At 43.9% G+C, this 72089-nt stretch overlaps 1 protein-coding gene across 1 annotated transcript; it reads right to left on the reverse strand.

Moving 5' to 3' along the window:
- Window positions 1–35076: 35076 nt before the first annotated feature.
- Window positions 35077–36018, reverse strand: LOC141246933 (olfactory receptor class A-like protein 1). The gene has a single exon (XM_073669172.1). It carries the CDS (start codon window positions 36016–36018, stop codon window positions 35077–35079), a length of 942 nt encoding a protein of 313 aa, XP_073525273.1.
- Between the last annotated feature and the right edge of the window lie 36071 nt (window positions 36019–72089).

Raw genomic sequence — 72089 nt, forward strand, 5'->3', positions numbered from 1 at the left:
CGGCTAGACCGCATTGTAGCACACTGAGCTTCCCACTGCAACTTATGCTTCATGTCCATGTGCCGGTTCATGCATGAAGTACTCAAACTATGTATTTTTTGGCCTCTACTTAGCTTTTGCTGACAAATGTTACAGATAACACGAGTTGGGTCATCTTTATCGATCTGAAAAAATGCCCAGGCTATGCAAGGCTTAGCACCCATGCGACCTGAAGAGCCACCACGACTTGTGGTGAGAGGCAGAGTTGTGTTTGAGGATGCAGTTGTTGACATGCTTCCAGTACTACGTCTCTGTCCAGGAAGGCGCAACCTGACCTCGTCGTCACTAGCATCTTCCTCCACCTCCTCTGCTGACCTCATCTCTTGGCTGACTGTGGGTTGACAGTAAGTGGGATCTCCGACCTCATCATCATCACCCTGTGCGTTATCACACCCGTCGTCCTCAGAGCCAGCCTGTTCCTGCCCTGACAAAAAACTAAAGTTGTCGCTCCAATCAGGTATTTGAGTCTTATCATCGTCTTCCTCATTGTCTCCACCAACAGGAGTTACAGTTTGGGAATGAGGGTCTACATTATGGTCAGAACCTTCTGCGTCTGGTCCTGGATCCGACTCATAAAGATTCTGGGCATCAGTGCAGATCATTTCCTCGTCTGGATTCACAGAAGCGCTGGAGTCGACCTCTGATTCCCAGGCTATAGTATGAGTAAACAGCTCTGCAGACTCAACCATCTGTTCTACCTCATACTCAGACGGGCAGCTGGAGATTTGGGAGCTGTGAGGAAGCAAGTGCGATTTGGGTGACACCTTTGAGGACTGGAGTATTTGTGATGTTGAAGTTGATGTGGAGGAGAGCCCACTTAAAGGAGCACTTGATATCCGTTGAAGCACCTGCTGTTTTTGTGCCTCATCTGGAATTTGTAGCGATTGGCGTGGCCGTAAGAAAGGGATCTTATCACATTGTCCGCTAAAAGAAGTAGACATTTTAGTTTGGCTGGAAGATGGTCTTTCTTCTGCACCTACCCCACGGACACAACCGTTTTTCCCCTTCCCAACACGCCTATTCCCCTTTCCACCAGCAGCAGGCCTTTTTCCACTCATTTTGGTGGTTAACTAATTCACAACTCTGGAGTTGTTTGCACAAAAAAACAATGGATGGTAACCGAGCAGAGCTGAGTGGCCAAACTGTGGTATTAGGCCAAAACTATTGGCTGGGTTAGATGCAGAAAAAATTATTTTTAATTTGCAACCTGATGGAGGTCAGTATAGATGGACTAATAGACCAAGTCCCACACACCGCTAGAAGCCCAAATATTTTTTCAGAGCTAGATGCAGAAAAAAATTATATTCAATTTGCAACCTGCTGGACGTCAGTATAGAAGGACTAATAGAACAAGTCCCACACACTGCTAGAAGCCCAAATATTTTTTCAGAGCTAAATGAAGAAAAAAAATATTTTTAATTTGCAACCTGATGGAGGTCAGTATAGATGGACTAATAGACCAAGTCCCACACACTGCTAGAAGCCCAAATATTTTTTCAGAGCTAAATGAAGAAAAAAATTATTTTTAATTTGCAACCTGATGGAGGTCAGTATAGATGGACTAATAGACCAAGTCCCACACACTGCTAGAAGCCCAAATATTTTTTCAGAGCTAGATGCAGAAAAAAATTTTTTTTAATTTGCAACCTGATGGAGGTCAGTATAGATGGACTAATAGACCAAGTCCCACACGCTGCTAGAAGCCCAAATATTTTTTCAGAGCTAAATGAAGAAAAAAATTATTTTTAATTTGCAACCTGATGGAGGTCAGTATAGATGGACTAATAGACCAAGTCCCACACACTGCTAGAAGCCCAAATATTTTTTCAGAGCTAGATGCAGAAAAAAATTATTTTTAATTTGCAACCTGATGGAGGTCAGTATAGATGGACTAATAGACCAAGTCCCACACACTGCTAGAAGCCCAAATATTTTTTCAGAGCTAGATGCAGAAAAAAATTATTTTTAATTTGCAACCTGATGGAGGTCAGTATAGATGGACTAATAGCACAAGTCCCACACGCTGCTAGAAGCCCAAATATTTTTTCAGAGATAAATGAAGAATAAAATTATTTTTAATTTGCAACCTGATGGAGGTCAGTATAGATGGACTAATAGACCAAGTCCCACACACTGCTAGAAGCCCAAATATTTTTTCAGAGCTAGATGCAGAAAAAAATTATTTTTAATTTGCAACCTGATGGAGGTCAGTATAGATGGACTAATAGACCAAGTCCCACACACTGCTAGAAGCCCAAATATTTTTTCAGAGCTAAATGAAGAAAAAAATTATTTTTAATTTGCAACCTGATGGAGGTCAGTATAGATGGACTAATAGACCAAGTCCCACACACTGCTAGAAGCCCAAATATTTTTTCAGAGCTAGATGCAGAAAAAAATTATTTTTAATTTGCAACCTGATGGAGGTCAGTATAGATGGACTAATAGACCAAGTCCCACACACTGCTAGAAGCCCAAATATTTTTTCAGAGCTAGATGCAGAAAAAAAATATTTTTAATTTGCAACCTGAGGGAGGTCAGTATAGATGGACTAATAGAACAAGTCCCACACGCTGCTAGAAGCCCAAATATTTTTTCAGAGATAAATGAAGAAAAAAATTATTTTTAATTTGCAACCTGATGGAGGTCAGTATAGATGGACTAATAGACCAAGTCCCACACACTGCTAGAAGCCCAAATATTTTTTCAGAGCTAAATGAAGAAAAAAATTGTTTTTAATTTGCAACCTGATGGAGGTCAGTATAGATGGACTAATAGACCAAGTCCCACACACTGCTAGAAGCCCAAATATTTTTTCAGAGCTAGATGCAGAAAAAAATTATTTTTAATTTGCAACCTGATGGAGGTCAGTATAGATGGACTAATAGACCAAGTCCCACACGCTGCTAGAAGCCCAAATATTTTTTCAGAGCTAAATGAAGAAAAAATTATTTTTAATTTGCAACCTGATGGAGGTCAGTATAGATGGACTAATAGACCAAGTCCCACACACTGCTAGAAGCCCAAATATTTTTTCAGAGCTAGATGCAGAAAAAAATTATTTTTAATTTGCAACCTGATGGAGGTCAGTATAGATGGACTAATAGACCAAGTCCCACACACTGCTAGAAGCCCAAATATTTTTTCAGAGCTAGATGCAGAAAAAAATTATTTTTAATTTGCAACCTGATGGAGGTCAGTATAGATGGACTAATAGAACAAGTCCCACACGCTGCTAGAAGCCCAAATATTTTTTCAGAGATAAATGAAGAAAAAAATTATTTTTAATTTGCAACCTGATGGAGGTCAGTATAGATGGACTAATAGACCAAGTCCCACACACTGCTAGAAACCCAAATATTTTTTCAGAGCTAGATGCAGAAAAAAATTATTTTTAATTTGCAACCTGATGGAGGTCAGTATAGATGGACTAATAGACCAAGTCCCACACACCGCTAGAAGCCCAAATATTTTTTCAGAGCTAGATGCAGAAAAAAATTATTTTTAATTTGCAACCTGATGGAGGTCAGTATAGATGGACTAATAGACCAAGTCCCACACACTGCTAGAAGCCCAAATATTTTTTCAGAGCTAAATGAAGAAAAAAAATATTTTTAATTTGCAACCTGATGGAGGTCAGTATAGATGGACTAATAGACCAAGTCCCACACACTGCTAGAAGCCCAAATATTTTTTCAGAGCTAGATGCAGAAAAAAATTATTTTTAATTTGCAACCTGATGGAGGTCAGTATAGATGGACTAATAGACCAAGTCCCACACACTGCTAGAAGCCCAAATATTTTTTCAGAGCTAGATGCAGAAAAAAATTATTTTTAATTTGCAACCTGATGGAGGTCAGTATAGATGGACTAATAGAACAAGTCCCACACGCTGCTAGAAGCCCAAATATTTTTTCAGAGATAAATGAAGAAAAAAATTATTTTTAATTTGCAACCTGATGGAGGTCAGTATAGATGGACTAATAGACCAAGTCCCACACACTGCTAGAAGCCAAAATATTTTTTCAGAGCTAGATGCAGAAAAAAATTATTTTTAATTTGCAACCTGATGGAGGTCAGTATAGATGGACTAATAGACCAAGTCCCACACACCGCTAGAAGCCCAAATATTTTTTCAGAGCTAGATGCAGAAAAAAAATATATTCAATTTGCAACCTGCTGGAGGTCAGTATAGAAGGACTAATAGAACAAGTCCCACACACTGCTAGAAGCCCAAATATTTTTTCAGAGCTAAATGAAGAAAAAAATTATTTTTAATTTGCAACCTGATGGAGGTCAGTATAGATGGACTAATAGACCAAGTCCCACACACTGCTAGAAGACCAAATATTTTTTCAGAGCTAAATGAAGAAAAAAATTATTTTTAATTTGCAACCTGATGGAGGTCAGTATAGATGGACTAATAGACCAAGTCCCACACACTGCTAGAAGCCCAAATATTTTTTCAGAGCTAGATGCAGAAAAAAATTATTTTTAATTTGCAACCTGATGGAGGTCAGTATAGATGGACTAATAGACCAAGTCCCACACACTGCTAGAAGCCCAAATATTTTTTCAGAGCTAGATGCAGAAAAAAATTATTTTTAATTTGCAACCTGATGGAGGTCAGTATAGATGGACTAATAGAACAAGTCCCACACGCTGCTAGAAGCCCAAATATTTTTTCAGAGATAAATGAAGAAAAAAATTATTTTTAATTTGCAACCTGATGGAGGTCAGTATAGATGGACTAATAGACCAAGTCCCACACACTGCTAGAAGCCCAAATATTTTTTCAGAGCTAGATGCAGAAAAAAATTATTTTTAATTTGCAACCTGATGGAGGTCAGTATAGATGGACTAATAGACCAAGTCCCACACACCGCTAGAAGCCCAAATATTTTTTCAGAGCTAGATGCAGAAAAAAATTATATTCAATTTGCAACCTGCTGGAGGTCAGTATAGAAGGACTAATAGAACAAGTCCCACACACTGCTAGAAGCCCAAATATTTTTTCAGAGCTAAATGAAGAAAAAAATTATTTTTAATTTGCAACCTGATGGAGGTCAGTATAGATGGACTAATAGACCAAGTCCCACACACTGCTAGAAGACCAAATATTTTTTCAGAGCTAAATGAAGAAAAAAATTATTTTTAATTTGCAACCTGATGGAGGTCAGTATAGATGGACTAATAGACCAAGTCCCACACACTGCTAGAAGCCCAAATATTTTTTCAGAGCTAGATGCAGAAAAAAATTATTTTTAATTTGCAACCTGATGGAGGTCAGTATAGATGGACTAATAGACCAAGTCCCACACACTGCTAGAAGCCCAAATATTTTTTCAGAGCTAAATGAAGAAAAAATTATTTTTAATTTGCAACCTGATGGAGGTCAGTATAGATGGACTAATAGACCAAGTCCCACACACCGCTAGAAGCCCAAATATTTTTTCAGAGCTAGATGCAGAAAATTTTTTTATTCAATTTGCAACCTGATGGAGGTCAGTATAGATGGACTAATAGACCAAGTCCCACACACTGCTAGAAGCCCAAATATTTTTTCAGAGCTAGATGCAGAAAAAAATTATTTTTAATTTGCAACCTGATTGAGGTCAGTATAGATGGACTAATAGACCAAGTCCCACACACTGCTAGAAGCCCAAATATTTTTTCAGAGCTAGATGCAGAAAAAAATTATTTTTAATTTGCAACCTGATGGAGGTCAGTATAGATGGACTAATAGAACAAGTCCCACACGCTGCTAGAAGCCCAAATATTTTTTCAGAGCTAAATGAAGAAAAAAATTAGTTTTAATTTGCAACCTGATGGAGGTCAGTATAGATGGACTAATAGACGAAGTCCCACACACTGCTAGAAGCCCAAATATTTTTTCAGAGCTAGATGCAGAAAAAAATTATATTCAGTTTGCAACCTGCTGGACGTCAGTATAGAAGGACTAATAGAACAAGTCCCACACACTGCTAGAAGCCCAAATATTTTTTCAGAGCTAAATGAAGAAAAAAATTATTTTTAATTTGCAACCTGATGGAGGTCAGTATAGATGGACTAATAGACCAAGTCCCACACACTGCTAGAAGCCCAAATATTTTTTCAGAGCTAGATGCAGAAAAAAATTATTTTTAATTTGCAACCTGATGGAGGTCAGTATAGATGGACTAATAGACCAAGTCCCACACACCGCTAGAAGCCCAAATATTTTTTCAGAGCTAGATGCAGAAATTTTTTTTATTCAATTTGCAACCTGATGGAGGTCAGTATAGATGGACTAATAGACCAAGTCCCACACACTGCTAGAAGCCCAAATATTTTTTCAGAGCTAGATGCAGAAAAAAATTATTTTTAATTTGCAACCTGATGGAGGTCAGTATAGATGGACTAATAGACCAAGTCCCACACACTGCTAGAAGCCCAAATATTTTTTCAGAGCTAGATGCAGAAAAAAATTATTTTTAATTTGCAACCTGATGGAGGTCAGTATAGATGGACTAATAGAACAAGTCCCACACGCTGCTAGAAGCCGAAATATTTTTTCAGAGCTAAATGAAGAAAAAAATTATTTTTAATTTGCAACCTGATGGAGGTCAGTATAGATGGACTAATAGACCAAGTCCCACACACTGCTAGAAGCCCAAATATTTTTTCAGAGCTAGATGCAGAAAAAAATTATATTCAGTTTGCAACCTGATGGAGGTCAGTATAGATGGACTAATAGAATGATGCTATGCCCAAAAGATTTTACTTCACTAGGTGCAGTAAAAAAATTGGTATTCTATACACAGGTGGTATATCTTGCAACACAGATAGGCTACTCCACTGACTAACACACTCTGCAATAGGCCAAAAAGGATTAGCTTTGCTAGATTCAGCCAAATGCTGTGAAAAAAACTTGCACAGCACTGGCACAGACCTGCCTGGCAAAAACTGATAGGAACTGATGTAACCTAGTCCTGAAAAGGACTCCAATTACAATTAGTCTTTACTCCCACAATCTATCTATTTAAGAGCACAGACCTGCCTGATAAAAGTCGTAGGAATTGCTGTAACCTAGTCCTTAAAAGGACTGCAATCACAACTATTCCCTACTCCCAAGCTATCTGTATATTTGTGCGAAAATTGGCTTGAAATTAACAAGGTATAGCGCACACAGCAACAGCGGTGCCGTCTAACACGCAGCTGCAGCAGTGAGAAAATGGTGGCGACGGGGAAAATGGCTTGGTCTTATAGGGCAAGGACATGTGACATACACTGCCAATCACACATGCCCTTGCTTGTGTGAAAAAAAGCACTTCGCTCCGTGTGTGCGCTGCTGATAGGCTGACAGATTGCACCTCCCCACTGCAAATGCGGGAAAGAGAAAAAAAAATGGAGATCTTCATTGTTCCTGCAGAGATCCATCCCCTGCCCCTCCCCCCGCCCCGCTGTACACTCAAACTGCGTATTAACATTAATTTTCATCATTACTGAGAAAAAATCCAGTTATGATTTTGGTGCACGAACAGTTATCGAACATCACCTCGAACAGCCGAATTTTTCTCAAATTGTTCGTGTTCGCCGACCGGCTCGAACACCGCCCAAAACAGCTCGAATTTGAGATTGGCGAACAGTTCGAGTAGAACAACGCTCATCTCTACCCAGGAGGTCCCTTCCAACTCTACCATTCTATGATTCTATGATTCTATGTGCTTTTCCACAAAATACCAGTGGTGCACGTAGTGAATCTCACAGTTCCAACTTGCCAACAGTGGGACCGTCAAGTGTTCAGCGCTCAAACCGTAACAGAACCACAGTATCTGCTGGTAACATCAATTTTGCGGAATCATTTCACCACTTTTTTAGCCCATCCTTTGCAAGGCCACAGGAGTAGTGTTGAGCCACCCCCGTAGTGTTCGAGTTCGGTTCGGTTCGTCGAACACCCGTGTGTTCGCCGAACTGTTCGTCGAACTGTTCGTCGAACACCTTCGAACACCGTTAAAACCAATGGCAGGCAAACAAAAACACATAGAAACACATAGAAAACACCTTCAAAGGTGTCCAAAAGCTGACAAACTGCTCAGAAGACACAACTAACACATGGAAAAGTGACAAGTACATATAGTCATGCGAAAAGAAAAGAGGTGGAGGAGTAAAAGGAGGGGGAGACACAGATATAGGCATGTCATGCCCTTCTAAAATCCAAAAAGTGAGAAGCCGAGACGGCCAGTCCGCTCCTGCCCGTGCCACCTCCGTGTCGCCGGGTTTGTGCTAGAGCCGCGGTGAACCCTGACGGCCAGCCCCCCTCTCCCAATACTGGTGCCTGTCCGCTGGTGGGTCGAGAGAGCCCCCCTGTGGTGGAGGCAGCTCTAAGCTTTTTAATTTAAATTGTCCCTCTAATTTGAATGAATACACTTTAAATCCATTTACAAGGATCTATTGGAGGGCAAGTCTCATGCCAGCAGCCGCGTAATTCCAGCTCCAGTAGCGTCCACTAAAGCTGCTGCAGTTAAAAAGCTTTTATAAGGATCGAGCTCGGCTGTCCACCGCAAGGCATCCTAGTGCCAGTCCCAGCCCCTATGCCTTGGGGTGCCTCCTGATGCTCTTCACTAAGTATCCCGTGGTCCCGAAGCATTTCCTTTGAAAAAATTAAGTGTCCAAACTACAGGTGGTGTAGCTTGCTTAACAGCCGGGATAATCCGCTGACTAGCAGACACTGCTACTAGGCACAAAGTATTTCCTGGGCTAGATGCAGTTAAAAATTTGTAAGTAGATACTCTCGTTGGATGCTGAGAAAGCATTCCATAGAGTCTCCTGGCACGCCATATATGATTCTCTTAAAAAGCTTGGGGTAGGGGTCTAGGGGACCCTTTTATAGCCAAAATCACGGCCCTGTATCACAATACGTCACCTAGGCTGAAGATAAATGGAACTGTAGCACCGAGGGCTCGGTTGCTACAGACGTATTGCACCTCACCCAGAGGTGTGATATCTCACTCTCAGATAAGGATGGAGTGTGGATCAGGACCCGACACCTGCATGCATTACACCACATTGCCGTGGGGCAGGGCGACCAATATGCCCCTGAGATGGGCACGACAGTCCCTGTCCCTGGCTGGAGTGGGGGGAGGGAACACTGAGGAAGGGGAACCCTGCAGTGCAGGAGCAGGGAGGAAGCAGTTCCTGGGTGCATTGAGAAGGGAGTATAAAAGGTGGGCACCATCTTAGTTCAGTGCAGAGAAGTCTGAGCAGAAGTGGCAGGGAGCAGGGGCTCTGCATGAGCTCTGCTCCGGAGGCGGGCCTAGTAACAGAGGCCCAGGCCTGCAAGAGGGAGAAGGAAGGAAGAGGAGCGGAGAAGGCTCCAGGAACGAGGAATGAAGGGATCCCAGGGGTGCGGACGGGCGAGTCGCCACCGCACGCCCGAATCCACCTGCGTGGAGGGGTCAGGCCAAAGGGGGAGACCGGTCCCCGAACTAGTGGAGGCAGGAAACGACCCTCAGCTAGAAACCGGAGGCTCTGACATTTTTTGTGGCGCAGCCCCTTGCTCCACCCGCTAGGAAGGCACCACATAGGGTCAGGGAAACTGGCGCCAAGTTTACCAAGAGGAGGCCCGAGGCAGCCGGACAGAAATGTTGGTAAGAAAGGCCAGACAAAGGACACACAAAGGGGGTCCTGTGAAGCGCTCCAAAGTTATCTGGGAGTTGTCTGAGCCCCTCACCTGGTGAGCACAGTACGACGTGGGCAGCCGTTACCTGCAGACGTGGTCTGGATAATAAGAACTGTGAGTAAAGGCCCTGAACTGCATCACTGACTCCGTGTCGTTACTGCTGCTGCCCTGCACCATTAACCCCATCCTCCGCATACACTGCCCTGAGGCTATACTCCTCCCGTGGGGAGTTATGCTACGCTCTGCTGCACCCACAACACCAGCCTTAGCGGTCTGCCCTGTAGCGGCGGTTCACTCTGACCGCAATCCACGGGTGGCGTAGTCGGACATTTAAACATCAAAACCACATAAATAGTTCCGCCACTGGTTTGACCGCCCTGAGCCACGGAACCGGATCGCCGCCACGAAGACTACAACCACCAGCATCCACCAAAAAGGGTCCGGCTCCGGGTGTCCCAAGGCCCAGGGGGTGCGTCAGAACATTTTCATCACCTTTCACAATCACCAATGGGACAAGGCAGGGATGTCCTCTGTCCCCTCTCTTATACATCCTAGTGACGGAGCACCTGCTCTCATCAATTCGCCATAACCCCAATATTAGGTGGATTGAGGTGGGAGGCACCGAGTACAAGTGCTCTCTATTTGCTGATGATGTCCTAGTATATATCACTCAATCACATATATCCATCCCTGCTGTTATGGCTGAAATAGATCACTTTGTTACATGGTAAAATTTTAAAATCAATGCAGCGAAGTCTGAGGCCCTCGATGTCTCCCTCCCTAAATCCATATAGGATTCCATCCAGTCCAACTTTCCCTTTGCCTGGCCCTCACAGGGTATCAAATACTTAGGAATTCCTATTCATAGAGACCTCTCCCATCTATGTTATCATAATTTTGGGCCCTTTATTGAACAATTCCATACAGACCACGGTTGGCAAGTTAGAACTGTAAGATTCACTACGTGAACCACTGGTGTTTTGTGGAAAAGCACATGTAAGATTCTGCAACAGTCTCTGCTGATACTCCTGCATGCGTGCATCCCTTTCTATGGCAGGAATAATTTCTGCAAATTTACTTTTGTACCAGGGATCTAACAGTGTGGCAACCCAGTAGTCAGGATTATTTCTAATTCTCACAATTCGAGGGTCATGTTGCAGGTAGTGCAGCAAGAAGGCACTCATGTGTGTTGCGCATCCAGGAGCACCAAGTCCCTGTTGTGTTGGTGGCGAGGTAACAATCATGCTTCCTTCCTCTGTCCTCTCCCCCCAACCTCGTACAACAGAAATGTGATCAAGGTCTCCCTCATCTGATCAGTCTTCCATCAGTTCGTCCTCCACTTCTTCCTGGGCTCCTGCACCTTCCTCACTAGTTTGGCTGCTACCATGCGCCCTGGTAAAATCATCTCCCCCACCCTCACATGCCTGCCGCCCTGGTGCTGCCGACCTTCTGGACCTTGCAGATGTTAGCCCTTCCGCATACAACTCCTCCTCCTCTACTTCCTCCACCTCCTCTTGTGCCACCACCTGACTCCGAATTCTGTTTAACATGTGCTCCAGCATGTAAATCACTGGAATAGTCATGCTGATAATGGCATCGTCAGCACTAAACATCTTCGTCGCCATTTCAAAACTGTGCAGAAGGGTGCATAGGTCCCTGATCTGAGACCACTCCTCCAGCGTGATTTGCCCCACCTCTGAATCTCGTTGGCCCAGGCTATACGTCAGAACGTATTGCACCAGGGCTTGTCGGTGCTGCCACAGTCGCTGCAACATGTGCAGAGTTGAATTCCACCGGGTAGGCACATCGCATTTTAGCCGGTGAAGTGGCAGGCCCAACGACTTCTGTAGAGATGTAAGTCGCTGAGCTGCGGGATGCGAACGGCGGAAGTGAGCACACAGCGACCGTGCCCTCTGCAGAAGGCCATCTAGTCTGGGATAGTGGGCTAAAAATTGCTGGACAACCAGGTTCAACACGTGAGCCATACAAGGCACGTGTGTGACATTGCCCCGGCGAAGGGCCGCACCCAGGTTTGCAGCATTGTCGCACACGGCCTTCCCTGGTTTCAGGTCCAGTGGAGACAACCATTCATGAAATTGGTTCTCCAGAGCTGACCACAACTCCTCAGCTGTGTGACTCACATTTCCCAGACATTTCAATGTAAAAACCGCCTGATGACGTTGAGCCCTACTGCCAGCATAGTAAGGAGGTGTGCAGGATCCCTTCTGCGCAGTTAGAAAGCTTGTGGCATGACCAGACAGGCTTTGGGTGCAGGTGGAAGACCGAGAGGAGGTTGAGGAGGCAGAAGCAGTGGAGGAAAAATGACATAAAGAGGATTGACGCACAACTCGTGGGGACGGCAAGACTTGGACAGCAGCCCCTTGTCCTGCTGTCACCATAGTTACCCAGTGCCCAGTCAGCGACATGTAACGCCCCTGTCCATGCCTACTCGTCCAAGTGTCTGTGGTGAAATGCACCCTGTCACACACAGAGTTTCTCAAAGAAGTGGTGATGTTGTGTGCGACATGCTGGTGGAGCGCAGGCACACCTTTCTTTGAGAAGTAGTGCCGACTGGGCATCTGGTACTGGGGCACTGCGACGGACATAAGGTCTCGAAAATCCTCTGTGTCCACCAGGCGGAAAGGCAGCATTTCTGTAGCCAAGAGCTTGCAGATGGTGAAATTCAACCTCTTAGGTTTCTCATGGCTAGGAGGAAATGGTCTTTTACTTGTCCACATCTGAGGGACCGAGGGCTGGCTATTGTGCTTAGACGGGGTTGATAAGGGTGTCCCCGGCAAACTGCCGGTCTGTGAGGAAGATGCAGGCGGACATGTTAGGTTGCCTTGATCCAAAGGTGGTGCTATCGATGTCGGACAGCGCTCAAGACCAGCTGGTGTTACCACCTCCAAAGAAAATGATGACCTGCCAATCACGCTGGCTGTTGCGGGTAAAGAGGTGGCAGGTCTGCGCCCCAAAACAGGTGTGACTGCTGTCCCCCCAGTCACAGAGGATGAAGAGGCCGCGGATGCACAAGATATGGCAGACGGTGGTTGGCCCGGCCGGCTAGACCGCATTGTAGCACACTGAGCTTCCCACTGCAACTTATGCTTCATGTCCATGTGCCGGTTCATGCATGAAGTACTCAAACTATGTATTTTTTGGCCTCTACTTAGCTTTTGCTGACAAATGTTACAGATAACACGAGTTGGGTCATCTTTATCGATCTGAAAAAATGCCCAGGCTATGCAAGGCTTAGCACCCATGCGACCTGAAGAGCCACCACGACTTGTGGTGAGAGGCAGAGTTGTGTTTGAGGATGCAGTTGTTGACGTGCTTCCAGTACTACGTCTCTATCCAGGAAGGCGCAACCTGACCTCGTCGTCACTAGCATCTTCCTCCACCTCCTCTGCTGACCTCATCTCTTGGCTGACTGTGGGTTGACAGTAAGTGGGATCTCCGACCTCATCATCATCACCCTGTGCGTTATCACACCCGTCGTCCTCAGAGCCAACCTGTTCCTGCCCTGACAAAAAACTAAAGTTGTCGCTCCAATCAGGTATTTGAGTCTTATCATCGTCTTCCTCATTGTCTCCACCAACAGGAGTTACAGTTTGGGAATGAGGGTCTACATTATGGTCAGAACCTTCTGCGTCTGGTCCTGGATCCGACTCATAAAGATTCTGGGCATCAGTGCAGATCATTTCCTCGTCTGGATTCACAGAAGCGCTGGAGTCGACCTCTGATTCCCAGGCTATAGTATGAGTAAACAGCTCTGCAGACTCAACCATCTGTTCTACCTCATACTCAGACGGGCAGCTGGAGATTTGGGAGCTGTGAGGAAGCAAGTGCGATTTGGGTGACACCTTTGAGGACTGGAGTATTTGTGATGTTGAAGTTGATGTGGAGGAGAGCCCACTTAAAGGAGCACTTGATATCCGTTGAAGCACCTGCTGTTTTTGTGCCTCATCTGGAATTTGTAGCGATTGGCGTGGCCGTAAGAAAGGGATCTTATCACATTGTCCGCTAAAAGAAGTAGACATTTTAGTTTGGCTGGAAGATGGTCTTTCTTCTGCACCTACCCCACGGACACAACCTATTTTCCCCTTCCCAACACGCCTATTCCCCTTTCCACCAGCAGCAGGCCTTTTTCCACTCATTTTGGTGGTTAACTAATTCACAACTCTGGAGTTGTTTGCACAAAAAAACAATGGATGGTAACCGAGCAGAGCTGAGTGGCCAAACTGTGGTATTAGGCCAAAACTATTGGCTGGGTTAGATGCAGAAAAAAATTATTTTTAATTTGCAACCTGATGGAGGTCAGTATAGATGGACTAATAGACCAAGTCCCACACACCGCTAGAAGCCCAAATATTTTTTCAGAGCTAGATGCAGAAAAAAATTATATTCAATTTGCAACCTGCTGGACGTCAGTATAGAAGGACTAATAGAACAAGTCCCACACACTGCTAGAAGCCCAAATATTTTTTCAGAGCTAAATGAAGAAAAAAATTATTTTTAATTTGCAACCTGATGGAGGTCAGTATAGATGGACTAATAGACCAAGTCCCACACACTGCTAGAAGCCCAAATATTTTTTCAGAGCTAAATGAAGAAAAAAATTATTTTTAATTTGCAACCTGATGGAGGTCAGTATAGATGGACTAATAGACCAAGTCCCACACACTGCTAGAAGCCCAAATATTTTTTCAGAGCTAGATGCAGAAAAAAATTATTTTTAATTTGCAACCTGATGGAGGTCAGTATAGATGGACTAATAGACCAAGTCCCACACGCTGCTAGAAGCCCAAATATTTTTTCAGAGCTAAATGAAGAAAAAAATTATTTTTAATTTGCAACCTGATGGAGGTCAGTATAGATGGACTAATAGACCAAGTCCCACACACTGCTAGAAGCCCAAATATTTTTTCAGAGCTAGATGCAGAAAAAAATTATTTTTAATTTGCAACCTGATGGAGGTCAGTATAGATGGACTAATAGACCAAGTCCCACACACTGCTAGAAGCCCAAATATTTTTTCAGAGCTAGATGCAGAAAAAAATTATTTTTAATTTGCAACCTGATGGAGGTCAGTATAGATGGACTAATAGAACAAGTCCCACACGCTGCTAGAAGCCCAAATATTTTTTCAGAGATAAATGAAGAAAAAAATTATTTTTAATTTGCAACCTGATGGAGGTCACTATAGATGGACTAATAGACCAAGTCCCACACACTGCTAGAAGCCCAAATATTTTTTCAGAGCTAGATGCAGAAAAAAATTATTTTTAATTTGCAACCTGATGGAGGTCAGTATAGATGGACTAATAGACCAAGTCCCACACACCGCTAGAAGCCCAAATATTTTTTCAGAGCTAGATGCAGAAAAAAATTATATTCAATTTGCAACCTGCTGGACGTCAGTATAGAAGGACTAATAGAACAAGTCCCACACACTGCTAGAAGCCCAAATATTTTTTCAGAGCTAAATGAAGAAAAAAATTATTTTTAATTTGCAACCTGATGGAGGTCAGTATAGATGGACTAATAGACCAAGTCCCACACACTGCTAGAAGCCCAAATATTTTTTCAGAGCTAAATGAAGAAAAAAATTATTTTTAATTTGCAACCTGATGGAGGTCAGTATAGATGGACTAATAGACCAAGTCCCACACACTGCTAGAAGCCCAAATATTTTTTCAGAGCTAGATGCAGAAAAAAATTATTTTTAATTTGCAACCTGATGGAGGTCAGTATAGATGGACTAATAGACCAAGTCCCACACACTGCTAGAAGCCCAAATATTTTTTCAGAGCTAAATGAAGAAAAAAATTATTTTTAATTTGCAACCTGATGGAGGTCAGTATAGATGGACTAATAGACCAAGTCCCACACACTGCTAGAAGCCCAAATATTTTTTCAGAGCTAGATGCAGAATAAAATTATTTTTAATTTGCAACCTGATGGAGGTCAGTATAGATGGACTAATAGACCAAGTCCCACACACTGCTAGAAGCCCAAATATTTTTTCAGAGCTAGATGCAGAAAAAAATTAATTTTAATTTGCAACCTGATGGAGGTCAGTATAGATGGACTAATAGACCAAGTCCCACACACTGCTAGAAGCCCAAATATTTTTTCAGAGCTAGATGCAGAAAAAAATTATTTTTAATTTGCAACCTGATGGAGGTCAGTATAGATGGACTAATAGACCAAGTCCCACACACCGCTAGAAGCCCAAATATTTTTTCAGAGCTAGATGCAGAAAAAAATTATATTCAATTTGCAACCTGCTGGAGGTCAGTATAGAAGGACTAATAGAACAAGTCCCACACACTGCTAGAAGCCCAAATATTTTTTCAGAGCTAAATGAAGAAAAAAAATATTTTTAATTTGCAACCTGATGGAGGTCAGTATAGATGGACTAATAGACCAAGTCCCACACACTGCTAAAAGCCCAAATATTTTTTCAGAGCTAAATGAAGAAAAAAATTATTTTTAATTTGCAACCTGATGGAGGTCAGTATAGATGGACTAATAGACCAAGTCCCACACACTGCTAGAAGCCCAAATATTTTTTCAGAGCTAGATGCAGAAAAAAATTATTTTTAATTTGCAACCTGATGGAGGTCAGTATAGATGGACTAATAGACCAAGTCCCACACACTGCTAGAAGCCCAAATATTTTTTCAGAGCTAAATGAAGAAAAAAATTATTTTTAATTTGCAACCTGATGGAGGTCAGTATAGATGGACTAATAGACCAAGTCCCACACACTGCTAGAAGCCCAAATATTTTTTCAGAGCTAGATGCAGAAAAAAATTATTTTTAATTTGCAACCTGATGGAGGTCAGTATAGATGGACTAATTGACCAAGTCCCACACACCGCTAGAAGCCCAAATATTTTTTCAGAGCTAGATGCAGAAATTTTTTTATTCAATTTGCAACCTGATGGAGGTCAGTATAGATGGACTAATAGACCAAGTCCCACACACTGCTAGAAGCCCAAATATTTTTTCAGAGCTAGATGCAGAAAAAAATTATTTTTAATTTGCAACCTGATGGAGGTCAGTATAGATGGACTAATAGACCAAGTCCCACACACTGCTAGAAGCCCAAATATTTTTTCAGAGCTAGATGCAGAAAAAAATTATTTTTAATTTGCAACCTGATGGAGGTCAGTATAGTTGGACTAATAGAACAAGTCCCACACGCTGCTAGAAGCCCAAATATTTTTTCAGAGCTAAATGAAGAAAAAAATTATTTTTAATTTGCAACCTGATGGAGGTCAGTATAGATGGACTAATAGACCAAGTCCCACACACTGCTAGAAGCCCAAATATTTTTTCAGAGCTAGATGCAGAAAAAAATTATATTCAGTTTGCAACCTGATGGAGGTCAGTATAGATGGACTAATAGAATGATGCTATGCCCAAAAGATTTTACTTCACTAGGTGCAGTAAAAAAATTGGTATTCTATACACAGGTGGTATATCTTGCAACACAGATAGGCTACTCCACTGACTAACACACTCTGCAATAGGCCAAAAAGGATTAGCTTTGCTAGATTCAGCCAAATGCTGTGAAAAAAACTTGCACAGCACTGGCACAGACCTGCCTGGCAAAAACTGATAGGAACTGATGTAACCTAGTCCTGAAAAGACTCCAATTACAATTAGTCTTTACTCCCACAATCTATCTATTTAAGAGCACAGACCTGCCTGATAAAAGTCCTAGGAAATGCTGTAACCTAGTCCTTAAAAGGACTGCAATCACAACTATTCCCTACTCCCAAGCTATCTGTATATTTGTGCGAAAATTGGCTTGAAATTAACAAGGTATAGCGCACACAGCAACAGCGGTGCCGTCTAACACGCAGATGCAGCAGTGAGAAAATGGTGGCGACGGGGAAAATGGCTTGGTCTTATAGGGCAAGGACATGTGACATACACTGCCAATCACACATGCCCTTGCTTGTGTGAAAAAAAGCACTTCGCTCCGTGTGTGCGCTGCTGATAGGCTGACAGATTGCACCTCCCCACTGCAAATGCGGGAAAGAGAAAAAAAAATGGAGATCTTCATTGTTCCTGCAGAGATCCATCCCCTGCCCCTCCCCCCGCCCCGCTGTACACTCAAACTGCGTATTAACATTAATTTTCATCATTACTGAGAAAAAATCCAGTTATGATTTTGGTGCACGAACAGTTATCGAACATAACCTCGAACAGCCGAATTTTTCTCAAATTGTTCGTGTTCGCCGACCGGCTCGAACACCGCCCAAAACAGCTCGAAATTGAGATTGGCGAACAGTTCGAGTAGAACAACGCTCATCTCTACACAGGAGACAAGAAGTCTGACACATAGTCAACGCCTAGAGACGATGGTACAGGAGTATCTCCAAGTAAACATTGAAGCCACGACTGTGTCACTGGACCCTTGCTCTTTTTGGGCTTCCAATCTGGATAAATGGCCGGAGCTAGCCACTTACGCCTTGGAGATCTTATCATGCCCCGCAGCCAGCATTCTGTCTAAACGTGTGTTCAGCGCTGCTGGTGGTGTGCTGACAGATAAGCGCACGCGGCTCTCCACTGATAATGTAGACAGACTCACGTTCATAAAGATGAACAAATCATGGATCCGAAACGACTTTTCTACCCCTGTGTCATCCTGGGGAGAGTAAAAGCTTGATGATTGGTTAAAATCACCCTACCAACCGTTTTAAGCTTTCAAATTACTAATCATGTTTATCTGTATCTTGGCTGGAAAATAATTTGGGCTTTGTAGCAGTGTGCAGCACTGATTCTATTAGGCCATCTATAATAAGCTCCACCAGATTTAAAATTACTAATCATGTTTATCTGTATCTTGACTGGAAAATAATTTGGGCTTTGTAGCAGTGTGCAGCACTGATCCTATTAGGCCATCTATACTAAAGCTTCACCAGATTTAAAATTAATAATAATTTTTAGCTGCATCTAGCCCGGAAAATAATTTTGGGGCTCCGAGATGCGCAAGACACATAAGTGCCTTCTTGCTGCACTACCTGCAGCATGACCCTCATATTGTCAGAATTCGAAGTAATCATGACTACTGGGTTGCCACACTCTTAGATCCCCCAAACTTTTCGATCAACCTTTTCATTTTAATAAAGACCAAAAAAATGGTCATTTTTGAAATTATAAGCATTAGCAGGTTGTTAGAAACTGAAATCAAACAGTTTTCAACTCAAAACTTTATTCTAGGTGATGTTACATTTTCACATAGGACCCCTTGTTCGAAAGGAGCTTCTGAACTCTCTCGTCCATTGAATTTGTCAGGTTTTGGATGGTTTCTGCTTCAATTGTTTTGCATGAGGACAGAATACCCTCCCAGAGCTGTTGCTTAGATGTGAACTGCCTCCCGCCATCATAGACACTCCTTTTAATGATGCTCCAAAGGTTCTGAATGGGGTAGAGGTCAGGGGAGCATGGGGGTCACACCATAAGTTTGTCCCCTTTTATGCCCATATCAGCCAGAGATGCAGATGTTTTATGTGCAGCATGAGATGGTGCATTATCATGCAGAAAAATGATCTTGCTGTGAAATACACGGTTCTTCTTCTTGAACCATGGCAGGAAGTGCTGTTTGAGAAAATCCACATACATTATGGAGTTCATCTTTAGCGCCTTCAGGGATCCTAAAGGGGCCGACAATCTCTCTCCCCATGATTCCAGCCCAAAACATTACTCCACCTCCTCCTTGTTGGCGCTGTAACCGTGTTTGCGTGGGGTGTCCATCAACCAGCCATCCTCCACTCCATCCATCTGGACCATCGAGCGCTGCACGGCACTCATCCGTGAACAAAACAGTTTTGAAATCAGTCTTCATGTAATGTTTGGCCCACTGGAGCCGTTTCTGCTTGTGTGAAGTGGATAGAGGAGGTCGACAGGATGGCGTATGCACAGCTGCAAACCTCTGAAGGACCCTGCATCTTGTTGTTCGGGGGACGTTGGAGGCACAAGCAGCTTCAAAAACTTGTCTGCTGCTATGACAAGGCTTTTTTGCCGCTGCTCTTTCAACCTGACGTAATTGCCTGTAGGAAAGAGTCCTCAATTTGCCCTTATCAGCACGCACACGTGTGTACTGTGAATCAGCTACATACTTCATGATTGCCAAGACACTTCATCCTGATCATCGCACAATGTTGATTGTAGTCATGCCTTGACCTAAACACTCCACAATTTGTTGCTTCTCAGCTGCCGACACATCCTTTTTCTTTCCCATTTTGGCAGAAAATGTAGGCTGCTTAATAATGTGAGACAGCCTTCTTAAGTAGTCTTGCCTTTCATTAGACACACCTGCCAAACTAATTAGCACAGGTGTCTGCAATTGCTTACAGTGATATAAAGAGCCCTGACACACATCACCATCAATGAGTTTAACTGACAAACAAACAAATTCTTCCCTTATCACTCCTAAACACTTTTTGCATAATAATTTGGAACACAGTGTACATGTGCTTTTCCACAAAACACCAGTGGTTCACGTAATGAATCTTACAGTTCTAACTTGCCAACCGTGGTCTGTATGGAGTTGTTCAATAAAGGGCCCAAAATTAAGATAACATAGATGGGAGAGGTCTCTATGAATAGGAATTCCTAAGTATTTGATACCCTGTGAGGGCCAGGCAAAGGGAAAGTTGGACTGGATGGAATCCTATATGGATTTGGGGAGGGAGACATCGAGGGCCTCAGACTTCGCTGCATTGATTTTAAAATTTGACCATGTAACAAAGTGATCTATTTCAGCCATAACAGCAGGGATGGATATATGTGATTGAGTGATATATACTAGGACATCATCAGCAAATAGAGAGCACTTGTACTCGGTGCCTCCCACCTCAATCCACCTAATATTGGGGTTATGGCGAATTGATGAGAGCAGGTGCTCCGTCACTAGGATGTATAAGAGAGGGGACAGAGAACATCCCTGCCTTGCCCCATTGGTGATTGTGAAAGGTGATGAAAATGTTCTGACGCGCCCCCTGGGCCTTGGGACACCCGGAGCCGGACCCTTTTTGGTGGATGCTGGTGGTTGTAGTCTCCGTGGCGGCAACCCGGTTCCGTGGCTCAGGGCGGTCAAACCAGTGGCGGAACTATTTATGTGGTTTTGATGTTTAAATGTCCGACTACGCCACCCGTGGATTGCGGTCAGAGTGAACCGCCGCTGCAGGGCAGACCGCTGAGGCTGGTGTTGTGGGTGCAGCAGAGCGTAGCATAACTCCCCACGGGAGGAGTATAGCCTCAGGGCAGTGTATGCGGAGGATGGGGGTGATGGTGCAGGGCAGCAGCAGTAATGACACGGAGTCAGTGATGCAGTCCAGGGCCTTTACTCACAGTTCTTATTATCCAGACCACGTCTGCAGGTAACGGCTGCCCACGTCATACTGTGCTCACCAGGTGAGGGGCTCAGACAACTCCAAGATAACTTTGGAGTGCTTCACAGGACCCCCTTTGTGTGTCCTTTGTCTGGCCTTTCTTACCAACCCTTCTGTCCGGCTGCCTCGGGCCTCCTCTTGGTAAACTTGGCGCCAGTTTCCCTGACCCTATGTGGTGCCTTCCTAGCGGGTGTAGCGAGGGGCTGCGCCACATAAAATGTCACAGCCTCCTGTTTCTAGCTGAGGGTCGTTTCCTGCCTCCACTAGTTTCGGGGACCGGTCTCCCCCTTTGGCCTGACCCCTCCACGCAGGTGGATTCGGGCGTGCGGTGGCGACTCGCCCGTCCGCACCCCTGAGATCCCTTCGTTCCTGGAGCCTTCTCCGCTACTCTTCCTTCCTTCTCCCTCTTCCAGGCCTGGGCCTCTGTTACTAGGCCCGCCTCCGGAGCAGAGCTCATGCAGAGCCCCTGCTCCCTGCCACTTCTGCTCAGACTTCTCTGCACTGAACTAAGATGGTGCCCACCTTTTATACTCCCTTCTCAATGCACCCAGGAACTGCTTCCTCCCTGCTCCTGCACTACAGGGTTCCCCTTCCTCAGTGTTCCCTCCCCCCACTCCAGCCAGGGACAGGGACTGTCGTGCCCATCTCAGGGGAATATTGGTCGCCCTGCCCCACGGCAATGTGGTGTAATGCATGCAGGTGTCGGGTCCTGATCCACACTACATCCTTACCTGAGAGTGAGATATCACACCTCTGGGTGAGGTGCAATACCTCTGTAGCAACCGAGCCCTCAGGGTGCTACAGTTCCATTTATCTTCAGCCTAGGTGACGTATTGCGATACAGGGCCGTGATTTTTGCTATAAAAGGGTCCCCTAGACCCCTACCCCAAGCTTTTTAAGAGAATCATATATGGCGTGCCAGGAGACTCTATGGAATGCTTTCTCAGCATCCAACGAGAGTATCTAATTACAAATTTTTAACTGCATCTAGCCCAGGAAATACTTTGTGCCTAGTAGCAGGGTCTGCTAGTCAGCGGATTATCCCGGCTGTTAAGCAAGCTACACCACCTGTAGTTTGGACACTTCATTTTTTCAAAGGAAATGCTTCGGGACCACGGGATACTCAGTGAAGAGCCTCAGGAGGCACCCCAAGGCATAGGGGCTCGGACTGGCAGTAGGATGCCTTGCGGTGGACAGCCGAGCTCGATCCTTATAAAAGCTTTTTAACTGCAGCAGCTTTAGTGGACGCTACTGGAGCTGGAATTACGCGGCTGCTGGCATGAGACTTGCCCTCCAATAGATCCTTGTAAATGGATTTAAAGTGTATTTATTCAAATTAGAGAGACAATTTAAATTAAAAAGCTTAGAGCTGCCTCCACCACAGGGGGGCTCGCTCGACCCACCAGCGGACAGGCACCAGTATTGGGAGAGGGGGGCTGGCCGTCAGGGTTCACCGTGGCTCTGGCACAAACCCGGCGACACGGAGGTGGCACGGGCAGGAGCGGACTGAGCGTGTCGGCTTCTCACTTTTTGGATTTTAGAAGGGCATGACATGCCTATATCTGTGTCTCCCCCTCCTTTTACTCCTCAACCTCTTTTCTTTTCGCATGACTATACGTACTTGTCACTTTTCCATGTGTTAGTTGTGTCTTCTGAGCAGTTTGTCAGCTTTTGGACACATTTGAAGGTGTTTTCTATGTGTTTCTATGTGTTTTTGTTTGCCTGCCATTGGTTTTAACGGTGTTCGAAGGTGTTCGATGAACAGTTCGACGAACAGTTCGGCGAACACACGGGTGTTCGACGAACCGAACCGAACTCGAACACTACGGGGGTGGCTCAACACTAATCAGCATCTGACCTGATCAGCTGTCATGGGCCCCTAACAGCTGCGGGTTTGGTATCTACTGTAGCATCGGCGTCCCTGCCCCCTGCTAGGCAGGGATGCCGTTCCCCTCACCTCTCCGCTCCATGCCCGGCGGCTTCCTCCCGCTCTGCTGGCAGCGCGTGCTGCTTCCCGGCCTCTGTGCTTAGGGCGCGCGCGCGCACGCTCCCCGTCTCTTAAAGGGGCCGCCCGCGCCATCCTAAGAAGTCCCCGGCCAATGGCTGGAGGATCTCTCCATATATAAGGCACCTCCTCCAAAATGGAGGTGCCCGAGCAATGTTGTTGCAAAACCTTCACTCTGCTTCAGCCCTCAGGTCCCGTTACCAGTTACCTGCCAGTCACCTGCCAGATTCCTGCTTGTTACCTGCCAGTCACCTGCCAGATTCCTGTCTGTTACCTGCCAGTCACCTGCCAGTTTCCTGCTAGATACCTGCCTGATATCCGCTTACCTGCATGCAAGCCTGCGGTCCGACGGTCTGCCTTCCGACACCTGTCAGTCTGTCTATGGACCAGCCTGCCCGCTCACCTGTGAGCGCTCACCTGCTACCTGCCTGCTAGCCTACCTGGAGGCTCTGCCGTCACTTGCCGTGACCACCTGCCTGTCCAGAGACTCTTGCCCGCTCACCTGGGAGCGTCCACCTGCTATCTGTCTGCTAGTCTACCTGGAGGTTCTGCCGTCACTTGCCGTGACCACCTGCCTGTCCAGAGCCTCTCGCCCGCTTACCTGGGAGCGCTCACCAGCCACCTGTCTGCTGCCCTTCTACCCTGAGACTGTCCCTGTCACTTGCCGTGACTACCTGCCCTTCTACCCAGAGACTGTCCCTGTTACTTGCCGTGACTACCTGCCCTTCTACCCAGAGACTGTCCCTGTCACTTGCCGTGAGTACCTGCCCGTCTTCCCTGGGAGCCACCCACTTCCTTACAAGGACTGCCCCCTTGTATAGCTGCTCAGAGGTTCCACCTCCCAGACCCGTTACAGTTTGCTCGGGCCATGGAACCCAATCTCCCTCGCTCTCGGACCTATGCCATGAACTTTTCCATCAAAGGTCCCAACAGGAGTCCATCCTGAGCCACCTGCGGAATGTCAACTCTCGCCTGGACACTCTGACTGCTCCACCAGCAACCACCGCTAGTGTCATGACTCGCAACCCGGCAGCGCCGCTGCCCACCAATACCATGGCATCCTGCCCCGGTCCCCGGCTTTCTGCACCTCCTCACTTCGGAGGCGACCCCGCTCAAGCTCGGGGCTTCATAAACCAGTGCACCCTGCACTTTGAACTCCTGGCCCACCAGTTTATCTCCGACCGATCCAAAGTGGCATTCATCATGTCCCATCTCACTGGGGAGGCACTGGCATGGCTTAACCCTCTGTGGGAGAGAGGGGATCCCCTGGTGTCCGACCTGTCATCTTTCCTCACTGCTTTCCGAGGGCTCTTCGATGAACCAGGACGAAAGACCTCATCTGCCTCCTCTTTGCTACGTCTCCGCCAAGGGAGTCTCACCGTGGGTCAATATGCGATGCGGTTCCACACCATCGCTTCTGAGCTTGCCTGGGATAATGAGGCCCTGGTGTCCGTCTTCTGGGAGGGCCTTTCCGGTCGGATTAAAGATGAGCTCGCCGGTCGGGACATTCCTACCACCCTGAATGACCTGGTGTCTCTGGCCACCCGGATTGACATCCGGTTTCAAGAACGTACCAAAGAGACCACCCGTGAGAGAAGGATTCCCCGCCTAGCTCCTACTTTCCAGAAACCTGTCTCCTCTTCTGTCACTCCCCGGGCGCACTCACCGAGTCCATGCAGATTGACCAGACCAAGTTGGTCAAATCTCGCCAAGAGTCACGCCGAGCCGAGGGGAGCTGCTTCTATTGTGGCAGTAAGGAGCACCTGATTCATTCCTGCCCGGAGAGGTCAGGAAACTCCAGTGTCTAGGACCGCTCGGAGGGGTCGCCCTAGACAAAAATAAGTCCTCTCCAACCCTGACTTTGTCTGTATCTATCTCCTGGGGAGAGAACCGTCACTTTGAACTCGCCCACCTGGACTCTGGATCCACTGGAAACCTCATCTCTCAGTCCCTGGTTGAGAATTACCGTATTCCCACCAAGTTTCTGGCTGAACCTTTGTCAGTCACCTCCGTGGATGGAAGACTCCTTCCGGTGACCATCCTGCTCGTCACGGAGCCTATAACCCTGCAGTTGGGAATGCTGCACTCTGAGGTAATCTCCTTCCATGTGTTGTCCGGACTCTCCCACTCCCTATTGCTAGGTCTACCTTGGCTCCAGACACATGAACCCGTGTTGAACTGGCATTCCGGTGAAGTACTCCGGTGGGGGCCGGCCTGCCATAAGACCTGCCTGGTTCCGGTTCGCCCGGTTCGTCCTCCACCTATCCCAGCTAATTTACCCGGTCTTCCGGCTCCTTCTGGCCCTATGTTGACGTCTTCGGTAAGAAGGAAGCAGAGACATTGCCTCCTCATAGGCCATATGATTGCCCGATCGACCTGGTACCTGGTGCCACTCCACCCCGCGGGCGTATTTATCCGTTGTCTGCAGCAGAAACCCGGGCCATGTCTGAGTACATAGAGGAGAATCTGGCCAGGGGATTCATCCTGAAGTCTACTTCCCCGGCTGGAGCCGGATTCTTCTTTGTCAAAAAAAAAGATGGCTCGCTTCGCCCCTGTATTGACTATAGAGGACTCAATCAGATCACGGTTAAAAATAAATACCCCCTTCCGCTCATCTCTGAGTTATTTGATCGTCTTAAAGGCGCCAGGATCTTCTCCAAGCTGGATCTACGCGGAGCATATAACCTGGTCCGTATCCGTCAGGGAGACGAGTGGAAAACAGCATTTAATACCCGGGACGGACACTATGAGTACCGTGTGATGCCCTTCGGTCTCTGCAATGCTCCCGCAGTCTTCCAAGAACTGGTCAACGACATGTTCCGTGACCTTCTTTACTCCTGCGTGGTGGTATACCTGGACGACATCTTGGTCTTCTCTCCGGATCTTCCCACACACCAGAGGGATGTTCGTCAGGTCCTGCTTAGGCTCAGGCAGAACCACCTCTATGCTAAATACGAGAAGTGCCTTTTTGAGCAGACCTCTATTCTTTTCCTGGGCTATGTTATCTCCCAGACAGGCTTGCGAATGGATCCCGAGAAGCTCTCTGCTGTCCTAAAGTGGCCCCGTCCGGAGGGCTTGAAGGCGATACAGCGATTCCAGGGCTTCGCTAATTACTATCGTCTCTTCATTCCTCACTTCTCATCACGGACTGCGCCCATATCTGTGCTCACCCGTAAGGGAGCAAATCCCAAGGTATGGTCATCCGAAGCCGAGGAGGCCTTCCTTTCCCTGAAACAAGCCTTCTCCTCTGCCCCTGCGCTGCACTGTCCGGACTGCAGCAAACAGTTCTACCTGGAGGTTGATGCCTCCTCCTCTGGAGCCGGAGCGGTGCTCACCCAGAAGTCTTCCTCCGGGAGAATGGTAACCTGCGGCTTTTTCTCTAAAATCTTCTCCTCCGCTGAGCGCAATTGCTCCATAGGAGACCGAGAACTGCTTGCCGTTAAATTGGCGCTGGAGGAATGGCGTTACCTGCTTGAAGGGGCTCTATACCCGGTGATCATCTATACGGATCACAAGAACCTGGCATATCTCCAAAATGCCCAGAGACATAATCCACGTCAGGCCCGGTGGTCTTTGTTCTTTGCCCGCTTCAATTTCATCCTTCATTTCCGCCCGGCGGACAAAAATATCAAAGCTGATGCCTTGTCCCGATCCTTCCTGTCCTCCGACCAAGAGGAGGAGCCTATGCACATTATCGACCCCTCCAAGGTGATGAATGTGGCCCCCTTGGATTTGACTCGTCTTCCACCCGGCAAGACGTTCGTGGCGCCTCCAGACCGTGAGAAGGTTCTTCGCTGGGGTCATTCTTCTAAACTAGCTGGCCATGCCGGCCAAAAGAAGACCTTCCTACTCATTTCCCGGCATTACTGGTGGTCTACCCTGCGTAAGGATGTGGTAGACTTCGTCTCTGCCTGTTCATCTTGTGGCGGCAACAAAGTTCCCAGACACTTACCAGCTGGTCATCTCCTGCCGCTTCCCATACCTGTTGCCCCGTGGCAACACATCGCTATGGACTTCATTACCGATCTTCCTGTCTCTGCCTGGTGTACTGTCATTTGGGTGGTCGCGGACCGCTTCTCTAAAATGGCCCACTTCATTCCCCTGCCTGGTCTTCCGTCTGCACCTGAGCTGGCTAAGGACTTTATTCGCCATATCTTCCGTCTCCATGGCCTACCCCTCCACATCGTGTCGGATCGAGGGGTTCAGTTTACCTCACGCTTCTGGAGAGCCACATGTAAACTGCTGTACGTCACCCTAGACTTCTCCTCCGCTTACCACCCTCAGTCCAATGGTCAAGTGGAGCGGATCAATCAGATCCTTACCAGCTATCTCCGGCACTTTGTTAATGCCCACCATTCTGATTGGGTGGACCTCCTTCCTTGGGCCGAGTTCTCTTATAATAACCACGAGAGCGAATCCTCTTCCAAGTCCCCTTTCTTTATTGTCCATGGCCAGCACCCCCGGATTCCGTTTCCCGTCTCCGCCTCTGTGGACAACCCTGCCGCGCAGTCTCTTGTCAGCGAGTTTTCTACCATTTGGGAGAGTACCAGGTCTGCACTTCTTCAGTCCTCCGAGCGGATGAAGCGATATGCTGATAAGAGACGTCTGGATCCGCCTCAATTCCGTCCGGGAGACAAGGTTTGGCTCTCTTCCAAACATGTACGGCTCAAGATACCCTCCTACAAGTTAGGTCCTCGCTTCGTCAGTCCTTTCGAAATCCTCAGGCAAATTAATCCAGTGGCCTACAAATTAAAACTCCCGGCCACCTTACGGATTCCCAACTCCTTCCATGTATCTCTCCTCAAACCCGTTGTCTTTAACTCTTTTTCCAACAATCCAGGTACTCCTCCTGCTCCGGTTTCCGCTGAAGACATCTTTGAGGTAGAGAGTATTCTGGCCACTAAGAGGGTAAGAGGAAAGACCTTTTTTTTGGTAGATTGGGAGGGGTTTGGTCCTGAGGAGAGAACATGGGAGCCCCGGGAGAACATTCATGCCCCTCTCATCCTTGCTAAATTTCTCTCTGGCCTTAAAAAGGGGGGGCCTAAAGGGGGGGGTACTGTAGCGTCGGCGTCCCTGCCCCCTGCTAGGCAGGGACGCCGTTCCCCTCACCTCTCCGCTCCGTGCCCGGCGGCTTCCTCCCGCTCTGCTGGCAGCGCGCGCTGCTTCCCGGCCTCTGTGCTTAGGGCGCGCACGTGCGCGCTCCCCCTCTCTTAAAGGGGCCGCGCGTGCCGTCCTAAGGAGTCCCCGGCCAATGGCCGGAGGATCTCTCCATATATAAGGCACCTCCTCCAAAATGGAGGTGCCCGAGCAATGATGTTGCAAAGCCTTCACTCTGCTTCAGCCCTCAGGTCCCGTTACCAGTTACCTGCCAGTCACCTGCCAGATTCCTGCTTGTTACCTGCCAGTCACCTGCCAGATTCCTGCCTGTTACCTGCCAGTCACCTGCCAGTTTCCTGCTAGATACCTGCCTGATATCCGCTTACCTGCTTGCAAGCCTGCGGTCCGACGGTCTGCCTTCCGACACCTGTCAGTCTGTCTATGGACCAGCCTGCCCGCTCACCTGGGAGCGCTCACCTGCTACCTGCCTGCTAGCCTACCTGGAGGCTCTGCCGTCACTTGCCGTGACCACCTGCCTGTCCAGAGACTCTTGCCCGCTCACCTGGGAGCGCTCACCTGTTACCTGCCTGCTAGCCTACCTGGAGGCTCTGCCGTCACTTGCCGTGACCACCTGCCTGTCCAGAGACTCTTGCCCGCTCACCTGGGAGCGCTCACCTGCTACCTGCCTGCTAGCCTACCTGGATTCTCTGCCGTCACTTGCCGTGACCACCTGCCTGTCCAGAGACTCTTGCCCGCTCACCTGGGAGTGTTCACCTGCTACCTGACTGCTAGCCTACCTGGAGGCTCTGCCGCCACTTGCCGTGACCACCTGCCTGTCCAGAGACTCTTGCCCGCTCACCTGGGAGCGTCCACCTGCTATTTGTCTGCTAGTCTACCTGGAGGTTCTGCCGTCACTTGCCGTGACCACCTGCCTGTCCAGAGACTCTTGCCCGCTCACCTGGGAGTGTTCACCTGCTACCTGACTGCTAGCCTACCTGGAGGCTCTGCCGCCACTTGCCGTGACCACCTGCCTGTCCAGAGACTCTTGCCCGCTCACCTGGGAGCGTCCACCTGCTATTTGTCTGCTAGTCTACCTGGAGGTTCTGCCGTCACTTGCCGTGACCACCTGCCTTTCCAGAGCCTCTCGCCCGCTCACCTGGGAGCGCTCACCAGCCACCTGTCTGCTGCCCTTCTACCCTGAGACTGTCCCTGTCACTTGCCGTGACTACCTGCCCTTCTACCCAGAGACTGTCCCTGTTACTTGCCGTGACTACCTGCCCTTCTACCCAGAGACTGTCCCTGTCACTTGCCGTGAGTACCTGCCCGTCTTCCCTGGGAGCCACCCGCTGCCTTACAAGGACTGCCCCCTTGTATAGCTGCTCAGAGGTTCCACCTCCCAGACCCGTTACATCTACGAACTTGTAATGACCTGAAGAATCATAATGGCAGATCATTTTTAGCATTTAGTGAACAAGGTAAAAAAAAAACAGTTGTGGAATTGCACTTTTATCGCAATTTTACCGCACTTGGAATTTTTTTTACCATTTTCCCGTAAACTACATGGTAAAATCAATGGTGTCTTTCAAAAGTACAACTCATTCCACAAAATACAAGCCCTCACACTGCCATATTGACCGAAAAATAAAAAAGTTATAGCTCTGGGAAGAAGGGGAGAAAACAATGAAAGCGCAAAAACAGAAAATCCCAAGGCATTGAAGGGGTTAAGAAGGGGTTGTTGAGTAGTAGACAACTCCTTTAAAGGGGTTGGCAACCCTTGAGGAAATGTTTGGCTGCAGAATGCTAAATCCTAGCTATGAATAATGAACACAACATTAGGTTTTGTGTTTTATTGAGAGAAGCAGCTGAGAAAGTAATCGGCACATGACTGTCACGCTCGATATCGGGAAAACCCAGCGTATAATAAAAGGAAAAGGGGAGGATGTCCTACAACTAGGGAAAGGGAGAGTGGAGACCTCTAAACAGATCTGATGAAAAACCCTGGCTCCCCTATAGACCCTAAAGAGGTTCTGCACCTCTCGCCGAGCAGGAAACCTGGCCCAGCTGATCCTAAGGCTAGGCCCTAGGTAGGGAGCAGGAGGGGTGAGCACTAAGTCATCCCCACTACAAGTTAAAGTACACACAGGAGAAACAAACAGGGGAATACACTTTGCTCCAAGATGACACCGGAGAAAGGATGGCATCAATCCACGAAGGAACTTCAAGGTAACTCTAGTCGACTAGTAGAATCCCAAGCCTTAATAGGTATAACCAGCAACTCTCTGAGGATCTGAGTGTATTTAAGGACACAGCAAGGAAGTGCTGATAAGCAGCAGGAAGGTGAGGCTACCTCAGGGTCCTAAAGGGACATGTATAATCCCCAAGCAAGGTGAGGATCACCGCTGGGTCCCAAAGAGAGAAGAATCATAAAAGGAGATGTTTGTAAGGACAAACGCAGTGACCTTCTACAGCTGGACACCATATGACTGTCTGTCACCCCTGCTATACCCGTGACAATGACTGTAAATATGCAAATTGCATATTGTAGTCATGTAATACTAACAACCGCTAGAGCTGGCAAGTGAAGCCAAAACCTAATGATGTGTTCTATACACACCTCTAGGATCTAGCAGGCTACAAACTTGCTGATAATTTCTTCAGATATGGAATACTCCTTTAAGTTAAAACAGGAAACCTTCTCTTAGTTTGCTATTGCAGTACAACAATTTTAGAATTTACACTAGCTCTCTATTAAAGCGATTTTCTACTTTCAGGATTTTCCACTATTTAAAAAGAATAAATTCACATGGTACTTACCTTCCCCGAGTACAATGGCAGCTCTCCTCAGCTGCTCTGATTTATATATATTATCTGTAGTCATGACACCACCAATGCTCCAGTGCTTGGGCATTGGCTGCAGTGCTGACATCACAATTGCAGCCAATACACATAGACCAAAGCAGTAGCTGGCAGTGCACCCAGTGATAGGAAAGCACCTGCAAGTAGAAAAACCTTTTAATGGCTGGAGGCATGTTTGCCTTCATATATAGCGAAGTCATAAAGAGGTTATATGTTAGAATTCGGGGCCCCACTTTTATTTTTTTCCCGGGGTGAGACTAAAACTGGCCCGGAGTGCACTGAAAAATCTGCCAACATTCTTCTTCCAAGTCCGATTTATTAATTTTAAAACAGTAACATATTCAAGTTTACAAAAGATAGATACAATAGAGAGCAAGTCACAAGGTCTATATCACTTTCGCAATACATACACAATATATGCTTGATAGACTGTGCAAAAGTTCTAACATAGCTGATTAAATGTTAGAACTGATAGACATCAGGTATTGCATTGCTTAAAATAAATATTTTATTCAGAAAAATAAAAATGTAAGAAAAAAAAACTCTTAAAAAGTTATTAAATTGCTTTAATTAGAAAATAAGCAAGTTTGCAATTAACTTGAGAGCTTTAATCTTTCAAACAGCAGGTTTCCATGGAGGTGGCCACTTGTGCCTGCCAAGACCCTGGCCAAAAGTGCACAGTAGTTACATTGCAGTAGAAAAGTTGACTCTTAACATACCAGACACTTCCCTACAGCCAATTGATTTCTATACAGCAGTTAACAGCTCACATCACTCCTCCCCCCCTCCCTCTCAGCTCCAGAACAAATATTGTTAGAAATCTTCCAAAATCATCAGTCCCCACCATAGACAGCTTTCAGAGATGAATTTCCACAGTCCCAATCTATGTGCTTGTTCAATAATCCTGTTATCTCTATATGTAATTCAAAGGAGCTTCTTAAGCTCTGTTTACATATGAAAACCATCTGTTATAATCTGTTGCCCTTATATTTAAATAAAAAAATATAAAATGGATGCAGTTGCTATCTGTTGTTCGGGTCAGACAAAAAAGTTGTGCAGATTATGTGTTTTGATCCAGCTAAAAAACAGATAGAGGCTGAAAATGAGGGAGACAAAAAAACCAACATTTTAAGATCCTTCAGTTTCGGTCAAATGAATGGATCCTGTACAGAAACTTTTTTTTCCACTTTTATGATGCCAAAACTGATGCAAAAATTAAAATAACACATATAAAGCCTAATCTTGCCCTTACATAAAACAAAACTGACCAGCACATCCTAACAGAATGAAGAAAAAGTGAACAGATGCAAGCTGTGACTAAAGTATGTACATATTTAAAAAAGATACTTGGAGCACAAATTGGTAAATTTGTGTGTGCACTCTAATCTCTCCCAGGGTAAAAGCTTACCTTTTTAAAAGGGCAGACAGGATCCAGCATAATTCTAAACAGCTTTAGAAAGATGGGTGGAGTGTTCCCCCAACTATTGAGGTAATTACTACCTCCAACTGTACTTCAAAATAAGGCCAGGTTCACATTGCATTTTTTTCACGTCAGTGGCCCCAACAGGGCTCCCGACTGAAGTCCTGACAAATAGGATTTGAGTGGAACCACTGGCATGGCTATTGACTTTAATGAAGCAGACAGAGTCACATTGTGATCTCTCTGACTTCCTTTTTGTAAGTGGCTGCCTTTTTGAGGAGGGCATAAAAGTGCAGTTAATCATTAAAGTCAATGGTCCTGTCAGCAGATCCACCCAAACACCCATTTCTCAAGGCTTCAGGCGGAAGCCCTGTAAGAGCCACTCTCTTAGGCCATGGCCCCACTATCAGTATTTGGTCAGTATTTTTTTTCAGGAGTAGGAACCAAAACCAGGTGAGGAACAATCAGCGAAAAAGTATAATAGAAACAAGTCACCAAAGCTGCATTTATCACCCACTCCTGGCTTTGGCTCCCACTCCTGAGAAAAAATACTGACTGAATACTGACCAAATACTTATAGTGGGACCATGGCCTTAAGGCAACAATATGATATAAATCTTTGAATAATAATAAGTTAAACAATTGGATGTGTTTAAAAAAATGTTCCTGTGCTGAGATAATCTTATAAATGTGCCCCTGCTATGTACTGTGTAATGGCTGTGTCTAACCGTGCAGGAACATGGTCTGATCATACCACATCTCCTGGGCTAGGAGGAAGCAACAGAGGGTATATAGACAGGACAGCTGATTCTTTTTGTAAGGTAAAACATTTCCCTGTCTGTTTTTAAGCAATGTTTTACCTCAAAGAAAGCATCCTTTGTGATCCCATGCTTTCCTGTCTGCATATTCTTTTGTTTCCTTCCCTGCCCAGGAGATGTGGTATGATCAGACCATGTTCTGTACACGGTCAGACAGAACCATTACACAGTAGATAGCAGGGACACATTTTTCATTATCTCAGGACAGGAACATTTTTTTAATCACATCTAAATGTGGAACTTATTTTTTTTCAAGATCTATTAATTAAAATTAACTTTGTTAGTGGGATAACTCCTTTAAATGTCGTACAACATCATGTTTAATTAAAACTTTCCTGAACTCAGTAACTGATCACATGTCCACATTTATTACATGTAGCTTTCTATTTCATTTTGTTCACAACTGCTTTCATAATTCCTAATAATCTTCTGCTGAAATACAGTATGTATGCATGTATTATTCATTGCAACACAATTTAAGAAAACATCAAGTTATCATCAAAGATAACCATTTTAAAAATGTTAAGGAGTTTGTATGTTCTCCCCGTGTTTGCGTGGGTTTCCTCCAGGTTCTCCGGTTTCCTCCCACACTCCAAAGACATACTGATAGGGAATGTAGATTGTGAGCCCCAATGGGGACAGTGCCCATAATGTCTGTAAATTGTCTGAATTGTAAAGTGCTGCGGAATAGGTTGACCCTATATCAATAAAAAGATTACTATTATTGCCAGGGCAAGCAGCTGGTATTGCCAGAGGAAGCTGCAGCAAGCAAGACAACCCTCTGAAATAGCTACAGCCATATAAAGTTAGTATTATATGTATAGTGTTATATACAAGGTTAACTAAAATCTCATTATGTAAACCAATTCTATAGGTGGCTTTCTGTTCTGGCTCATAGAAATAGGGTTCAGCTTAGCGTCCCCCTCTTACAGGCTTATTAAGTTATATGAAATTGCACTCTCTACATTTGACAAACTCCTTAACACCAGATATATTAGTCACACCAACTGTGCAGAGGCTGGTGTTCACAGAATACAATATCTCTGTTCCAACCACCGAGTAATATGCTTATTCGGCCAAATATATCATACAGTTACCTAATGCCTATAGCCACTGACTAAAGCCACAGTTAAAATGTTGTTATACCAATAATGCCTGTGAGAAATAACAAACCTAGCTCTTCGGTATCTGTCAAAGGTATCTCTTATACATTTAACATTGAAAATTAAAGGGCTTTTTCACTACTCGGACAATTCCTTCTCAATGTCTATGTCTCCCCCCAGTAAAATAAAAACACTTATACTCACCGTTCCTGCAATGTCAGCACTGGCCCTCAAAGTTATGTCACGCGATCCCTGTGGCCAATCAGAACTGGCTTCACTCTTCCCTCCTATGGACATAATTGACATCTGAAGCAAATGATAGCTGTGGCTGCTTTCTCATTTCCTCTGGATGTCTTAATTTGTCTGAAAGGAGGAGGAGTGAAGCCAGACTGGTTGGCCACAGGGATCGCGTGACAAAATAATGTCATATGATCCCTGGCAGACCCAGTGCTGCCTCTACTGGAGCGTCCCTGGCATTGAAGGTGAGTATAAGTGTTATTATTTTACTGGGGGGGAATATAGGGATTGAGAAGGGACTGTATGAGTAGTGAACAACCCATTTAACTTCTATTTTGGTATAATGGAAAATGTTATTAAACCCTTAGGAATGAATAATGATATGAAGACGGTTATTGTTTGGTATCTTGAGCCTGTTCTATGTGCTTAAGAGATGCCGATTTTTATTTCAAACATCTCTCTTCTGAATGGGTTTTTGAATCTTTGATTTACTTTAGGATTAGTAACAAAAATGAGATATGGGCTCAGGACTGCATAAGAGGCAGCAAGGAATAATCGAGTGTCACTGATATCAGAGCCTATGTTGGACAGAGTTATAGTATATATCCACATGCAGTTATCCATGCCAAACAATAGTACATACATTACGACTAACATAATGACTGCTTTCGAAGCTTTGTACTCAATTGTCTTATTCTGTACTTTGTCTGAACTGCGCTTTCCCTTCATGGCTTTACCATGATTATGGAGAAAATACACTATATAAGTACTTGAAAGAGTCATTAACCCCACAAATATAATTTCGCGAACCACGTATATCAATCCATTAACAATATAGGATACATAGTTTAGAAAGTCGACATCACAGAACGCTAGGCGCAATGTGTATGGTGAGAGGGTATCATTGGATCGTGCTCGCCCATACAAAATACCAGAGGGGTAAAGTGACAGGTTCATTCCTAAAAGCATTGCCAATATGATTGAAACATTTGGGTTTACTATTTGTTTGAGGTATTTCCATTTTTTATTCACTGGTGCAATAAGTATACACTGGTGGCAGCTAAGCAAACTGGTTACACAAATCGACATGGCCCTGCTTACTCTGTAAGTGAAGATAAACAATCTGCATTGTCCATCATTCAAGATATTTTCTAATCCGATGGTGTTCAGAGCCTGTAACATGACACGAGACAGAAGCACAAAAATATTACTGACTGAGAGTGTCATTAGTATGGTGTTAGCAGGTAAGAGCTTCTTTTCCAAAATCCTAATGTGCAAAAATTTTAGCACAATGCAGACATTTCCAGGAATACCAAAAACCACAAGAAGAACAAAAGCAAAAGATTTTATAAATAAGCGAAACTCCATTGTAAATTTGCAGAGGAAGCTGATAATTGTGCAACCTGAAAAAAAAGAAGACTTTTTTTTTACCATTTCATAACATTCACGGAAAATATCATCTAATGTATAAAATAACAATAATGGTAATGACAATACTAATATACAGTGGTGTGAAAAAGTGTTTGCTCCCTTCCTGATTTCTTATACTTGTGCATGTTTGTCACACTTAAATGTTTCAGATCACAAAACAAATTTAAATATTAGACAAAGATAACGCAAGTTTTAAAGTGAACGTCTTTATTATTAAGGGAAAAAAAATCCAAACCTACAGGGTGCTAGATGAAAAAGTGATTGCCCTCTAACCTCAATAACTGGTTGGGTCACCCATAGCAGCAACAACTGCAATCAAGCATTTTTAATAAGTGCAACCAGTCTTTTACAATCCACTGGAGGAATATTGGTCCACTCATCTTTGCAAAATTGCTATAATTCAGTCACATTGGAGGGTTTCCAAGCATGTACCGCCTTCTTAAGGTCATGCCACAGCATCTCAATTGGATTAAAATCAGGACTTTTACTAGACCACTCCAAAGTCTTAATTTAGTTTTTCTTAAGCCATTCAGAGGTGGACTTGTTGGTGCATTTTGGTTCATTGTCCTGCTGCATAACCCAAATGCGTTTCAGCTTGAGGTCACAGACAGATGGCCGGACATTTTCCTTCAGGATTTTTTTGGTAGACAGCAGAATTCATGGTTCCTTTTACCACAGCAAGTCTTCCAGGTCCTGAAACAGCAAAACAGCCCCAGACCATCACACTACCACCACAATATTTTACTGTTCCTTTTCTGAAATGCTGTGTTACTTTTACGCCAGATGTAATGGGACATACACCTTCCAAAAAGTTCAACTTTTGTCTCGTCAGTCCACAGAGTATTCTCCCAAAAGTCTTGACGATCATCAAGATGTTTTCTGACAAAATGGAGACAAGCCTTTATGTTCATTTTGCTCAGCAGTGGATTTTGTCTTGGAACTCTGCCATGCATGCCTTTTTTGTCCAATTTCTCTCTTATGGTAAAGTCATGAAAACTAACCTTAACTGAGGCAAGTGAGGCCTGCAGATCTTTGGATGTTGTTGTGGGGTATTTTGTGACCTCTTGGATGAGTCTTTGCTGCGCTGTTTGGGTAATTTTAGTTGGCCGGCCACGCCTGGGAAGGTTCACCATTGTCCCATGTTTTTGCATAATGGCTCTCACTGTGATTCACTGGAGTCCCAAAGCTTTAGAAAAGGCTTTATAACCTTTTCCAAACTGATAGAACTTAATTAATTTGTTTCTCATTTGTTCCTAAATTTCTTTGGATCGCAACATGATGTCTAGCTTTTGAGGATCTTTTGATCTATTTCACTTTGTCAGGCAGATCCTATTTAAGTGATTGTTTGATTGAGAAAAGGTGTGAAAGTAATCAGGCCTATGTATGGCTAGGGAAATTGAACTCAGCTTCCCAAAGATGTGATAAACCACAATTAATTCATGTTTTAAGGGGAGGGGAAATCAATTTTTCAGACAGGGCCCTGTAGGTTTGGATTTCTTTTTTCCTTAACAATAAAGACAATAACTTAAAAACTGTAATTTGTGTTTACTTGTGTTATCTTTTCTAATATTTATATTTGCTTTGTGACCTGAAACATTTAAGTGTGACAAACATGCAAAAGAATAAGAAACAAGGAAGGGAGCAAAAACTTTTTCACACCACTGTATATGAGTAAAAAGCAAACACCCAAGTATGTTTTAAAAAAAGTTGTAAACTTCTAAAACAGATATTGTATATATGTATCTATCTAGGAAATCATTTCTATTTTGTTGTATTGAGCTTTAGATTTTCTTTGACAAAATTTGATTATTTATAATTGTGGAATTACTTTGTATGATGAAGGAGCTATGCACATGATGGGATAATGCCTTGGAAAAATTAATCTGTATGAAGCCTTTGTATTGCATCCATTCTCCACTATGGAGCTCCAACTGTAACTCCATACATCTTCAGTTTCATAGAGATATACCGAGGTTTCTGTCAAATATTTATGCAATTCAAAAGAAAACAATGGTGATCCTTCTGATAATGTTTAATGGAGCTATTTTACTCAAAAAACACAGTAAAACACCAATGCAATACGTACATCATGGAGGCAAAATGTGCATGCTTTTGTATTAATTACTTTTCAGATTCCTAATTCTTCTTTAGCTCTGAATAGTGGTGATAGGATTGTTTTCCCAGGTTTGAGACTGATGAAAATTGATTAAGAAAGAAGAATGGAAAAGTAAATATATAAATATGGTTTGCCAGATTTAGGTTCGTAGCTAAGTGCTGTGACTCGTCACCTAGAAAATAAATAGAGAAAATATTTTAATATTTTTAAAGATTCACTTAACTCTATTATTGGTATTTCTATTAGAGGAGGGGTTGTAACAAAATGTTGGTTTAGTTATTTCTATAGCATTTATCACAATGAGCGTTTTCAAGCATGCTGACTCACTCTACAGAGGATATAAAGAACTAATCTTACAAAAGCTACTAGCTTAGATGCAGGTCAAATGCGGATTGTTTTAACTCTTTACTTTCTCTAATACAAAGTATAGAGGGAACACTGCAAGATTACTATTTACAGTAGCAAACAATGAGTTCATTCATTTACTTTTTTTGCTCATATATAAGCATCATCATAAAATTCTACTACATTACAAAACAGTAGAACTTCAAGGCAGAGAATAGTCAGAAAACACTATCTCCAATCCCATGTCAATTCAAATTTAATGATTGGTAAAGAAGGTTACACTTACCCTCGATATAGTGTAGAATAATAGTTCATATGTGATGCAAGAATAAAACACCTGTATTTATAGTTATATGTCTTTGCTCTTATTCCACTAGGGACTCATTAAAATAAAAAAAAATTATGTTAAATAATAATTAAATTTAAGTACCAGTTTAATTAAAACATTTAAGATCCCTTTAGGAATGTTTATTGCATAGAGTGTAGCTATTTGTAAAGACAGTGAGAATAAATCTAAGTATATGCAAACTTCTTCATGTAAATACTAGAGTTGAGTGGTTTTGACAAAATTCCAATTCCCCAAATATTTTGATTTTACAAGAAAATTTGAATTGCAGCAAAGTTATTCTCTGAAAATTGATTGTTCTATATCATCTTCTGGAGTCTCTCCAGAGCCCAGATCATAATAAGCTTAAGATATATATATATATATATATATATATATATATATATATATATATATATATATATATATATATATATATATATAAAAATATATATATATATATATATATATATATATATATATACACAGTACAGACCAAAAGTTTGGACACACCTTCTCATTTAAAGATTTTTCTGTATTTTCATGACTATGAAAATTGTACATTCACACTGAAGGCATCAAAACTATGAATTAACACATGTGGAAATATATACTTAACAAAAAAGTGTGAAACAGCTGAAAATATATCTTATATTTTAGGTTCTTCAAAGTAGCCACCTTTTGCTTTGATGACTGCTTTGCACGCTCTTGGCATTCTGTTGATGAGCTTCAAGAGGTAGTCACCGGAAATGGTCTTCCAACAATCTTGAAGGGGTTCCCAGAGATGCTTAGCACTTGTTGGCCCTTTTGCATTCACTCTGCGGTCCAGCTCACCCCAAACCATCTCGATTGGGTTCAGGTCTGGTGACTGTGGAGGCCAGGTCATCTGGCGTAGCACCCCATCACTCTCCTTCTTGGTCAGCTAGACCTTACACAGCCTGGAGGTGTGTTTGGGGTCATTGTCCTGTTGAAAAATAAATGATGGTCCAACTAAACGCAAACCGGATGAAATAGCATGCCGCTGCAAGATGCTGTGGTAGCCATGCTGGATCAGTATGCCTTCAATTTTGAATAAATCCCCAACAGTGTCACCAGCAAAGCACCCCCACACCATCACACCTCCTCCTCCATGTTTCACGGTGGGAACCAGGCATGTAGAGTCCATGCGTTCACCTTTTCTGCGTCGCACAAAGACACGGTGGTTGGAACCAAAGATCTAAAATTTGGACTCATGAGACGAAAGCACAGATTTCCACTGGTCTAATGTCCATTCCTTGTGTTCTTTAGCCCAAACAAGTCTCTTCTGCTTGTTGCCTGTCCTTAGCAGTGGTTTCCTAGCAGCTATTTTACCATGAAGGCCTGCTTCACAAAGTCTCCTCTTAACAGTTGTTGAAGAAATGTGTCTGCTACTAGAACTCTGTGTGGCATTGACCTGGTCTCTAATCTGAGCTGCTGTTAACCTGCGATTTCTGAGGCTGGTGACTCGGATAAACTTATCCTCAGAAGCAGAGGTGACTCTTGGTCTCCCTTTCCTGGGGCGGTCCTCATGTGAGCCAGTTTCTTTGTAGCACTTGATGGTTTTTACAACTGCACTTGGGGACACTTTCAAAGTTTGCCCAATTTTTCGGACTGACTGACCTTCATTTCTTAAAGTAATGATGGCCACTCGTTTTTCTTTACTTAGCTGCTTTTTTCTTGCCATAATACAAATTCTAACAGTCTATTCAGTAGGACTATCAGCTGTGTATCCACCAGACTTCTGCACAACACAACTGATGGTCCCAACCCCATTTATAAGGCAAGAAATCCCACTTACTAAACCTGACAGGGCACACCTGTGAAGTGAAAACCATTTCCGGTGACTACCACTTGAAGCTCATCAAGAGAATGCCAAAAGTGTGCAAAGCAGTCATCAAAGCAAAAGGTGGCTACTTTGAAGAACCTAGAATATAAGACATATTTTCAGTTGTTTCACACTTTTTTGTTAAGTATATAATTCCACATGTGTTAATTCATAGTTTTGATGCCTTCAGTGTGAATGTACAATTTTCATAGTCATGAAAATACAGAAAAATCTTTAAATGAGAAGGTGTGTCCAAACTTTTGGTCTGTACTGTATATAAAAGAATACTTCACTGCTCACTTGTCCCGTTCTTTGCTCCTCTTCTTTTCCCATTCAGCCATCATGTCCATTCTCTCTGGTGTCTTTAATTCAGGACGGGTCTCCCTGGCTGATTAGGCCATGGAGGTCACGGAGCGAAACAACGTCTTGTGAGCAATGTTCATTGGGATATCCGCCCTGATGTCACAGCTTGCAGTGACCTCTGTGGCCTAGTTGGCGCACAAGTGAAGACACTATACAGCCTTGTTGAAAAAGAAGTGCAGAGCACCGGACAATGGGATGTATAGATGACAGGACAAACGAGCGGTGACGTGAGTATTTTTATTTTAAAGGGAATCTGTCAGTTGGATCAACCCTCCTAAGTCATCTATATGGGCATAGAAAGTTGAATAAAATGATACCTGATTGATTAATAGCTGTGATCCAATGTGTTATTCCAGAGTAATTCATATTTTCATAATATGAATATTAGTTATTAAGATCTATGGGTCGCATAAAGATCTCCCTAACAATCTGCCTTTAGACCCTATCTTGAATGAGAGTGTTATAAGTGTAAGACATGTAATGACTGACAGTCTGCTCTGCTGATCTGCATGTCTCACACTGATAATTAAAACAAGCTCTGGAGTCAGATTCTCAGGGAGATCTATTTCCGGCCCATAGATCTTAACAGCACACTTACATATTAAGAAAAATGTAGATTTCTTGGCAATTTAACACCAGATTCAAGATATCAAGGTATCATTTTATTCAGCTTCCTTTTAGTTGCATGCCCATGTAGATGGCTTAGGAGAGTTTATCCTACTGACAGATTATCTTTATCCTTTTGTCTGGCCTTTTACAGTTCAGAAAAATAACGGTCACAACTAGAGAATATAGATTTTTGTAAAATTTGAGTAGAATTCAATACCAATAGAATAAATTTGCTCATCTCTAGTAAATACATACTTTAAGTGAAATTATTTAAAGAGGGTTTTATTTTATTAATTTTTTTATGTTGATAGGCTTGTGCGACGGAAAAATAAATTTACAGTTACTCACCCTCCACAAGTCTAACAAAACCTCTCTGCCACTATCCTGGTTTTTGTTAACAGCTGCAGAGGTGATTGTCACTAATATGTGCGTGTACATACCCGCATACAACCTCACAAAATCTCTATCTCTACTCCCCTCTTATCTCCTCTTCACACAATCACATACATGATTTCTCCTGTGCATCCCACCTACTCTGGAATGCTCTACCCCAACATATCAGACTCTCTCCTACCGTGGAAACCTTCAAAAGGAACTTGAAGACCCACCTCTTCCGACAAGCATACAACCTGCAGTATCCACTGCTCCACCATACTGCTGCATGACCAGCTCTACCCCTGTGACGCCCAGCTGCGCTTGGTATCACAGATCCTAGAAGAGTGCATTGATGGATTCCTCCACAAGAGGCCCCCATAAATATTCACACATCTCCACCTTCCACCTCAGACCAGCAGAGGGAGCCCGTTAGGGATATAAATAGGGAAGGTGGAGCTAGGTAGTCGAGTCTAGTCAAGTCTAGTTTAGAATACAGAGTGATTCAGCAGTTTCTCTGAAGAGTTACCTCAGAGGACAGAGCCTGTTCCAGCTCCTGCAGCTGCCATCCTGCAGTGGAGCTCATCCAGACTAAGACTCAGTTGTAGCTCAGAATAGTGAGCTTAAGGTGTGCCGGCGCCATAAGATCGGTGAAGAGCGGCAAGCTGCCGTTAGTGTGAGTAGCCTAGTGAGGGCCCGAGCGTGGCCGAAGGCGAGTGGAAAGTTAGCAGCAGTGGGGGCAGAGGAGCTTACCCTGCTCTCCCCGAAACTTATACCGGACACCGGGACCGAGCTTACCGGGATCTCTGCGACCCAGTAAGGCATAACCGGAATCCCTGGAGAAATACAGGTCCCAGGTTCACCAGAGAGCTGATACGTAACAGAGCCAGGAGACACATAGGCCCTGTAAGCTGGGAGCGTGCACTCCAAGAGAAGGCCCGACCACAGCGTCAGCCGGTGCAGGACAGAGATAAAGTTAGGCCTAGCTCCAGGCAGGTCAGAAACTTACTACGCAGAGGCAAGAAACAGGAGGCCCTACACCTGCTCATTGGGGAGGATTCTGATATGCACCCTTCACCCTACAGTGCTCTGGGATGTGCCTGAATTTTCATCAGTAAAAGGTACTGAAATGACTATCGTGTCAGTCGCTGTTCTTGCTCTGACCCGGCTGGGTCTCGCCTGTCCTGCATTCCCCTCTCCGTACTCTGCCCTGAGGCCTAGCTCCACCTGTGGGGAGCTATACCATCGAGCTGCCTTATCACCAGCCTCAGTGGACTGCCGCAGCGCTGGTGATTCTCACAAGAAACCACAGGTGGCATCACGAACTTTCATAAACTTAACAAACAATCTCCTTTTTAAAGCTGACCCTAGGGTACGGGCCCGGGAGCCGACCGCCGCGACATCCCCAAGGCCAGGCAAAGGCCCAGGTACCGAGTCATCCCCATCCCCCTGGGCTAGTCACCCCCACCTACTGTATCCTCACCCATCCCTTGTAGAATGTGAGCTCTCGCGGGCAGGGTCCTCACTCCTCCTGTACATGTCGCAGTCATGTTTTGTTCAAGATTATTGTAATTGTTTTCGCTTTGTATATCTCTTTCTCAAATGTAAAGCGCCATGGAATAAATGGTGCTATAATATTAAATAATTATAATAACAATACAATACATGTAATTGTTGGGTTCAGTGACTCATGCCATCTACATCAGCATCACCACTGAGTCTAAGGATTCACTGCAGTGACCTTATGTGCTGAAGTTTGGGATGCCACTGCTGCAGTGACTGAGGTAGTGGTCGTGAGGTATTACTGGATCTGTGTAGAGTAAGTAAGTGCTTATTCACACGTTAGTATTTGGTCAGTATTTTGCATCAGTGTTTGTAAGCTAAAACCAGGTGTGGAACTTACTAAGGAAACCTATAGTTGAAAATTGACACCTGTTCTGTGTTTTGGAGACACTCCAGGCTTTGGCATACAAATACTGATGAAATACTGATCAAAAATACTGATGTGTGATAAATGCCTAATGCTGATTTTTTTTCATTTTTCCATAGCACAAACCTATGGACATAAAAATGTTTAAATCAAAACCCCTTTTAAGAAGATTTAAGCACAATTTTCATTATATCTCAATTTATTCAGTATCATTAATGAGCACCACTCGCACAACAACACGCATTTACATGCCTTGGCATGCTATCTATATCTATAATGTTATTAGTGGTTGTCTGAGGAATGCTATGCCATGGTGAATGCATTTGTGCAAGCAATTCATCAAGATTCTATGCTGGTAGCTCCGTTTGTAATTGCAGACCAGTGGCTTCCCAGATGTGCTAGGTGGGAGATGAGTTCAGAGATCATGCATGCTATGTTAGTACATTTTGCTCATGCAGGCTGCTCAATATAACACCATCAACATGTGGCATGATGTTTGTCATGTTGAAAAATTACTACTAGGATACTTTGAAGAACTGGCCATAGCACTGATTTTACAATCAAATCAATGTTGTATTGAGCAGCCAGTGCATCTGAAAAAAAGTTCAGTGGGATCCAGCTACTGCACATTATGCCACTAGTGATGGGAGAACACTTGGATGTTCGGGTCCGGCGGATTCAGCCGAACATCTATTTAAAGTTTGGGTCTGGGTACCAGAACAGTACCCGAACCTGGATCCCATTCATATCCATGGGAGGCCCAAAAATCTGTGATCTGAGTGACGTCACGGGAAACAGGGGCTCTGATTGGCAGCAACAGCATTACCACCAGTCCGAGAACTGTGAGATCACTCTGTCAGATGTCAGCATGATCCCGCAGCTGTGATTGTAATCCACGGTAAAAAGCTTACCGCTGGTCACAGACATCTGCTAATGAGTTTACTACCCGCATCAACCGACTCCTGCTGTCACTGTTAGCAGCGAGCGCAGGCGCCGCTAATGGGAGTATTCATCAGCGGCGCCTGTGCTCAATGTAAAAAGAAAAGTTAAATAAATAAAAACATATTGAAATAAAAATAAAAAACACATTTTACTCACCTACACCGAATCCCTAATGACCCTTATCCCCTGTAAAAAATAAAAAATAAAAAAACACCATAATACTCACCTTAACACCTTATTCACGATGTCCATGTCACCGGTAAAGAAGAAAAAATAATAAACCACCATATCCCTCACCTATCCACCATAATTCACATAATCCAGAGTGTCCCACAGTGATCTCTCTTGTAGAACAGTCACATTAGTAGATATGACTGCTCTAACCTGCCACTGTCTACACACTGGCAGGAGCATAATCCCTCCCGCAGTGTATAGCGATGAGCTGCCATGAGAGAGACCACAGGAGTTCATAAGCTGATGATCTATGGTGATCTCACTGCACCGCCGCATGAAAAAGCTCTCACACAGCGGTGGTGCCGTAAGTGATGTCACCGGGGTTCATCAGCTGATGAACTACTGTGACCTCTCTCACGGCAGCTCCGCGCTTAACACTGCTAGAGTTACCATGCTCCTGTGAGAGTGTAGCCAGCGGCCGGTTAGAGCAGTCACATCTACTGATGTGAATGTTCTACAAATGAGATTGTCATGGAATTAGGTTTTGGGTGACAATGGCTTCAGGGATTAAGCGTTAGGTGAGTATAACTGTGTTTTTATTTTTAGATAAATGATTAAAACTGTATGAACTTTTATTTCAAATAAAGGATTTGGGTGAGCGGGGTTCAAACCAAATGAACTCTGTACACCTCAATGATTTCAGCATGAGCACTGTGAGCAGTTTCTTATGGCGCTCGCGCTGACATCATTGAGGTGAACAGAGATCATTGGCTCTGAACGCTGCTGACCTTTCTGCTGGCACCGCGAGCGTGAGGACTTATTTATGCTCGTGGTAATGTCAATGAGGAGAACAGAGTTCATTGGATATGAACCCTGCTCACCTTTTTCCTGTCACTGCGAGGCACTGAGGTGGGCAAGCACACGCAGCTCAGTGTCTCAGATGCCCTACATGCTGAACGTGTGCACTCTGTCAGTGTTCAGCATGCCAAGTAGATGTAGCAGAGCTAGAGTAATCTATGGACAAATGGATTATCTTCACGTCGGGGACATGTGAGGATTATGTTACTTCATTATTTTATTTTTTTACAGGGGACAAGAGCTTCAGTGGATTGGGTGTTAGGTGAGTATAATTGTTTTTGGTATTTATTTATTTAGCTTTTTTTTTTTACTTTGAGCACAGGCGCCGGCTGATGAATCAGTGGCACCTGCACCGTCACAGTCCATATAGTCCATACAGTCACAGCTGAGGTCACGTCAGACATCCCACTGATCTCCATTTGCATGCTCTATTAATGCACATTGTTTTCAGGTGAGATTTTATTAGGCTGGGCTAAAGTTAATGGGTTATTTCCATATGGTACATATATGGAATAGCTACAAATATGCCCAAAACTGTCTGATGAATAATATGGCAATTTTCAGAGTTCCAATTCAAATGAATACAGAGAGCCACGCATGCACAGCGACCTTTCCATTCCCACTGGCACATGAGTGGGTTCCATTCTTGGGATACAGATTTTTTTCAATATATTTTTAGACAGGTTAAAGCCCCAACTTAAATTTAGAATTTATATATGTAAATCAGACATTCAGAATGACAAAGATACAACACATGATAGCATGCAGCATTTCTAAATTGCATCTGCTTGTAATTGGACTGTAATGTTCTTTAGGCTTTGATGGAATATAATTATTTTCACTTTCTGCATTACTGCATACCATATGTCATGTCACGAAGCGTAGCAAAAATCTTTGCTAATGTGATAAATGTCCTGATGGAAATTCTAATACTGTTTTGTATCTGTAAACATATTCCTCTTATTGCAATGTGAAAACATATCTTTGTAATTTTCCACTTTCTTGAAAGGCAGTTTGATACTTCTTCATCTTCATAAAACATTCTGTTCTTGCTCAATTGAAGAGCCATTGAGATGATTTATATATCTGTTGTAGTACCATCATTCATATTTTAGCTCATCTTGACATCTCATTTGTCAAGAAATCATATAAGTATATGTTTTAGAAATAATTCATCCCGATATGGATTTTAGCTCCTGAGCATCTGTGAAAAATATGGGTTTTATATTAACTATTTAATGAGACTTTCCTCCTCTACCCTGAGAGGACGACCGCTAATACAACATATAATGCAATTGAAATCAATATTTCTCGAATTACTGTGTTTAGTAAAAATAGCCATTTGTAGAGCTCAGATTGCTTTGTGCATTAGTACTTTTTCATTAGACTGCGGTATATCTAATTATAAACAATTATAGGGATTTGTCTTTTCTTCCGATACTTAATTTCCCTATGCTCAACTGGCCTTGAGACCCAAGCGCATCAAATTCAACTTCAATCAAATTGCATAAAATTTATTAGCTTGCCATTCGGAGCTTTTACAATCAGTTAATGAAAGATGCATAAAGCAAGGTTGTATCTAATAGGAGATTTCATTGCTACATCTTGTAAGGAGATTTCATTGCTACATTTTGTAGTTCTCATACACTTAGTATGTCGTTTTCTAAAATACTTGTCTTTTTGCAATAAATAAGCATAAATAGAAGTGATAAAGGGAAACGGGTATTATGACAATTGCCTATTTCCTGCAGAACATCAGATATCACAAAATACCCATGGTCTTGTTACAAGATGGGAACTTTACCTACAGATTTTTCCACCTTTACCTTTTAAGACCTCCAATTTCTCACTATACAAATTCAGCACATTATCATTACTAGCTTAACCTTCGACAGGCTGCAAACACTATCAGAACCACTGGGTGGCAACATATAAGCACCTATAACCAGCTATGGCTGACAGTAAATAGCATATCGAAAATATTGTTTTCAAAGCTGGTAATCTTGTGCCATTCAAGTCAGAATATGAAGAGTCAAGTGGAAAAGTAAGGACACGTGTATAATTGTAGCATGAGCTCCAAATTTAAATTTAATACTTGTTTCTATACTGAAAGGGTTTCTGCAAAAATAGAAAAAAAGATACATTATGAGCTCCAGTGGTGATGACATTGTCTGTAAAATGTTGTGGAATATGTTGGTACCATATGAGTAAGAATAATAAATACTGAATAAATGTCATTATCAAGAATTCCAGCATACCTCAAATAAGTTGAAGACCAGGACATTTTTCACTGTTCGTGACCAGGAACCCTTTTTTTCTTTTCTTTTATGCATGCAGTTTTAATAACTCTAAAAAATTTCTCATTTGGATATTCAAAAAAATATTTTCTTTTTTTATGATATGTGAGCCCAATTTTTATGTCATTTCTGTATTAGTTTTTGCCAATATAGGGGGAAAATATCAAGAAAAAAACACTTGTCTGTTTTTCACATTTGTTTATTTACATGACCACAAAAAAATCACTAAAATACATTTTCATTTTGTGTTTCCCTTTCTGTAACAATTATAGTTATTAGTGATGAGCGAGCATGCTCGCTACTGCTCGGTGCTCGCTTGAGCATCCCACTGCTCGAGATGCTAGGCACTCGCCGAGTATTTCCGTGGTTGCTTGATGGGAGCTCCGGTAACCTCCCTGCATGTTTGGCGCTCTTTAGAGTGCCAATGAACATGCAGGGATTGTCTGCCACTCACTGTAATGCCGCAGTCATGTTGGTTGTGGCATTACAGTGATTGGCTGGCCGCACAGTGTCATCAGGTCTATATCAGACCTGGCGCCGCCATGCTTGTCACAGTCACTCCGGATCAGACAGTGTAGGGAGAGGTGCTGCTGAGCTAGGGAGAGATTTGCTTGTTTCTAGTTAGTGTAGGTATACCATCATATATTATTTACATATCCATCTCAACTAACAGTACTTCTGAAGACTAATCCAGCTGCATAGATATCAGTGCTAGGCAGGCAGGCAGTGTATGTGGCAGACTGCAGTGCATACAGCAAGAAGGTCCATTCCAGTTCTGTCTGCTGGTGCTTTTACAGATATTTCTAGAAATATCCCCAGGTATCAGGGGCCAGGAATAATTTTTTTTTGGATCTTAATCCTGATTATTTGCTTAAAAAGCAATCCAGAGAACACCGTTTTTCTGCTCCATTTGCTTGTTGGCACTTCAGAATACAGACAGATCCTTTCCATATTACAACACTAAAAATCCATCTATTTAAAACTGTGGTTTGTCCGTAACATGGATTACATATAAGTGCGCTGAAAATTCTGCCATTTCTGGCCTCCATTGAAATTTTGTTGCAGTGTGTCAGCGAAGATAATGACACGAGGTCGCTGATAAAAATAGTTACCAACAGGCCAGCTATTTAAAATCTGTGGTTTGTCCGTCACACGGATCACATATAAGTGCGCTGAAAATTCTGCCATTTCTGGCTTCCATTGAAATTTTGTTACAGTGTGTCAGTGAAGTTAATGATATGAGGTCACTGTTAAAAATAGTCACCAACAGACCCGCTACTTAAAACTGGTTTTCCGTCACACATATCACGTATCACTGCGGTTCAAATCCAGCCATTTGTACTGAACGTCGAAAATATTGTCCTTCATTTAAAATGGGCAAGGCAGGTGGCAAAGGACGGGGAAGTGAACGTGATATTGATGATGGTGCATGCAAAGGACAAGGAAATTGTGCCACAACAAATACCCACATCTTCTCGCACAACCTTCCTGTCCCAATTAATAGGGGACCGCAGAACACCACTACTGAACATAGAGCAGTGTGAAAAGGTTATTGGTTGGATAGCAGATAATGTTTCCAGTAACTTAGCCACAACCACCACCACCCTGTCTTCCACACGGTCAAGTCTCAGTAGCTTTGAGTCAGGACAACATATTCCTCACCCTGATCCTCCTTTCTCCCACTATGCAGAGTGCCCAGAGACAACTGATCCCACACTTGGACACTCTGAAGAGCTGTTCACTTTTCCATTTGTAGATTATAGCATCTCGCCCTGCCTGCTTCAAGTGGGACATGAGGAGATCGAAGGTAGTGATGCCCAAATATTTGAGCAGCTATGCTCACAAGAAGGCGATGGTGGGAAACTGTCAGAAGAGGTGGACGATGATGAGACACAATTGCCAGAAAGTCAGGAGGAGGACCAGGGTGCGGAAGTGAAAGACGGTGGATGATATAGTAACTGACCAAACCTGGCAGGGGGACATGCAGAGCAAGGACAGTAGGACACAGGGGGAGGGAGGCGTAGCACCACAACAGTCAGGAAGAAGCAGTGTCATGGCCGCAGACAGAAGGCGGGCAACCGTTCCCGTAACATCAACACAACGGAAGTTGCAAGAAGAACTGTTAGGTCTTCCCGAGTCTGGTTGTTTATTAAAGACTGTCGAAAACCCCAAAAAGGACATGTGCACCAGCTGCCAGGCCAGCATCAGCAGGGGTAGCAAAATTACCAGCCTAACCACCACCAGCATGACCAGGCACATGGCAGCAAAGCACCCGAATAAATGGGCCAAACCCCAGGGTCCAGGAACAGTGTCTGCGGGTGGCACCACTGCTTCCTCAGCTGTCGTGTGTGCAAGCCAATCCTATGTCCATGGCGCATGCAAAGATGCCTCCAGCACCTGTCGTTGCACACTCTCAAGTAGCTCCATCAGCAAGCTCATCCTTGTCCTTGTCCCAGTGCAGCATTCAGTTGTCCATACCCCAGCCCTTAGAACGCAATCGCAAATACGCAGCCAATGCCCCACAGGCCTCAATACTAAATTCACACATTTCGTGAATACTTGCACTCGAAATGTTGCCATTTAGGCTCATGGAGACGGAAGGTCTCCGCAACCTGATGGCAGCGGCAGTCCCTCTGTACTTGGTCCCCAGCCGCCACTATTTCTCCCGGGGTGCCATCCCTGCATTACATGAGCATGTGTCACACAACATTAGCCGTTCCCTCAACAACACAGTTACTGGGAAAGTCCACCTAACCACGGACACGTGGACAAGTGCTTGTGGGCAGGGACGGTACATCTCGCTGATGGCACACTGGAAGCCGGGACACAGTTAGACCTTGGGACGGAACACGTCCTCCCGATGCCGAGGATTGCGGCCCCTGGGTCAATCAGGGTTGCCCCCACATTCTACAGATCCTGCACCTCCTCCTCTTCCTCCTCTTCAGCATCCATCTCTTGGATGTGGACAGATCTGAAAGAGCAGGCAGATCTGTGGCTGACACCGCTGAACCTACAGCCAGGCATGGTCGTGTGTGACAATGGCCGGAACCTGGTGGCGGCTCGGAGGCGAGCTCACACACGTACCATGCCTGGCTCATGTGCATAATATCGTGGTTCAGCGGTTTCTCAAAACATACCCGGAGCTGCCGGATCTGTTTGTCAAAGTATGCCGCCTGTGTGCCCATTTTAGAAACTCACCTACAGCTTCCGCCTCCCTTGCCGTGCTTCAGCAGCGCTTGCAGCTTCCTGCTCACTGACTGGTGTGTGATGTCCCCACACATTGGAACTGTACATTGCAGATATTGGGAAGGATTTATGAGCAGAAGAGGGCAGTTGTTGACTACCAGCATCAACAAGGCCGTCGGTATTCAGTTCAGACTCCACACATAAGACCTCAGGAGTGGGCATGGATGTCAGATATATGTACCATCCTCCAAAACTTTGAGGACTCCACTAAGTTGGTGAGCGGCAATGAAGCAATAATTAACATCACCATCCCGCTTCTCTGTCTTCTGAAATGCTCTCTGCTCACAATCAAAGAGGATGCATTGCAGGCGGAGCACGATGAGATACAGCAAGGAATCATACAGGGTGATTACATACAGTCCAGCCTCATCTCATCCCAACGTGCACTGGGTGACAATGTGGAAGAGGAGGAGGAAGAACAGGAGCTAGTTTCCTGCGCTATAGACGGTACTACCTGCATAACTGTCATACTATCTGTTCGGAGTGGATGGCCTGAGTACAGGGAGGAGGAGGAGAACATGGTCAGTCGTCCTCTTGGTGAGGGCACAAAAGTCTTGCCTATTAGCAGTCTTGGCTGAGTTTATGTTACGCTGCCTTTCCCATGACCCTCGCGTTCTCCAATTTTGGGTGACATTCATTACTGGTTGGTGACATTTCTAGACCTATGCTACAAGGAGAACTTTCTATCTCTTATTCCCGAGGCGGACAGGTATACAAAAATGGGGCAGTACCAGGAGGCCCTTGTTGCGGAATTATTAAAAAAATTCCCATCTGAAAACGCTGGCGGCATAGGTCACAGTTCATTGGACAACCAAGGAGTACAGGCAAGGGAGACACAAATGCAATCCAGCAGAGGCAGGGGAACACTATCAAAGTTCTGTGAGAATTTTCTCATACCCTCCCATCTTTCAGGCCCTGAGGCGCGAGGTACTCACACAAGGAGTGCAAAGTTTGGTAAGATGCTGAGGGAGTACCTTGCCGGCCGTTTCAATGTCCTCCGTGATTCCTCTGTACCTTATAATTACTGGGTATCCAACCTGGACATGTAGAATGAACTGGCTCTCTACGCCTTGGAGGTCCTGGCCTGCCCTACCGCTAGCGTTTTATCAGAGAGGGCTTTTAGTGCCACCGGTGGAATTATAACCGATAGGCGAATCCACCTGTCAACTGAAAATGCTGATAGGCTGACTTTTATAAAAATGAACAAGGCCTGGATTAGGCCAGATTTCTCAATGCAACCGAAGGATAGCAGCGTAACCTAAGCTCAAAAACAGTGTCTTTTTTTAGGAGGTCTAATTCCATTCCCATGCACCTCTGTCTTCACACCCAGACATGGGTATATGCTTCCTGATTTCGTCTGTTTGCTCTTGTCCTCCTCCTTCTCCTCATCCTCCATCACCATATCATTCACCACCATATCTACCATATCACCTCCTTTTCGTGTCTTGCAAGGGGCATTGGAGTACCTCCAAACTTTTGGCAGCTTTTGCATTCACTGCATATTCAAACACTATGGGAGACCCACATCCTTATAATGGGAACATTGTTTTTAGGAGGCTCTCCGACTTCTATGTCTCTTCCAAGGGTCATTTTATTGCCTCCAAATTTTTGGTAGCCCTTGCAGTCACTGCATATGCAATAACAGTATAGGAGACCCACTCGTGAATAATGGGAACAACAAATCATAGCCGGCTGATGGCTCTCTAACAAAAGCGAGGGCCGACTGTTGGCCCTTTAAGAATAGTAAGGGCCGCCTGATGGCCCTATAAAAATAGGCTTTGTGGCTTTCACAGTCCCTCCATCATAAATGAAACAGGATGTGTCTGATGATGTTTCACACACCACATGGCCAGATAAGATTGTAAAATGTTAAAATGACATTTAACATTGAATGCATTTGTCTTGGTTGAAGGCAATGCAAAAGTACAAAACAGCATCAAAAACGCTACGTGTGAACATAACCCAAGGTGTGGAGTAGCATTTTTGTATATTTATTTTTCCTTATAAACAAGTCATTACCCTGGAAAGGATGTTCCTTAACATAATTCCCAGGAAAATCCATTTTGGTTTCTTTTTTGTCTGTTTTATTGTAATCTGTAAAATTGGCGTAATACCTCTGACAACGTTGTTGACAGCAGTGACCTGGGATTCAGAAATGCTTCCAGGGTCTTCCCCATGCTGTTCCCATGTCATTTGAGTAAAATTGCTTGAGTTTCCCATAGACTTACATTGGGCTCGTTGCTCTGGTCGAGCACCCGAGCATTCCAATTTGCTCAACCTGAGCATCGAGCACCCGAGCATTTTAGTGCTCGCCCATCACTAATAGTTATATATTGCACTTTTTTTTTTTTGACATTGTGGGGCTACGAAAAGCAATTTAGTCTGGTTGCGACTTTCTTTTTCCAATTTAATTTAAAACTAAATTCCTGAATTTTTTTCCCTTTATTTCACACATTACTAGTGTTGAGCATTCCGATACTGAAATATCGGGTATCGGCCGATATTCGCGGTATCGGAATTCCGATACTTAATTCCGATACTTTTGCAATATCGTATACCGGAATCGGAAGTTCCCATAATGCATGAGCCAGTTTCATTTTATTCAGCCAATGAGGAACCTAAGAAGAGTGGGCACATCCTGTTAGGCATGTAGGCATCATAACTAATGGCATGGCTGTGATTGGCTGCTGAAATGATGTCATGATGCACTATAAAAGCCGCCGCCGCCATTTTCAGCTCACTCTGCTGTGAATTCAGTTAGGGATAGGACGCTGTTGTTCTGAGGGACAGTTTTAGCTACCTATTTGGTCTATTCTGCTTTACCCAAGCTACTTTATAAATTGCTGTGCCTTTCAGCGCTAGTGCACAGTTCTCTGTACTGTTCACCGCTGTCTGTAAGGTCTGTGTGTGTGAGTGCAGCTCACCCTGTAGTGTGTGCTTCAGCCACGTCTGGTTGTAGTGCACTCAGTGTGTGTCACTGCCTCATACATTGTCCTTTTTTGCCAATTCATAATTTTTCCTGATATCTCCTATTAGTGTGGTGGTTCCATCCGTATTCAGCTAAATTGGTTCCAAACACACTATATAGGAGTAGATAGAGAAATTTTTTTTGTCTTGCAGCGCTAGTGCACAGTGCTCTGCATCTACACTGTTCACCGCTGTCTGCAAGGTCTGTGTGTGTGAGTGCAGCTCACCCTGTAGTGTGTGCTTCAGCCACATCTGGTTGTAGTGCACTCAGTGTGTGTCACTGCCTCATATATTGTCCTTTTTTGCCAATTCACAATTTTTCCTGATTTCTCCTATTAGTGTGGTGGTTCCATCCGTATTCAGCAAAATTGGTTCCAAACACACTATATAGGAGTAGTTAGAGGAGCCTTTCTGCAGCATTGTGCCCTGCAGCCCCAGCCAGATTAGTATTAGCCTATTTTTTGTAGCCTCATCTATTGCATTGTAGGTTACCTTCCTACATTGTAATAGCTACAAAAAGTTTGTGATACTATCGGTATTACATCTTTGGGCACATCCAGTGTCTTTTTGTGACAAATAAAACCTAAATAAAGTTCACCCAACACTCCACTTTACAGTTGTGTAGGCCACATTAGCTCATATTAAAGTCTAGACCACACTTTATAAAATTAGTGTTTCTTATACCTGTTAGCAGCTGTTCAAGAATAAGCACACTAAGCCCTTAGTACTTTTCTGCCTATCTTTATCAGTCTACCAAGATGAAGAAGGCAGGGAGTAAGGCATGTGGTCGTGGTTGTGGGTGTGGGCGTGGAGTTTTTGCAGGGGGAGGACATGAGGATTCTGTGCCTGCAGGGAGAGGACATGGGGATTCTGTGCCTGCTGCGGGCACCAGTGACTCAGCATTCCCCAGTTTTACTAGGGAACAGTCCTTTATGCGCAGCTTTGTAGGAGCTAGCCGTACCCCACTGCTGCGGGAGGACCAAATTGAAGCCGTTGTCAGATGGATGGCAGCTAACGCATCGACTTCAAATAGTTCCAGATCCTCTCAGGTCCTGAGCACTGAAGAGCACCCATCTGTCTCTTCACTACCTGCCAAATTGGCCAGGCAGTCAGAGAGCCCTGGACAGGAGCCATCTTAACTTCTGTTCTCTGAATCTCTTGGCTTGGAAAGAGGGGGCAGGCCAAGCAGAATTCGAGAATTTGAAGAAGAGGTAGTATGCAGTGATGCGCAACCGTTTTGTCTCTCTGAATCTGAAGAGGCGGGTGGGCCAGTGCCTATGGTCAGCAGCACACCTCAGTACGCATCTGATGATGAGACTCAGGTGCCACTTTCTGGTGCGTACTGTGCTGTCGAGACTACCCAGGAGAAGCAGTTGTTTGAAGAGGGTGATGTAGATGATGAGGTCCTTGACCCATCATGGCGTGAGGGACAGGAAGGTGGTGGGAGCAGCTCTGAGGAAGAGATTCCCCGAACAGCCCAAAAAGGACGGAGAGGGAGGGGGCAGACTGGGTTGCCTGTAACCTCCACTTCGGCACCCATTAGGAGCTTGGCTCTTCCAAAATCCAAAGCGGGCGCTCCCAAGACTTGCAGTGCCTGGTCCTTTTCTGACACAGTTGCAGATGACATTTGCTTTGTCAAATGCAAGCTGTGTAATCAGAAGGTGAAAAGAGGGAAAAGTGTCAGCAACCTAAATACCACAAATATGTGGAAACATTTGCGGACCAAGCACATGGTGGAGTTACAAAAACACACTAAAGACCTAGGCCAACCTACAGTGCCACCTCCCACCTCTTCAGCTCATGTTGTAGCCTCTTCCACCAGCTCACACATAGCTGGTTCGGCTTCCTCACAGGATCGCCATGGAAGAATCTCTGGCACTGTTGTACAGAGACACAGTGTAATTCCACCCACAGCACCACTTTCCCAGTCATCCTCACACTCCCAGGCCAGTCTACAGCCATCGTATGGGAGAAAAGGCGCCCATACTCGGCAAACCACGCCCGAGCACAGGCTCTGAATGCTGGCATTGCTAAACTACTGGCCCTTGAAATGCTATCATTCAGGCTGGTGGAGACTGACACCTTCCGCAACTTTATGGCATTGGCAGTCCCCAATACAACGTGTCCAGCCGCTTTTATTTCAGCAGGCAAGCCGTCCCTGCCCTGCAACATCATGTGGAGGGAAAAATTAAACATGCGCTACAAAACGCCGTCAGTAGCAAGGTCCACCTGACCACCGATGCGTGGACCAGTAAGCATGGACAGGGACGATACTGCCTCACTGCCCATTGGGTAAATGTTGTGGAGCCGGGTACAGATCTTGAGAGTGGCGCTGTACATGTTCTGCCAACTCCAAGGATTGCAGGAATCCAGTCTGTACACATTGACTCCTCCTCATACTCCAGTTCCTCTGAATCAGTGCTGCTGGAGCCGTCACGGTCTACCTCCACATCGACCCGTGAACGGTTACCTGTTATGTTGACCGATATGAGCACAGCCGTGTCCAAACGTCAACAGGCTGTATTAAAATTAATTTCTTTGGGGAATCGAAGCCACACAGCGCAGGAGCTCTGGAATGCCATTAAGCAGCAGAGCGACGTGTGGTTTGTGCCAGCGAATCTCCAGCCAGGCAAGGTAGTGTGTGACAATGGCCGAAATCTGGTGGCAGCTCTGGGCCTAGGCAACCTCACTCACATCCCATGTCTGGCACATGTGCTCAACTTGGTCGTGCAGAGTTTTTTGAGGGACTTTCGGGATCTTGATGCACTGCTTCACAAGGTCCGCATAGAGTGCGCTCACTTGAGGCGTTCCAGCAACGCAAGATCACGCATTGCAGCTCTGCAGCGCCGATTACGTCTTCCGGAACATCGCATCATATGTGACCTACCCACCAGGTGGAATTCAACGTTACATATGTTGGAGAGGTTGTGTGAGCAGCAGGCAGCAGTAATGGAGTACCAGCTGCAGCAGGCGCAAACAAGTCGCAGTACGCGCCGTTCACACTTCACCACCACTGAGTGGGCCTCTATGAAGGACATTTGCCACGTTTTGCGTGCCTTCGATTATTCAATGCGGATGGCGAGTGCAGATGATGCACTAGTCAGCATGACTATCCCCCTTATCTGCCTGCTTGAAAAAACACTGCAAGCACTAAGGGACGAGGTTTTGGAAGAGGTGGAGGATGAGAAGTCACAAATGCCATCTGCTTCTCTACAGTCTGTGCAACGTGGTTCCTCACAAAGGCCTAGGAAGGGGACACTTTGTGAGGAGGATGAGGAGCAGTCAATGGAGGAGGAAGACATCTGTCCAGAGGAGGGAGGTACACAATGCTCTAGTAGTCAGTATCTAGAGCGAGGGTGGGGTGAGGCAGAGGAGGCAGAGATCACGCCTCAAGCAGGGGACAGCGTTTCTTGGCCATTTGGCAGTCTGCAGCACATGGTTGATTTCATGCTGCAGTGCCTGAGAAACGACCGACGCATCGCCCACATTCTGAACACGGCTGATTATTGGGTGTCCACCCTCCTAGATCCTCGCTACCGGGACAACTAACAAAGCCTCATAACACCATTGAATCGGGAGCGTAAAATGCGGAAGTACCAAGACGCACTGGTGCATTCCATCATGTTCTCCATTCCAACCGAGAGCAGTGCTGCTAGTGCTTTACAAAGCAGCTCAGTGCGTCGAGGCAGTGGAGGAAGCTCTGCACAAAGAGGGAGCAGAAGCAGAGCCTCAGCACAAGGCAAGACCAGTATGGCCGAAATGTGGCAAAGTATTGTGTCCCCACCGCCACAAATGTCTACACCATCACAGACAGCTCCAGTCAGCAGGAGGCAACGTTTCCGTCAGATGGTGACAGACTACATGTCTTGCCCTCTCAGTGTACTCCCAGACGGCTCTTCTCCCTTCAAGTTTTGGGTCTGTAAGCTGGATACATGGCCAGAGCTTAGTCAGTATGCATTGGAGGTGCTAGCTTGCCCTGCTGCTAGTGTCTTTAGTGCCGCAGGTGGTGTACTAACAGACTGTCGCATGCGACTATCCTCCGATAACGTTGACCGGCTTACTTTTCTCAAAATGAACAAGGCCTGGATCTCTCATGAATAGAGATGAGCGTTGTTCGACTCGAACTGTTCGCCAATCTCAAATTCGAGCTGTTTTGGGCGGTGTTCGAGCCGTTCGGCGAACACGAACGATTTGAAAAAAATTCGGCTGTTCGAGGTTATGTTCGATAACTGTTCGTGCACCAAAATCATAACTGGATTTTTTCTCAGTAATGATGAAAATTAATGTTAATACGTAGTTTGAGTGTACAGCGGGGCGGGGGGAGGGGCAGGGGATGGATCTCTGCAGGAATAATGAAGATCTCCATTTTTTTTTCTCTTTCCCGCATTTACAGTGGGGAGGTGCAATCTGTCAGCCTATCAGCAGCGCACACACGGAGCGAAGTGCTTTTTTTCACACAAGCAAGGGCATGTGTCATTGGCAGTGTATGTCACATGTCCTTGCCCTATAAGACCCAGCCATTTTCCCCGTCGCCACCATTTTCTCACTGCTGCAGCTGCGTGTTAGACGGCACCGCTGTTGCTGTGTGAGCTATACCTTGTTAATTTCAAGCCAATTTTCGCACAAATCTACAGATAGCTTGGGAGTAGGGAATAGTTGTGATTGCAGTCCTTTTAAGGACTAGGTTACAGCATTTCCTTCGACTTTTATCAGGCAGGTCTGTACTCTTAAATAGATAGGTTGGGAGTAAAGACTAATTGTAATTGCAGTCCTTTTCAGGACTAAGTTACATCAGTTCCTATCAGTTTTTGCCAGGCAGGTCTGTGCCAGTGCTGTGCAAGTTTTTTTCACAGCATTTGGCTAAATCTAGCAAAACTAATCCTTTTTGGCCTATTGCAGAGTGTGTTAGTCAGTGGAGTAGCCTATCTGTGTTGCAAGCTACACCACCTGTGTATAGAATACCAATTTTTTTACTGCACCTAGTGAAGTAAAACCTTTTGGGCATAGCATCATTCTATTAGTCCATCTATACTGACCTCCATCAGGTTGCAAATTGAATATAATTTTTTTCTGCATCTAGCTCTGAAAAAATATTTGGGCTTCTAGCAGTGAGTGGGACTTGTTCTATTAGTCCATCTATACTGACCTCCACTAGGTTGCAAATTGAATATCATTTTTTTCTGCATCTAGCTCTGAAAAAACATTTGGGCTTCTAGCAGTGTGTGGGACTTGGTCTATTAGTCCATCTATACTGACCTCCATCAGGTTGCAAATTGAATATAATTTTTTTCTGCATCTAGCTCTGAAAAAATATTTGGGCTTCTAGCAGTGTATGTGACTTCGTCTATTAGTCCATCTATACTGACCTCCATCAGGTTGCAAATTAAAAATAATTTTTTTCTGCATCTAGCTCTGAAAAAATATTTGGGCTTCTAGCAGTGTGTGGGACTTGGTCTATTAGTCCATCTATACTGACCTCCATCGGGTTGCAAATTAAAAATAATTTTTATCTGCATCTAGCTCTGAAAAAATATTTGGGCTTCTAGCAGTGTGTGGGATTTGGTCTATTAGTCCATCTATACTGACCTCCATCATGTTGCAAATTGAATATAATTTTTTTCTTCATCTAGCTCTGAAAAAATATTTGGGCTTCTAGCAGTGTGTGGGACTTGGTCTATTAGTCTATCTATACTGACTTCCATCAGGTTGCAAATTAAAAATAATTTTTTTCTGCATCTAGCTCTGAAAAAAATATTTGGGCTTCTAGCAGTGCGTGGGACTTGTTCTATTAGTCCATCTATACTGACCTCCACCAGGTTGCAAATTGAATATAACTTTTTTCTGCATTTAGCTCTGAAAAAATATTTGGGCTTGTAGCAGTGTGTGGGACTTGTTTATTAGTCCATCTATACTGACCTCCATCAGGTTGCAAATTAAAAATAATTTTTATCTGCATCTAGCTCTGATAAAATATTTGGGCTTCTAGCAGTGTGTGGGACTTGTTCTATTAGTCCATCTATACTGACCTCCACCAGGTTGCAAATTAAAAATAATTTTTATCTGCATTTAGCTCTGATAAAATATTTGGGCTTCTAGCAGTGTGTGGGACTTGTTCTATTAGTCCATCTATACTGACCTCCACCAGGTTGCAAATTAAAAATAATTTTTATCTGCATTTAGCTCTGGAAAAATATTTGGGCTTCTAGCAGTGTGTGGGACTTGGTCTATTAGTCCATCTATACTGACCTCCATCAGGTTGCAAATTAAAAATAATTTTTATCTGCATCTAGCTCTGAAAAAATATTTGGGCTTCTAGCAATGTGTGGGACTTGGTCTATTAGTCCATCTATACTGACCTCCATCAGGTTGCAAATTAAAAATAATTTTTATCTGCATCTAGCTCTGAAAAAATATTTGGGCTTCTAGCAGTGTGTGGGACTTGGTCTATTAGTCCATCTATACTGACCTCCATCGGGTTGCAAATTAAAAATAATTTTTATCTGCATCTAGCTCTGAAAAAATATTTGGGCTTCTAGCAGTGTGTGGGATTTGGTCTATTAGTCCATCTATACTGACCTCCATCATGTTGCAAATTGAATATAATTTTTTTCTGCATCTAGCTCTGAAAAAATATTTGGGCTTCTAGCAGTGTGTGGGACTTGGTCTATTAGTCTATCTATGCTGACTTCCATCAGGTTGCAAATTAAAAATAATTTTTATCTGCATCTAGCTCTGAAAAAAATATTTGGGCTTCTAGCAGTGCGTGGCACTTGTTCTATTAGTCCATGTATACTGACCTCCACCAGGTTGCAAATTGAATATAACTTTTTTCTGCATTTAGCTCTGAAAAAATATTTGGGCTTGTAGCAGTGTGTGGGACTTGTTCTATTACTCCATCTATACTGACCTCCATCAGGTTACAAATTAAAAATAATTTTTATCTGCATCTAGCTCTGATAAAACATTTGGGCTTCTAGCAGTGTGGGGGACTTGTTCTATTAGTCCATCTATACTGACCTCCACCAGGTTGCAAATTGAATATAATTTTTTTCTGCATCTAGCTCTGAAAAAATATTTGGGCTTCTAGCAGTGTGTGGGACTTGTTCTATTAGTCCATCTATACTGACCTCCATCAGGTTGCAAATTCAATATCATTTTTTTCTGCATCTATCTCTGAAAAAATATTTGGGCTTCTAGCAGTGCGTGGGACTTGTTCTATTAGTCCATCTATACTGACCTTCACCAGGTTGCAAATTGAATATAACTTTTTTCTGCATCTAGCTCTGAAAAAATATTTGGGCTTCTAGCAGTGTGTGGGACTTGTTCTATTAGTCCATCTATACTGACCTCCATCAGGTTGCAAATTAAAAATAATTTTTATCTGCATCTAGCTCTGAAAAAATATTTGGGCTTCTACCAGTGTGTGGGACTTGGTCTATTAGTCCATCTATACTGACCTCCATCAGGTTGCAAATTAAAAATAATTTTTATCTGCATCTAGCTCTGAAAAAATATTTGGGCTTCTAGCAGTGTGTGGGACTTGGTCTATTAGTCCATCTATACTGACCTCTATCAGTTTGCAAATTAAAAATAATTTTTATCTGCATCTAGCTCTGAAAAAATATTTGGGCTTCTAGCAGTGTGTGGGACTTGGTCTATTAGTCCATCTATACTGACCTCCATCAGGTTGCAAATTCAATATAATTTTTTTCTGCATCTAGCTCTGAAAAAATATTTGGGCTTCTAGCAGTGTGTGGGACTTGGTCTATTAGTCCATCTATACTGAGCTCCATCAGGTTGCAAATTAAAAATAATTTTTATCTGCATCTAGCTCTGAAAAAAATATTTGGGCTTCTAGCAGTGCGTGGGACTTGTTCTATTAGTCCATCTATACTGACCTCCACCAGGTTGCAAAATGAATATAACTTTTTTCTGCATTTAGCTCTGAAAAAATATTTGGGCTTCTAGCAGTGTGTGGGACTTCGTCTATTAGTCCATCTATACTGACCTCCATCAGGTTGCAAATTAAAAATAATTTTTATCTGCATCTAGCTCTGAAAAAATATTTGGGCTTCTAGCAGTGTGTGGGACTTGGTCTATTAGTCCATCTATACTGACCTCCATCGGGTTGCAAATTAAAAATATTTTTTATCTGCATCTAGCTCTGAAAAAATATTTGGGCTTCTAGCAGTGTGTGGGATTTGGTCTATTAGTCCATCTATACTGACCTCCATCATGTTGCAAATTGAATATAATTTTTTTCTGCATCTAGCTCTGAAAAAAATATTTGGGCTTCTAGCAGTGCGTGGGAATTGTTCTATTAGTCCATCTATACTGACCTCCATCAGGTTACAAATTAAAAATAATTTTTATCTGCATCTAGCTCTGATAAAATATTTGGACTTCTAGCAGTGTGTGGGACTTGTTCTATTAGTCCATCTATACTGACCTCCACCAGGTTGCAAATTAAAAATAATTTTTATCTGCATTTAGCTCTGATAAAATATTTGGGCTTCTAGCAGTGTGTGGGACTTGTTCTATTAGTCCATCTATACTGACCTCCACAAGGTTGCAAATTAAAAATAATTTTTATCTGCATTTAGCTCTGGAAAAATATTTGGGCTTCTAGCAGTGTGTGGGACTTGGTCTATTAGTCCATCTATACTGACCTCCATCAGGTTGCAAATTAAAAATAATTTTTATCTGCATCTAGCTCTGAAAAAATATTTGGGCTTCTAGCAATGTGTGGGACTTGGTCTATTAGTCCATCTATACTGACCTCCATCAGGTTGCAAATTAAAAATCATTTTTATCTGCATCTAGCTCTGAAAAAATATTTGGGCTTCTAGCAGTGTGTGGGACTTGGTCTATTAGTCCATCTATACTGACCTCCATCGGGTTGCAAATTAAAAATAATTTTTATCTGCATCTAGCTCTGAAAAAATATTTGGGCTTCTAGCAGTGTGTGGGATTTGGTCTATTAGTCCATCTATACTGACCTCCATCATGTTGCAAATTGAATATAATTTTTTTCTGCATCTAGCTCTGAAAAAATATTTGGGCTTCTAGCAGTGTGTGGGACTTGGTCTATTCGTCTATCTATGCTGACTTCCATCAGGTTGCAAATTAAAAATAATTTTTATCTGCATCTAGCTCTGAAAAAAATATTTGGGCTTCTAGCAGTGCGTGGGACTTGTTCTATTAGTCCATCTATACTGACCTCCACCAGGTTGCAAATTGAATATAACTTTTTTCTGCATTTACCTCTGAAAAAATATTTGGGCTTGTAGCAGTGTGTGGGACTTGTTCTATTAGTCCATCTATACTGACCTCCATCAGGTTACAAATTAAAAATAATTTTTATCTGCATCTAGCTCTGATAAAACATTTGGGCTTCTAGCAGTGTGTGGGACTTGTTCTATTAGTCCATCTATACTGACCTCCACCAGGTTGCAAATTGAATATAATTTTTTTCTGCATCTAGCTCTGAAAAAATATTTGGGCTTCTAGCAGTGTTTGGGACTTGTTCTATTAGTCCATCTATACTGACCTCCATCAGGTTGCAAATTCAATATCATTTTTATCTGCATCTAGCTCTGAAAAAATATTTGGGCTTCTACCAGTGTGTGGGACTTGGTCTATTAGTCTATCTATACTGACCTCCATCAGGTTGCAAATTAAAAATAATTTTTATCTGCATCTAGCTCTGAAAAAATATTTCGGCTTCTAGCAGTGTGTGGGACTTGGTCTATTAGTCCATCTATACTGACTAGTGTTGAGCCACCCCGTAGTGTTCGGGTTCGGTTCGGTTCGTCGAACACCGGGATGTTCGAGGAACTGTTCGTCGAACTGTTCGTCGAACACCTTAGAACACCGTCGAACACCGTTAAAACCAATGGCAGGCAAACAAAAACACATAGGAACACATAGAAAACACCTTCAAAGGTGTCCAAAAGCTGACAAACTGCTCAGAAGACGCTTTCTTTAAAAAAGCCGGCCGGCAATTCAGCAGCGGCATACACCGCTACCCGACAATTTAGACATGAAGGAATAGAGCATCACACATAGATTAGATAGATAGAAACATGTCAGTCACATATATATGAAGTACAGTGACAGTGTTGCTTACTGTACTTGTCATTTAGTGTAAAGGATTTATTAAAAAATATAATAGTGTTTTCGTGCACCGTCTCTTTAAAAAAGCCGCCGGCAATTCAGCAGCGGTACCCGACAATTTATAACAGACAGAATAGAGCTTCACACATAGATTAGATAGATAGAAACATGTCAGTCACATATATATGAAGTACTGTGACAGTGTTGCTTACTGTACTTGTCATTTACTGCAAAGGATTTATTAAAAAAAATAATAGTGTTTTCATGCACCGTCTCTTTAAAAAAGCCGGCTGGCAATTCAGCATCTGTACCCGACAATTTAGAATAGAAGGAATAGAGAATCACACATAGATTAGATAGATAGAAACATGTCAGTCACATATATATGAAGTACAGTGACAGTGTTGCTTACTGTACTTGTCATTTAGTGTAAAGGATTTATTAAAAAATATAATAGTGTTTTCGTGCACCGTCTCTTTAAAAAAGCCGGCCGGCAATTCAGCAGCGGTACCCGACAATTTATAACAGACAGAATAGAGCCTCAAACATAGATTAGATAGATAGAAACAGGTCAGTCACATATATATGAAGTACTGTGACAGTGTTGCTTACTGTACTTGTCTTTTACTGCAAAGGATTTATTAAAAAAAATAATAGTGTTTTCATGCACCGTCTCTTTAAAAAAGCCGGCCGGCAATTCAGCATCTGTACCCGACAATTTATAACAGACAGAATAGAGCTTCACACATAGATTAGATAGATAGAAACATGTCAGTCACATATATAATAAGTACAGTGACAGTGTTGGTTACTGTACTTGTCATTTAGTATTAAAATAAAGGATTTATTATTAAAATAAATTGGCGTCGGGTTCCCCGTAATTTTAGTCTCTAGCGGAGGTTAAGCAGACAGCTGGGGCAGATGTTTGAAGCCTGGGAAGGGGGTAATACCCACAGAGCTTCCCAGGCTACTAATATCAGCCCCCAGCTGAATACCTAGCCTTTACTAGCTATTAAAATGGAGGACCCCCCCCAAAAAAATGACGTGGGGTCCCCCCTAATTTAATAGCTAGCAAAGGCTAGGCAGACAGCTGGGGGCTGATATTAATAGCCCAGGAAGGGAGCCATGAATATTGGCCCCCTCCCAGGCTAGAAACACCAGCCGTCAGCCGCCCCAGAAATGGCGCATTCATAGGATGCGCCAATTCTGGCACTTAGCCTCGCTCTTCCACGCTGCCCTGGTGCGGTGGCAGGGGGTAATAGGGTTGGGGTTGATGTCAGCTTATAATGCCAGCTGACATCAAGCCCAGGTTAGTAATGGAGAGGCGTCTATAAGACACCCCCATTACTAACCCCATAGTCAAAGTTAAAAAAAAAAGCACAAACACCCAGAATAAAGTCCTTTAATTGAAATAAAGACACAATTCTTTATTGTTCTAAATTAAACCATACTTACCATCACGCCCATTCCAGCTGAAGCCAACGATCTCCTGCAATAAAAGAAAAATAATAAAGCAACCTCATCCTTACCTTTCCATGGTTCCCAGGACAGCTTCAGCTCTGCTACATCGAGATGACAGGCTGGACCGCAGCAGAACGCTGCCATCCAGCCTGTCATCCCGCAGACACTGAGAAGCGCAGGCATGCTTGCGCTCCTCAGTGTCTGACTGTGACGGCATCCAGATGAGCCGCCAATGAACTCGGCTCACCTCATGTACGTCACTGACAGCGTGGGAAAATTCTCCTGCACTCAGCGCTTCAGCGTGAGAATTTTCCCACGCTGTCAGTGACGTGCATGAGGTGAGCCGAGTTCATTGGACATGACCTCGGCTCATCTGGATGCCGTCACAGCCAGACACTGAGTAGCGCAAGCAAGCCTGCGCTTCTCAGTGTCTGCGGGATGACAGGCTGGATGGCAGCGTTCTGCTGCGGTCCAGCCTGTCATCTCGATGTAGCAGAGCTGAAGCTGTCGTGGGAGCCATGGAAAGGTAAGGATGATGTTGCTTTATTATTTTACTTTTATTGCAGGAGATCATTGGCTTCAGCTGGAATGGGCGTGGCGGTAAGTATGGTTTAATTTAGAACAATAAAGAATTGTGTGTTTATTTCAATTAATGTCCAATGATGTCCAATGATCTCAGCTCACCTCATGCACGTCACTGACAGCGTGGGAAAAATCTCCTGCACTCAGCGCTACAGCGTGAGAATTCTCCCACGCTGTCAGTGACGTGCATGAGGTGAGCTCATTCATGTCCAATGAACTCAGCTGACGTCATGCACGTCACAGACAGCGTGGGAGAATTCTCACGCTGAAGTGCTGAGTGCAGGAGAATTCTCCCACGCTGTCAGTGACGTGCATGAGGTGCGCCGAGTTCATTGGACATGAACTCGTCTCATCTTTATGCCGTCACAGCCAGACACTGCAGAGCGCAAGCATGCCTGCGCTTCTCAGTGTCTGCGGGATGACAGGCTGGATGGCAGCGTTCTTCTGCGGTCCAGCCTGTTATCTCGATGTAGCAGAGCTGAAGCTGTCGTGGGAACCATGGAAAGGTAAGGATGAGGTTGCTTTATTATTTTTCTTTTATTGCAGGAGATCGTTGGCTTCAGCTGGAATGGGCGTGACGGTAAGTATGGTTTAATTTAGAACAATAAAGGAATGTGTGTTTATTTCAATTAAAGGACTTTATTCTGGGTGTTTGTGTTTTCTTTTAACTTTGACTATGGGGTTAGTAATGGGGGTGTCTTATAGACGCCTCTCCATTACTAACCTGGGCTTGATGTCAGCTGGCATTATAAGCTGACATCAACCCCAACCCTATTACCCCCTGCCACCGCACCAGGGCAGCGTGGAAGAGCGAGGCTAAGTGCCAGAATTGGCGCATCCTATGGATGCGCCATTTCTGGGGCGGCTGACGGCTGGTGTTTCTAGCCTGGGAGGGGGCCAATATTCATGGCTCCCTTCCTGGGCTATTAATATCAGCCCCCAGCTGTCTGCCTAGCCTTTGCTAGCTATTAAATTAGGGGGGACCCCACGTCATTTTTTTGGGGGGGGTCCTCCATTTTAATAGCTAGTAAAGGCTAGGTATTCAGCTGGGGGCTGATATTAGTAGCCTGGGAAGCTCCGTGGGTATTACCCCCTTCCCAGGCTTCAAACATCTGCCCCAGCTGTCTGCTTAACCTCCGCTAGAGACTAAAATTACGGGGAACCCCACGCCAATTTTTTTTAATAATAAATCCTTTATTTTAATACTAAATGACAAGTACAGTAACCAACACTGTCACTGTACTTATTATATATGTGACTGACATGTTTCTATCTATCTAATCTATGTGTGAAGCTCTATTCTGTCTGTTATAAATTGTCGGGTACAGATGCTGAATTGCCGGCCGGCTTTTTTAAAGAGACGGTGCATGAAAACACTATTATTTTTTTTAATAAATCCTTTGCAGTAAATGACAAGTGCAGTAAGCAACACTGTCACAGTACTTCATATATATGTGACTGACATGTTTCTATCTATCTAATCTATGTGTGAAGCTCTATTCTGTCTTTTATAAATTGTCGGGTACCGCTGCTGAATTGCCGGCCGGCTTTTTTAAAGAGACGGTGCACGAAAACACTATTATATTTTTTAATAAATCCTTTACACTAAATAACAAGTACAGTAAGCAACACTGTCACTGTGCTTCGTATATATGTGGCTGACATGTTTCTATCTATCTAATCTATGTGTGATTCTCTATTCCTTCTATTCTAAATTGTCGGGTACAGATGCTGAATTGCCAGCCGGCTTTTTTAAAGAGACGGTGCATGAAAACACTATTATTTTTTTTGATAAATCCTTTACACTAAATGACAAGTACAGTAAGCAACACTGTCACTGTGCTTCTTATATGTGTGACTGACATGTTTCTATCTATCTAATCTATGTGTGAAGCTCTATTCTTTCGGTTCTAAATTGTCGGGTACCGGTGTATGCCGCTGCTGAATTGCCGGCTTTTCATGTTTCACTGTAGGCACTGTTCCCATCGATTTGGGCAATCACTGTAATGCCACAACCACCATGGCTGTGGCATTACAGTGAGTGGCAGACAATCCCTGCATGATTGGTGCTCTAAATAGCGCCAGACATGCAGGACAAGCTTTTGGTGCACGAACAGTTATCGAACATAACCTCGAACAGCCGAATTTTTTGCAAATCGTGCGGGTTCGTCGAACAACTCGAACACCACCCAAAACAGCTCGAATTTGAGATTGGCGAACAGTTCTAGTCGAACACCGCTCATCTCTAATACTGACCTCTATCAGGTTGCAAATTAAAAATAATTTTTATCTGCATCTAGCTCTGAAAAAATATTTGGGCTTCTAGCAGTGTGTGGGACTTGGTCTATTAGTCCATCTATACTGACCTCCATCAGGTTGCAAATTCAATATAATTTTTTTCTGCATCTAGCTCTGAAAAAATATTTGGGCTTCTAGCAGTGTGTGGGACTTGGTCTATAAGTCCATCTATACTGAGCTCCATCAGGTTGCAAATTAAAAATAATTTTTATCTGCATCTAGCTCTGAAAAAAATATTTGGGCTTCTAGCAGTGCGTGGGACTTGTTCTATTAGTCCATCTATACTGACCTCCACCAGGTTGCAAATTGAATATAACTTTTTTCTGCATTTAGCTCTGAAAAAATATTTGGGCTTCTAGCAGTGTGTGGGACTTGGTCTATTAGTCCATCTATACTGACCTCCATCAGGTTGCAAATTCAATATAATTTTTTTCTGCATCTAGCTCTGAAAAAATATTTGGGCTTCTAGCAGTGTGTGGGACTTGTTCTATTAGTCCATCTATACTGACCTCCAACAGGTTGCAAATTGAATATAATTTTTTTATGCATCTAGCTCTGAAAAAATATTTGGGCTTCTAGCAGTGTGTGGGACTTGGTCTATTAGTCCATGTATACTGACCTCCATCAGGTTGCAAATTGAATATAATTTTTTTCTGCATCTAGCTCTGAAAAAATATTTGGGATTCTAGCAGTGTGTGGGACTTGGTCTATTAGTCCATCTATACTGACCTCCATCAGGTTGCAAATTAAAAATAATTTTTATCTGCATCTAGCTCTGAAAAAATATTTGGGCTTCTAGCAGTGTGTGGGACTTGATCTATTAGTCCATCTATACTGACCTCCATCAGGTTGCAAATTAAAAATAATTTTTATCTGCATCTAGCTTTGAAAAAATATTTGGGCTTCTAGCAGTGTGTGGGACTTGGTCTATTAGTCCATCTATACTGACCTCCATCATGTTGCAAATTGAATATAATTTTTTTTCTGCATCTAGCTCTGAAAAAATATTTGGGCTTCTAGCAGTGTGTGGGACTTGATCTATTAGTCCATCTATACTGACCTCCATCAGGTTGCAAATTAAAAATAATTTTTATCTGCATCTAGCTTTGAAAAAATATTTGGGGTTCTAGCAGTGTGTGGGACTTGGTCTATTAGTCCATCTATACTGACCTCCATCAGGTTGCAAATTGAATATAATTTTTTTCTGCATCTAGCTCTGAAAAAATATTTGGGCTTCTAGCAGTGTGTGGGACTTGGTCTATTAGTCCATCTATACTGACCTCCATCAGGTTGCAAATTAAAAATAATTTTTATCTGCATCTAGCTTTGAAAAAATATTTGGGGTTCTAGCAGTGTGTGGGACTTGGTCTATTAGTCCATCTATACTGACCTCCATCAGGTTGCAAATTGAATATAATTTTTTTCTGCATCTAGCTCTGAAAAAATATTTGGGCTTCTAGCAGTGTGTGGGACTTGGTCTATTAGTCCATCTATACTGACCTCCATCAGGTTGCAAATTAAAAATAATTTTTATCTGCATCTAGCTTTGAAAAAATATTTGGGCTTCTAGCAGTGTGTGGGACTTGTTCTATTAGTCCATCTATACTGATCTCCATCAGGTTGCAAATTGAATATAATTTATTTCTGCATCTAGCTCTGAAAAAATATTTGGGCTTCTAGCAGTGTGTGGGACTTGGTCTATTAGTCCATCTATACTGACCTCCATCAGGTTGCAAATTGAATATAATTTTTTTCTGAATCTAACCCAGCCAATAGTTTTGGCCTAATACCACAGTTTGACCACTCAGCTCTGCTCAGTTCCCATCCATTGTTTTTTTGTGCAAACAACTCCAGAGTTGTGAATTAGTTAACCACCAAAATGAGTGGAAAAAGGCCTGCTGCTGGTGGAAAGGGGAATAGGCGTGTTGGGAAGGGGAAAAAAGGTTGTGTCCGTGGGATAGGTGTTATAGCAACAGTAACATCTGCAGAAGAAAGACCATCTTCCAGCCAAACTAAAATGTCTACTTCTTTTAGCGGACAATGTGATAAGATCCCTTTCTTACGGCCACGCCAATCGCTACAAATTCCAGATGAGGCACAAAAACAGCAGGTGCTTCAACAGATATCAAGTGCTCCTATAAGTGGGCTCTCCTCCACTTCAACTTCAACATCACAAATACTCCAGTCCTCAGAGGTGTCACCCCAATCGCACTTGCTTCCTCAGAGCTCCCAAATCTCCAGCTGCCCGTCTGAGTATGAGGTAGAACAGATGGTTGAGTCTGCAGAGTTGTTTACTCATACTATAGCCTGGGAATCAGAGGTCGGCTCCAGCGCTTCTGTGAATCCAGACGAGGAAATGATCAGCACTGATGCCCAGAATCTTTATGAGTCGGATCCAGGACCAGACGCAGAAGGTTCTGACCATAATATAGACCCTCATTCCCAAACTGTAACTCCTGTTGGTGGAGACAATGAGGAAGACGATAATGAGACTCAAATACCTGATTGGAGCGACGACTTTAGTTTTTCGTCAGGGCAGGAACAGGTTGTCTCTGAGGACGACGGGTGTGATAACACACCGGGTGATGATGATGAGGTTGGAGATCCCACTTACTGTCAACCCACAGTCAGCCAAGAGATCAGGTCAGCAGAGGAGGTGGAGGAGAATGCTAGTGACGACGAGGTCAGGTTGCGCCTTCCTGGACAGAGACGTAGTACTGGAAGCACGTCAACAACTGCATCCTCAAACACAAATCTGCCTCTCACCACAAGTCGTGGTGGCTCTTCAGGTTGCATGGGTGCTAAGCCTTGCATAGCCTGGGCATTTTTTCAGATCGATAAAGATGACCCAACTCGTGTTATCTGTAACATTTGTCAGCAAAAGCTAAGTAGAGGCCAAAAAATACATAGTTTGAGTATTTCATACATGAACCGGCACATGGACATGAAGCATAAGTTGCAGTGGGAAGCTCACTGTGCTACAATGCGGCCTAGCCGGCCGGGCCAACCACCGTCTGCCACATCTTGTGCACCTGCGGCCTCTTCATCCTCTGTGACTGGGGGGACAGCAGTCACACCTGTTTTGGGACGCAGACCTGCCACCTCTTTACCCGCAACAGCCAGCGTGATTGGCAGGTCATCATTTTCTTTGGAGGTGGTAACAC

This window comes from Phyllobates terribilis, unplaced genomic scaffold, assembly GCF_046119375.1.
Source record: "Phyllobates terribilis strain yellow unplaced genomic scaffold, ASM4611937v1 Scaffold_2__4_contigs__length_985480577, whole genome shotgun sequence".
Lineage (NCBI taxonomy): Eukaryota > Metazoa > Chordata > Amphibia > Anura > Dendrobatidae > Phyllobates > Phyllobates terribilis.

Coding starts and splice junctions, on each gene's coding strand:
- LOC141246933 (XM_073669172.1), bottom strand. CDS start 36,018: ATGGAGTTTCGCTTATTTATAAAATCTTTTGCTTTTGTTCTTCTTGTG.